The sequence below is a fragment of the Homalodisca vitripennis genome, chromosome 7, assembly GCF_021130785.1.
Source record: "Homalodisca vitripennis isolate AUS2020 chromosome 7, UT_GWSS_2.1, whole genome shotgun sequence".
NCBI classification, from domain to species: domain Eukaryota; kingdom Metazoa; phylum Arthropoda; class Insecta; order Hemiptera; family Cicadellidae; genus Homalodisca; species Homalodisca vitripennis.
Genome location: NC_060213.1, coordinates 114,649,854 through 114,721,942, shown reverse-complemented (window position 1 = coordinate 114,721,942; position 72,089 = coordinate 114,649,854). Strand labels below are relative to the sequence as shown.

The 72,089-nt window shown below is 31.4% G+C and overlaps 1 protein-coding gene across 1 annotated transcript; it reads left to right on the top strand.

Moving 5' to 3' along the window:
* The first annotated feature begins 45,266 nt into the window (after positions 1–45,266).
* LOC124366850 lies at positions 45,267–45,791 on the top strand. The gene has a single exon (XM_046823450.1). It carries the CDS (start codon positions 45,267–45,269, stop codon positions 45,789–45,791), a length of 525 nt encoding a protein of 174 aa, XP_046679406.1.
* Positions 45,792–72,089: the final 26,298 nt, after the last annotated feature.

The window sequence follows — 72,089 nt, the reverse complement described above, 5'->3', positions numbered from 1 at the left end:
AATAATTGCAGTACTTGCATTTAAAATTAACCAATATGGTTGATAAAGTTCATCCAAGACATTGATATGATTAAGCTATGATGTAGCAATAGCAGTACGAATTGACTAGGTCATAAACAATACTGTGAAATCGCAGGTTGATAAGTAAACGAAATATTTTCATAATTAATTACTAACCTATTACTCATTTAGTTTATAATTAGTTTCATAATTAGTTTCATAATTAGTTTACTAAGGCATCTGAAATGTCTACTAAAAAGGAAGGAGTATGACAGACTAGATGTGGCTAAGCACTGAATCGTTATCTCAATGTTATCCACGTGGGATGTGGTATGTTTCGTTTTCAAAAAAATTGTCTTCAACTATATATCAGCAAAAAGTACTAAAAGTGACCAAAGGATACCAGTAATCTTATGTAAGGTCTACTGTTTCCCGCTATTTGAGGCCAATGGGCGTATCTTTCAAGGTGTCCTTGCGATACAAGGGAAAACAATTAAAAGGACATATACCTACCATTATCGAACTTATCGATTATTCTATACAAAATTAGGCTAAGTCCAAATTTAAAGCCTTTATCTTAGTTATATATCAAGATAACCCCTCTCCACTTCATTGAAAACCCGTACGAAACGTTTTAATTTGCTTTTAATGACCGTACTAGAACTTCAGGAAAACCTCACTTTATACGCTGAGCTGAAATATGGGCGAAATCTTCGCTAGCCGTAACTTGCTCTCGAAGCATTTCCAAACCTATATTTATATAAACTATTTCAAGTGAGTTGGCAACGTCTCCTGATAGATTGAATACAACTAAACCGTTTAAGACCAAAATCTGCACAATTTAGAAATAAAGATATTCAAAAAATTTATAAATTATATATACAAAATTTAGATATAAAATTTGCATTAAATGACTTAAGAATTTTAGGTATTTCCTAGTATGAAAGAATTTTAAATGTAACCCTTCTTTTGGAAAATTTTAATATTAGGTATAAAACATGTGGTTGGTGGTTTTTGTGCATGAAATATCCGTATTTGAAACAAAGCGGATTGAAACAATACAAATTTTTTATTGTATCCTGAAGCTTATTCACATTTTCTAAACATAGCTGTTACATGTGTGTTTAAAGTCTCATTAATCTTTGACTCTATAGAAATGATTTTAACTGTATTTATACAATAGTATTTTAAGGTTATTTAATTATTTAAAATGCATACGACCTCATACGTTATACCATATCACTAATAAAAGGCGTAAGGTAGCAAATAACGATCCATCTATATACCCAGACACTTTATTAAAGTTCTGTTTAGCTGTTTAATTATTTAAGAATATCATCACTCGCTGACAGAAATCTTGGGAGAAAATTTTTAGAGGAATCACAATGTACAAATATCCAGCTTTAACGTTGGTAACTTCTATTTTATAAATAGTACATTTCTATAGATACAAGTACACCGTATTATATATTTGCTAAATTATTATTAAAGATAGCGATATATATTAATATTTTTATTATGTACAAACACTATCGTGTATCAGTTCTCCTTGTACAAGAGTTGGTTTACGATCATCAAAGTTTAGATTTTTAGATTGGGGAGGAGCTCTTATGTTGAATATGTCATTATAGTTTACATCTAATTATTTGGATCCAAAGGAAGAACATAGTGACATTCCATATTGGTAGTCTCGGTAGAATCTGCTCCCCTTGGTTTCAAGTAAATATATTATATTCATACGAGGGAACAACAGAAGGTAACACACTGGAAGGAAGGCACTGGTAATATCGGAGGGGTATGCTCCCTTTCCTTCCAGGTGGATAAATGATTTTCATCCGAGGGAAGGAGAGAGAGTCGGTGAATTGACAGTATCGGTAATATATGCTCCCTTTGATTTCAAATCGATAAATCCTTTTATCCGAGGGAATAATATAATGTTATTCTATTGCCAGTATTCGTAATATCTGCTCCCTTTGATTTCAGGTCGATAAATCCTTTTATCCGAGGGAATAATACAATGTTATTCTATTGGAAGTATTGGTAATTTCTGCTCCCTTTGATTTCAGGTCGAATAATCCTTTTATCCGAGGGAATAATATAATGTTATTCTATTGGCAGTATTGGTAATATCTACTCCCTTTGATTTCAGGTCGATAAATCCTTTTATCCGAGGGAATAATATAATGTTATTCTATTGGCAGTATTGGTAATAACTGCTCCCTTTGATTTCAGGTCGATAAATCCTTTTATCCGAGGGAATAATATAATGTTATTCTATTGGCAATATCGGTAGGCTCTGCTCCTTTTGATTCTAGATAAATAAATTATTGTGATCCGAGGGAAAAACAGAGGATCATTGCACGGGCAGTATCGTTAGGAACAACGACCCTGATTTCAGGTCTATGAATGATTTTCTTCCGAGGGAATGGCTTTTTTGAGAATTTAGACAGTATGATCCTGCCGTTTACAAATACCTTACAACATAATTATCTTCTCGAGGACAGTAACGTTTTCGCGAGTTAAATACAACTTGTTATTAAATTGAAGTTACTTTAAGATTAATGGAATTCGTAAATAGAAAATTGGTTTTTAATGTTTTATCACGGACCAAAATTCTGCAAGCTTATTGTTTATAACATTCTTTGTTACTATGTCCAAAAACCGCTTTATAAAAAGTTGGTATTTTGATAAATATTTTAAAAATATAGTGCCGAAAAGAAAATTTTAAATTTATTGACATTTTTTTCATAATTTAGTGCATGCTTCTCTGTGAAATATTAGTCTAAGGTAGTAACTGCAGTGAGTATTACATTATTATTGTCATTTATGCAATATTCTGTATTATTTATTACGTTTGTGTAAAGAAAAATTATAGGATGACTAAGCGCGAGTTAATAGCTCGACCAGACACCAACAGATGTTATTAAACACGGTTCACTGGCTACCATTCAAGTCTGTTTGAACAAGGCTACACACATAACTTAGCTTCACGGGGAACACTTTATCATGCGTCTTTTGTGCCGACATATGGTCGTAATAGATTCTATTATTGAAAACATTCAACTCAAATGACATAAAAGCATCTGCAATGTTTCGCCCTTCATTAATTAATTATGTTTTACATTTAATACAATAAGATATTCCTAAAACTGAATATATTCTGAGAAATAGATAAACGCTGCTTCTTCATAAACAAGCTGTCCAGATGTTTTCTCGACAACTACAAGTTACCAATATTGGGGATATGGAACAGAATTTTAAAGGTACATGAATAAAAAGTGAATAAATTGTAATATAAATAATGGTGGTGTATACTTTTATAATACTAACTTCTTGAATTTACAAAACTTCCATGGTTGAGATGGAAATCTTAAGACGAACTTCCGAACTTATACGTACCATTAAGATTGATACTGTTTTTATGCTAAGAACTAAGAACTATACAGTTCGCATAGCTAATTTATGCAATCATAGAACCAAGATTTTCGAATGATATTCATCCAAATACTTGATGCAACTCGATAAAAGAATAGATGAAACTTAAAAACTATCACCATACGCACTCAGCATATCTGTTTTGAAATATAAGTTGAAGTAAATTTACCTCATATATTGTAGTTAGGTAATATATCTATATCAAACGTAGATATGAATTTATTTTATATATTAATCTAAAGAAAAATATTTAAATCTTTATAAGAAAAATAATTTGATCTAAGTCTAAATCGTATATAAAAGTTTAGTAATAATGATACAAAATACTAACCGTTTAGAAATAAATAAACTAAATATAAGCCACTGAAGTTTTGTAATATGGACATAGTAAAGTATCAAGGATACGTTATGAAATTATTTAGATTAAGTAATACAATATATGTTTTTGTCCAGAATGAGAAACACAATAGAATGAAACGTATTGTTTAAATTAAAAATCAAATAAACGAAATCACTTTATTTTGTAAGCTATTTTGAGCTTACCAATGTGCAAGTAACTATTCCTTGCTATGCAATGTTTTATATTTTTCATTTTCGCTCGGCAGTGCTTATTGTTAGTAGTGCCACAATTATTTATTATTGATGACACGATAATACTGATTTATTAAGACCTAATGATGCAAATGTATAATTTAGGAGATCTTAGGAAATGACCTGATTTATCATAAAAATGTCACTTTTAGAAATGAATGTAACAAAATTTCCCTTAAAGCATGTAAATTAATCTCTGTGTCTTTCAGAGACTCCATTACTCATTCCTGACGTTATATTTCATGAATTTTTTTAATTGTCTCTCTTGAGCCATATCCTGTAATGTCTATTGTAGATTAATATTACAGTACATGTCTCAAGAAAGGCGACGACGAAGAAACTTTAAACCAAACATTTTTACATCGTTTTGGCATCAGATACGTATAAAAATAGGTGGATTGGTAGTCTAATTTTCTCATCAGGCATACAATTAAGTGCACTACGAAGTGATAGACACGACCTCTAAGCAATATGGAGCAACAAAATTTTCTACACATAACGTAGCTATCTTAGGAAGAGTTGATTGAATTGAATTTTGAGTTTAGCTTCAGTTTAAATTTCTTTTATTGACGCTGTCATAAACTTCACTCCTGGGGTCTGGAGTTATGTTTATCTGAAGAGATCCACAGAAAGTTGATGATTAATATTAAAGAAAAATAACCACTATACATTTAAGTAACATAACACATTCTTTCATTCACTGAAACCTACAACTGTTACGATGTATTGCTGAGTACCCTGAGCCATTATTTATCCTAAACGCACTTCTCTGCGGTGGTAAGTGAATGCTTTTAGTACAGACTATAATTACAGGGGCCGTAATGCTGGCCATGCGTCAGGGCGTTACTTCACACGTATTTACTCAACGCTACTGCTAGTTTATTTACACATCATAACACATCTTCTGTTAACTAATGGTCACATAACTTGGGTAAAATATTAATACATAGCAAGTATTATGTAACACAAATGTGTTGTTGTTCAGAAAAGTTTCTTTGAGAACAAACATTCCTTTAACTTTAAATCTAAACTGACTTATTATAAACCTCGATTCATTCCTGAATCTATTCTTTGATAAACGTAGTATTAAATAACGGAAGACACAATGAAAGGCACAATTCTTTGTTTTATATTAATTTATACTGTATATGAAAAAATTACATAGAAAACATGAATGAAGAGTTTTTACCTTATCTATTTAAAAATCAATAAAAAGACATTTTCACTCACCGGCCACAAGAGATGGATTTCCTTTGCTATTCGTAAAACTCTTGGATTCTATATTAAGATCACTAATCCACCAATTGCCTGAATTTATTTAAACTGTTATTTAAACGAACTCTGAAACATTCTTAGCTTTGTGTCTCCGGCAGGAACAAGTTTCAATAATCATTTTATTTATGTGAGTTTCATGGTTCTGGGGTCTAGAAGACAGCGTTCCCCGGGAGCTCCAAGCGTCACTGCCAGTTGATGTTGTTGACTCCTGGGAATATTTGCTCTGAGAGCCCCTAGGAGCCTCAGGTTTCTAAGAATCCCAGCTTACAGAAACTTCCGGATTAGAAAACTCTTGGATTCTACATTTCCAAATTTATTAAAGTTCTCAGCCCTGAGATTTCTTATCTGCCTGTCTCTAGCTGATACTAAGTTCCGGTACTTCCTGGCTCCTAACGGCTTCCAATCCATATAAGATCCTGTTTTCTGTGGAGGGTCCCAGAACTTTCTGACCTTAGCGCTTATGGTCTCTGATCGTTCTAAAATTGTTGCAGGTCCCCAATATATGACAAATACCGATCTATTGCGACAGTTTCCGGTGTCTTGAAGCTCCAGATTTATGGCAGTTTCCTGCCACTGACAGCTCACAAACTATCTTGAGGTCTTCGGTAGCCAGCTGCTTCTGAGAGTTTCTGTCCTGTGGTAGCCCTCATTCTATAATTGCTCTGTTCCACTAACATTTTCTGGTCTCAGGTAGCTTCCGACCTTTCGCAGTTTTCAATATCTGCCAAGTCTTGATCTCTGACAGGTCCTACCAATCAGCAGCTCTAGTTGTTGACAACTTTTAGTCTTTAGCAGCTTCCAACCCTGATTACGAACTATGGCAGATTCTGACCTATTGAAACTTTTGGCCTCCGGCACCACTAGGTCTTTGGAAGCTCCCGACCTCAGGCAACTATTGACCTTTTGGAGCTCTCAGCACCTGGGCACTCCAATTTCTACCTTTTAATGCGTTCAGCTTCAACAAGTTGCTAGCCTCCAGTAAAATTCCGGCATTTGGAATTTTTTGCTCTTGGCTCAAAACTCTAAGAAAAAAATCTCTTATTCTCAATGATATGTTAAAAAACGGCTTTGAGTTAATTATAACAAATTCAATTCTAGAACTTTAGTATTTTTTCCAAGAGTACATTGAAAAGCCATGCTGGGTTAATATCTATAACACAGAAAATGCATTCCAATTATGAGTTAAAACTGTTCAACAACAAGATGTCCATAATAGTGTGTACAAAGCAGATTTTACCTGGAGCTTCACTACCTGTGCTAACTTTGTTTCAAATTTAACCAATGTAAGGTTTGATAAGTTTGGTTTAGTTTAAGATTAAGCTTGTGACATACTATGAGCAAGGGTTGCTGTGAGAGGATTTAATAATAGGTTATATTGGCAGTACAAATACCCTCAAATGAGCCAACACATATTTTATGTTGACAACATCTCATTAAATTGATTAAAAATTTTAATTAACAATTGATTGGGTCAACCGATATATTAAGCACAAATTTTCATGTCTTAATACTTTGAAGACATCTTTAATATTAAATTATTCATTACAATTTATTTTAAATTATTTCATTATAACATTTACTAGTAATTTTGTATTGTTGTAATAATTATGAGTTCATGGAATAACGTGAGAAACTTTCTTTTAAATAGCTAACCATTTACATTTTCGAAATTGTGAACAACTAAATGGATATGGAATTGAAAATGATTAATGAACCCTAAAATATACTAAGTTCTTAAAATTACTTACATTTTATTCCACTTCACGCTTATTACGCCTAGAGATATTTTTCCGCACACGAACACACACACTCCCGAACTTCACTTTTCGAATTCCCGGCCTCGACTTCCACCTCTCCTCCTTGTTCTTCAGTTTTGATGTTCTTCTCCCGCCAGCTCATTGACCACGCCTCTGCCAAATCTCTCCATCATAATTGGTGAGTAACAATTTTTCATATCAGCATGGCTGTCCCTTACATTGTCGCACGGTTTTTACAAATAAGCATTTCCGCTGCTTAAGCAAGCATTTCCTGTTTGTTCACCATCGGCGTCTGGGCGGATGTGCGTATCCACTTACATCCGGAGGATGTTAGTCTCGAATTGTAATACAAGACTTCCTTTCCAGCAACTATCTATACATCGATTCTATGAATTTTATTTTACTAATAATTACATATGTCTTACACCAACCTTAAGGCGTTTAATTAAAAAACAATATACAGGGGTGCTGAAAGTCTTAAAACCGCCTAATATCTATTCAAGTCTGTTTCATGAATTTTCAGCACTGCTTTATACCCTGTCAAATTACTACGGAAAAGACTTGTGACTAAATGTAAACCATATACAACTGTAATTCTAACAAAGAAAGTCTCCTGAATATTAATAAAAACTCTGGCTGACACGACAGAGATTTTCCACCATTTATCTAAAGTGGCTTCATAATACCAGCTACAGAGATTAATGCTTTGTTCAGCCAGTCGTTTTCTAAATGGATTCCTGAGAGTTAACCTGAACAATTTTGAAAATTAGTCTCTGTCATAAAATAAATTGAGGAGGATCAATTAGTTTATATTGAAGTGAGCCTAGGCCTATGATTATAATAAGCTTGATCGTTATCTTTTTCGAACACTTTTTTTCAAGTAAATAATTTGTATAAGAAAATTTAGACATCAGGTACGAGAAGAACAGTAAGTTATTATAATCCGTCAAAGCATGTTTAGACCAATGTATACACTAAGTGTGAATTTTATGGATCTGTTATTGTTAGGAAATTGGGACTTTTTGGCTGAGCTTTACTGAAGCCTATCGTTCGTCCTATAAAACGTTACTTTATGTCTGTTTGATCACACGTTATTTTGAAAACGAACTGATCTGTAGACATAACAATTTGAATTGAGATTCATTTATATATTAGCAACACTCAGTACAATAGTGGTGCGAAATTCATTTGATTTGGCTGAGCTTTAGCGAATATTTTTACATTGGTCTTATGGGTAACAATGATGGCAACGAGAAAAAGCAGAATAAATATATTTGTAAACAAACCGAATGCAATCGTCTGAGATTCACATCAGTTCAGTTTAGTGTTTGTATAGCTATTATATTAAAGTCAAATGTCATTAGATCCACATAAAAATAAGAATACAAATGATACTTCTTGTCAGATAAAGAACATATATTTATAATGGTATTTTTTATAAAATTAAAACTTAGAAAACGAAAACATTACTTAATATTTTGCAGATAGAATAAGATTATTGTTTGAAACGATCAGTGATTATTTTAATTTCAGGATAATTTGCAGTTTTTGTTGAATTTAAAAGGTACTGAACTGTTTGTTGATGATGAAAAATGTTTTTCTGGTATTACATGTTTACTGTTTCACTGTCATATCAATATGTAATTTATAGTCTCTCAGATATATAATTAATTTTGCTAAAATCGTATATCTCGGTTTCATGTATAATAGTTTAATATGTGTCAGAGTAAATGTCATAACTTAATTCAGTAGATATTGTTAAATTAAAGGATACGGATGAGTAACAAGTTGATATTACTTTTTATCCGTCAATAATATTTAACTTGCTTCTTTCTCGCCTCAAACTAACATAAACAGTGAGAGACCCAAGTTCAATATACAGTAGAAATAAATACTAAACGTGCCATCAGATTTGACTTAAAAATTGAATGACGAAACATTAATTGCAATTATTAATAAATTGCATAATGTTCAATATTTTGAGACTGCATCATCGGCTACCAGTGTGTAGAGGGATCATAACGAGTTAATGAACATTTAAATGTGTGGCCCTCGGCTTATGCACACAATAACGGGTAGCCTGTTAGTCTGATAGTAGGGCTTTACAGAGGAAAACAATTAAGCTAATACCGTTGCCACGTTCAGTTATAGAATTTTACTATCTTAAAATATAGTATTAAAACTGAATACAATAAAAGGTAGTATTATTAAAAGTGATTACTATTAAAGTAGTGTTAGTAAGAGATTTATTGGTTTCAAAAGTAAACTTAATAATCGTTTATTTTATTGTTAATTACTTTGTTTGTTATAAAATACTGAATGTAAATGCTCATAGAGACCGATTTGTGCAAGGATAAACGATACGGAACCTTAGTAGAAAATTGAGCCTAGAAGTACCCGATGAAAACACACACAGTTTCAGATAAGTCAATATTTGTTTTAGGTATCATCCGTTATAGGAGTTGTATAATTTATGTGTTCTATAAGGTGAGTAATAGCACTGGCAAGTTTTGAAATTAAATTATATACCACTGACGTCCCGTAATAAACTATACAACTATACATATTTATACATCAAGTGTGATATTCATTTATTACACTATGGTATCGTTACAGAAATCTAAATATTTTATTCCCAATATCCTAGCTATATTCCTCCTCTTTTAGAATCTAAGATCAGGATTATGATCGGTTTATCCTATTTCACTTCTACTGTAAAGGCCTGCTTACAAATAACTATAAGAGAAAGCATTATTTATATGTCCTGTGAACTTTCCCACTTATCGATAATCGTTGCACCTGTACAGTCGGAAACACAAATGTAAGAACTGTGCAAAATTCCTGATATTATTGCTTTTTGCAGAGCTCAAACGTGAGATAATTTAATCCGTGAGAACAAAATTTGAGGAAACGCTAAGTTGCGTTCCTAAGCTGTATAATATGACTGAAAGTATTTAATAAGAAAAAAACAAAACAAAACAAAACAATAAATATGACATTTAATAAATGGAGTTTCTGGAACATCTGCGCCCTAAGACACAAAAATATTATTTAACGGATAGGAAAAAGGAGGGGAAACATGCATAATTTAATAGAAGGTGAAAATCGACAGATAAAAATTAACTCACCAATAGAGGTAACTATTGGGATCCAGTGACAGCTCCAAGGCCAAGGGAGAACATCAGCAGGGTAGCAGGGAGTTCGTGAGAAGAGAAAGTGCAAGATACAGTGATCGGGAAAGGAGAACGAAAAGGGGTAGTGGAGTAATAATAACCCTCGCAGGAAGCCACAATCGTCTGAAATATGTAACTAAAAGAGATTATGGTTAAGTTTAGAACTTATCTTTGTCTTTGATAAGCCTTTATTATAAACTCAAAGAAAAGTGGTTTTTTTAACATTTCCAAGCTGAGAGCTACATATAAGAGAAGCGTAGTACTGTTATTGAAGCGGGGTATACATTTAACGGGGGGTTAGCAACAGTATTCTAAATTCCAGCACCAATATCACGAGCTTACCCTGAGTGTTATAGCTCGATACGTGGGAATAAATCTTGTTTCTGCTGTTAAAAGCGTTACCAATGAGTCACACACGGGATTCTAGCAATACTATGAACATATAATGTGTTGTTAAATTTTTTTAGAGTTAAGTTATTTTGCTCGAAAAGAACATAATGGGAAGTTTACTTGAAATCACTATATATATATATATATATATATATATATATATATATATATATATATATAGATGATTTTCAACCCAAAATTCTAATTTGTAACAATATTGATATATATTTGTGTAATAAACCGACCTATTAAATAATTTTTTAATTGCAATTATTACTCTAAATATTCCGGTCTTATGCACTCTGTGGAATACTGAAATTCTTTCTTGAATGTCAATCAAACTTTAGTAAAACTACAAAATAGTACAAAAATAACATCTACTGGAATGACCAAACAGATCATTCTGAGTCTAAAAGGTTATATTAAACTTCTCTATAAGTTCAGTAGTTACTGGATCTCTGAAGATATCATACACAACACTGTAATATAGTAAAACAATAACGTTTATTTGATGAATAAAAGGATGATCCAGAGTCTAAGAGGATATATTGAACATTTACATAAGTGCAGTAGAAACTATATCTCTGAATATATTATACACAACACTGTAATATAGTACAACAATAACGTTTATTGGATGAATAAACAGATGATCCAGAGTCTAAGAGGATATATTGAACATTTACATGAGTGCAGTAGTTACTGTATCTCTGAATATATTATATAAAACACTGTAATAAAGTACAACAATAACGTTTATTGGATGAATAAACAGATGATCCAGAGTCTAAGAGGATATATTGAACATTTACATAAGTGCAGTAGTTACTGTATCTCTGAATATATTATACACAACACTGCAATATAGTACAACAATAACGTTTATTGGATGAATAAACAGATGATCCAGAGTCCAAGAGATGATCCAAGACGATGTATTGAACATTTACATAAGTGCAGTAGAAACTGTATCTTTGAATACATTATACACAATACTACAAACATAGTAATCTCATCTTCTTTACATAAATAGGAATGTTAAGCTGTTTATTTTAATATACGATCCATGATTCATTTAAACAATTTATATAAGATTACTTATGTTTTTCTATCAAACTATTTCTAACAAAAACTTGAAAAGTTGAAGAATGTAAGGGGTGTTTTTTATGTAACAGTCAAAAACAAAATTAAATTTTATATTAATATACATCCCAACCTAACTAAGAATTTTAAAAAAATGTTCAATATTATCGATCTCAAGTAACCATGATTAGATCATTTGCAGAAAGCTATTTAATATACAGAAAACTTTAATTACTCCTGGACTTTCATTGTTTAGTTTCAGTCCTAATAGGCAGTACTCTTTTAAAATGGATTTATTAATCTTCGATTTAATAAAGTTACCTTGGGTGACTCGTTTCATATTCTGATACATTATGTTATACGAACTTCCGTTTATATAATAGATCTAATACATCTTTCATTAAATGCTTAATTACTTTTCTGTACGGCAGCATCACTGCTATTAAATAAAGATTCGTTCAAATTTCATGCCACATTATCAAATTTGCTACACGTCGATATATTCAATCTTAATAAAGAACTAAGGACTTTGTACAGAAACTGTAATATCTTCTCAGAACGACAGTACAATATACACTTTAGACAACAGCCTTTAATGAAACTCCATAACAGGGTGAGCACAGAAGGTGAAACAGCAGAATAATATCCCTCTGGAGATTACTTTGTAGGGATCAAGTACAATTTGGAATTAATACTGCGAACTGCTTATGTACTCAAATAGACAATACACGACTTTGTTGTAGAGTTTGAGAGGCGTAAATTAGGAATAGAAATGCAATACAACTAAATTGGGTGTCCATTTTTAATGTGCAGCCAATCAGTATCTTAGAAACGACTAAAAATACTGGAAAGCTCAAATTTGAAATGTTTTATGACTATTACAGACATAAGTTTATAAATTCAAAATTTAGCAGGAAAATTTAAAATTTATTATGTAATACTCTATAATTAATTGGAGTTTTTGTTATGAAACAATATTTTAAACCGGTTTTATTCTTGGCAAATAAGAAAATTTTATAATAAAATAATAAATAATATAATATAATTTAAGACCTTAGTATACTAATTTATATTACTTTCACGTGTTGAGAAGTTTTTAACACAAATTTTTAAACAATTCAAAACGTAATACAGCAGCAAATGTGGTTATTGTTATTACAAGGTATGAATACGTCACACCGTTGCGTAATAAGCTAGATGAAGTTATGTGCAAAATTTCAAAACTTTTTTCATTTTCATGCTGAGGATGTCCTGCAGACAGATAGACAAGCAGAAAACCGTACACAATATTTTTTTGCATTCCCCGTCAGTCGAGAGAGAAATTGTGTCAGAATACTGAGTGATTATTCAATGATGCTCAGCTACATTCTAAATTCTAAATGATGCTCAGTGATTTTACATGCATTATTACGATATATGGACCACATTCTATAATAGTCAAAATTAACTAGAAATTTAAAGTCTACAGATGAAGTTTTTTAAAAATATTTTGATAAAGCACACGACAGCGCTAGCTTCAAATGGCAACAAGTATCAGCCATAAGTACATTGAAAATAGCTTTTATCCTATTCTTATAACTTGTTAAAATATTTAACAGTCTGCACTGGATATAAGAAGCAATATAAGACGCCATTTCGCACAAATTGCGGTAATTTATATAGTTTAGGAAATATTTAATCGGTTTTTCAAGGATTTATGGTCAGTAATTAAAAATAAAAGCATGCGTTTATATACCTATATGTAAAAAGGTTAAAGGTATTATGCAAATTTTCATCTAAAGTGGTCGATTTTTTTTTATTATAAAATCCACATATATAAAGTCCATTTCTGTCCACAAAATCACAAAGGTATTAACAGTAATTTATACAAATTCGCTGTTTAAAGTATTGGCAGATGAATCTGAATTCAGAAGTTACGAGGGAACACAGATAAGCAAGCCTCCTGAACTGGAGCTAAATCTGGGCTCAAGTTTTAATGTGATATTTAACACGGAAGTTTCCTCTCCAATCTAAACTTTAACGATCGTAACATAAACTTACTAAATGGTCCTAAAATTAAGAAACTCTAACGGTGAGCCAAATTCTAGCACGTTTGTTATAATTAGCTACATGTTCATAGAAATATTTCATTATAAACTGTTTTATATAGTAATTTTCTGTAAAAAAAAATAAAAAAATAAATAAAAAAATGTTGAGAATTATTTAAAATTGCCTTTATAGAAAACTATATCTCACAAAAGTTTTTCCTTAGAATTCTAGCATGTGAAGTTCTGCAAATAAATAGTTCAGTAAAACTATACAAAAGTAATTGAATACTGTATTTGAAGATTTAGATGAATCAATATTCAGTAAACAGCAGATTTCTTTATGTAAAAAGTAAAATATTTTCCATTATTTGCAATCAATTCATATTTAGGTGAATGAAATGTGTTCGTAAAAATAACTGGTGGGATGTGTTCACAATGTATCTAATTTTCACAGAGAAACTCTCATGTCATTCTTCCTAGCATTTTTATACTACTTCCGAGATACCTAGTGATATATAAGTATGAATGAAATTATTGAACTTGAAATATAGAATATGTTTTTACTAAGATAAAATATAGTCAGCCTTACCTCCCTGTGACTGTAATGCTTGAATATTTTCCAATTTGTGCTTTTGCTTCTAAATAGGATAGATAAAAATATCAGAGTAATTATAAATTACCGTAAAAAGACCTTGGCAAAACAACCAATTTTTTATAATATTATCTAATGCTTACTTACTGTTCACTCACCTATACTATGAGGTTTTTAAAGAATAGTTCTGAATGAACGGTTTATAACAAAAGGAATAAGTATAATTATAAATAAATACAGAATTGACTTTAAAACGGTATAACGTTGTTTTTTATTATTACTAATAATTTATGTAAATATAATATAGTTATGTTGCGTAGTTAATTTATGATTTATTCACAGATATAACATGTAGATATATTTAGATTCGGTCGCATGTGAAGCAGCCATTAATCTCTCCTACAGGCATTTTTCATTTTGATATCTCTTTTGACGAACGGCAGCCGGGGTAGTGTCATCCCACAATGCTCTCGTTCACTAACTATTTTGTAGTTGTTGCCTTGGAAATTTACTATAAACACATTAATTTAAAATATTTTAGCGCTTTATTTTAAAACAGAAGCCTCTTAGTGTATTATATTATTAATAATCAATAATTATTCATTATTATGAATAATAATTTATATTGAAAACTTTTTAATTGATTTTATACGAGTATAACGGGATATAACATTTCCGTCTCATTAAGTTATTGTTAAATCCATAAATCAGCATTAAATCTATGTCTATGTAAGGGCCGTAATGTGTCAGATATTTTAACCGGACAGAATTCGAGAGCTATCAGCTACCAAAAAGAGAAGGTTAGAAATTGCTGGAGGGCGGGACCCTCTAGAAAAGCAGGAAACTACCACGGACCGGAAGCTGTTAGGAACCAGTAGGTACTGGAATCTGGAAGCAGCTAGGTTGGGAGTTCCTAGATGATAAAATTTCTGAAACCTGGGAACTTTCAAAAGTTGGGAACTGTGGAATCCAGGCTGTAATTCAAAGGCCAGAAGTTTCCATAAGTCGAGAGTTATTAAAGACTGGAAGCTCCCATGGGTTTTAACAGCGCAACTATTCCCAGGAGTCAGCAGCTGCCAGAGGCCACGTTCACACATCAATATCGACAACTGGCAGTGACGCTGGGATCTCTTGGGGGTCGTGATCTTCTAACGGCTAGAAGTATGAAAATTGCATAGGCTGAATGCTTATAGAAGCCTATAGCTGCCGGAGACATGAAGCTTTATAAGGTTCTAGAGTTAGATTAACTAACGATTTAAAGAAATTGAGGCACCTGGAGGGTCAGTCCTTTTAAGTTTGCATGTACATGTTTTATGGAATATAACGTAGATCTCGGGGATAGTGATCCTTGCATAGGCCGACTTATAGAATCCTGTAGCTGCCGGATACTTGAAGCTTTATAAGGTTCTAGAGTTAGATTAATTAACGATTTAAAAACATTGAGGCACCTGGAGGATCAGTCCACTTAAATTTGAATGTAGATATTTTATGAAATACAACGGTTATCTACATGTTATTACCAATGAGCCATATGTCTTTTTTATAATTTTGTATATATAGTTAAGAGTTTAAAACTATTCATATATATATTTCACATATTTTTGCCATATTTTTCACATATAAGGTATAATTACATGTGCAAGAAGTAATTGTAATTTTAATCATGTTTTCTGATATTAATCAATTTAAAGAACAGATGCTTCAATGAATTGGGTTTTAAAAATAACTAGTTTCGCTTTAAAGTTAAGAAAGTTTGTTCTTATCTTCTGAAAATATTATGAAAATCTTTTTCTGAGCAACATCTTTTGTGTTACACAATGCTTGCTTGAAACTATTATTGTTCCCAAGTAATGTGGCCGTTAGTTACACCTGAATGTGTGTAATGCAGTGTAAGTGAACTGGGAGAGGCGTTGAGTAAATACGTGGAATGTTACGCCCTGATGCATGGCCAGCATTATGGTCCCTGTAATTCTAGTTCAGAGTAAAAGCATTTACTTACCACCGCAGAGAAGTGCGTTTAGGATGTGGGCGTCCTCAACAAGTAATGTCATAGTAAAAGTGGTAGGTTCAGTGAATGAAAGGAATATATTTAAAACTACTTTAATTTATGTTATTCTAGTTTTAAATTAAATTTACATCCACTGAATATTTTTCTTTGAAAATAATCTTAATTCATACGAGTAAATGTATATATGTATATATATATATATATATATATATATATATATATATATATATATATATAGACACATATAGGTATTTATAACGATCCAAATATGAATATTGTTTAACTCCCATTGAGTGTAACACAAAATAACCATATTATGATTTTGTTAGAAACAATTCACAAAAAGCAAAAGATTATACTTATTTTATGATTTCAATATGTGCTTTTTCTATTTAAGAGTAAATTTAATCATTTCCATTTAGTGGATGTAAAGGAGGAGAAAATATTTTAAAATATTCTAATATAAAATTATAATTTGAATAAACAGAATTAATATAAAACGTTTATATTGAAAAACCAAGAATTATTTTACTAAGTTAGTAATAACACGATTAAGATTGTTTAAGAATTGTATTTCCAGCCACGATTGAAATCATTTTATATTTTTGTGATTTTTTTAGTTTATTTTTGTATGCTCTAAAATAATAGCCAATTATGTAAACAAACTATACAATGTCCCACTCCATCATTATTTATACAACATAACATTTCTACTACATACATTCATATTCACGAATTTGTGTTTTAATTATTAAATATTTATTACGTTTAGATCCAAATCAAGACGAATAATGTCACAAATACACCAATTATTCTCACATCTAAGGAAGAACTAACGAAATAGAGTAAAGGAGACACAACATCAAAAGTTTCAAACCGGCTAACAAATTGAAGGACTGTTTGAGACCAGTTCTGAATGAATCGTGATTTGTTAAAAGGGCCCTAGTCCATTTGGTAAAACTTTCAGGAATTAACAAAAAAACCATCTTGTTAGGAAAATATTTACTTTATCTTTTATATTTTTTTAGTTATATTTCGTTTATTACTTTTTTTAATTACTGAAACAATAGATATGGTGTATTTTGTTCATTTATATTACTTTTTAAATTATTTAAAACTATGGACTTGTGCCCTTTTAACAAAATGCACTAAAAAAGGATAAAAATAAACAATTTCTGATCGAACTTATGCTTTTATTGCTTACATTAGTAGTTTAGTATATCATTTGGATTATAAATTAGTCAAATTAACAAAATAAACATTTAATTTTGGTTTGAGAAAATATTTTTGAACCATAGTATTAGTTGGTTAATGTGTTATAAGGTCTCTGGTACTCAATTCTTCTTCTTCAGCTGTTCCAATGGGTCCATTTACAATTTCATTATAAAATTCCAGATGTTCTACTTGTACATACTGAAGAGCTTTCTTTATGTCATTGGCCTTGGCTTCCTTCAAGAGAATTTTCCCTCCCGGGTATGCAAGTCTGGTTGGAGCTGAAGGCATACCTGATTGAGCAGACATGAAAAATGTTTGCTTGTCTAGGCCATTAATTGTGGAATAGGCCCTGATGTACCCTTTTAAGTCTGACCTATACACAAAGTGGTATAGTTTACTAATACCAAAGCAAACCCTACTCTCTCTTTTCAAGTTTTTCGTCTCATCAGAAACTGTGCGGAGTTTGTAATGCTTGCCCCACCATTTTTTGAAATCCAATATTTCATCACAGTTCACTTTCTTAACCAAAAACTTTCCTGGTATGCTGCTTTTAACAATTTTCTATTCATAGGTGGTGAAGAGTCTGTCATATTTCTTAAGTTTTCTATAAGTTATTATTGTAAAAAACTTACCCGCAAGATAACTTTGGACGTTTTTCATTCACAAAGTTTCCTTTGTGGTTTGTGTATGCCTTTCCTTTCAAAATGGAACATTTTATGATGTTCCTCTTGTAGGGCTCAGGATCATATTTCCTCTTCTTTGAAATATTATTTTCAATTGCAAATTCGTCATTTAAAACAGGAAAACCGTCGTTTGACATGTTAAACACAACGCATTTGACAACAAAAGCAAGTTGTAACCTTAAAATGCAGAAGGCTAGTCTGAAACAACAATCTGGGAATGGGAAACGGCTGAGACACAAACTAAACAACACAGACAGTGCTGCCAACTAATGTTTTGTTAAAGGGGCACAAGTCCCGGACTAGTGCCCTTTTAACAAAACTTTCAATACCAAACAAGCTCTGTAGCTATGTGGTGGATTTGTGCCTTTCTAACACAATTAGATGAATCTATGTCTGAAGAATGCAAAACAGTGAAAAAGTGAATTTCTCAAAAAAATGGACTAATGCCATTTTAACAAATCGCGATTCGAATGTATGTTGAAGTAAATATGTTGTTTCCTTTTTATATCGTATTCTAACATATACAACATATACTTGTCGCACTAAAATATTGCACAGCATTTAATTTATAGCATTTCAGACAAACAAATCAATGTTATAGACACTTAATATTAATAGATCATTATCAATATTATCAATACTAAATCATTTTCAGATGCTTTCACATTTATTCTTTTATCACCGAATCAAAGTTTGTTTTATATTTATTTAGAAATACTTTCATTTGTAAATAAATAAAATTTATTAAAGCTGAATTCCAATTTCTTATTTATAACCAAGTTTTTATTTTTTTATCAATACAATCGTCAGAAAATCTCTTTTAATAAAACAAATATTGAACCATTTGTGTTTGTAATATGGTGGTTCTGACAGACACAAGTATATTAAACATAAACACATAATTCAGGACATGACTGAAGGGAGACAAGTTAAACGATTCGTCAAGTAAAGCGTCAGGATGAGTAATAGAGTCTCTGAAAGGACATAGATTAATTTACTTACTTTATAAGGTAAATGGAGATTTTTGTTACTTTACCTTCTAAAGGCGCTATTTATTTTCTACAATTCACGTCAGTCATTAAAGATCTTTTGTATCATATTTACGTCATTAGTTCTTCTTACTTAGAGTAATAAATTGTATCAATCCAATATATACTTGGAGGTAAAAGAAAATATAAGCCTTGTGTATAAATTTAGAATGAAGTAGCTCAATAAGGGGTATAAATTAAAACATAATATAGTTTATTTTTAGTCTAAACAATATTAGGACCAAAGTGCATTTTTTATTATACTGTGCAAACATTTGTTTTATTGCATAACATGGTAATTTTCTATGAGCATAATTACAAAATTACTCATGACGTTTTTATTTATTTCTAAATATTTATTATTTTTATCATAACTTTTCCAGCATAACTAAACTTTTGAATTTATTTAGATTTAGATTGACTTAATGTTTTAATTTCAACAAAGATTTAAATATTTGTCTTTAGGTCCTGGTTTAAGGTAGTCTATTTGATAAAAATTAGTATATTTCTTATTTTAATATATACTGATTAACATATTACTATTAAAATTTTAATATACTTTAACTTATGTTTTATTTCAAATGGAAGTTCTGCAGACGTACCGTGGTAGTGTTTATAGTTTATTCATGGGTTATTGACTTTTATTAAGTTGTAATACGTATTGGAATTGATATAATTAAAATAAGCTTACTATAAAATTAATCCACTATCAGCTCTGCAAAGCTGATTTTATTTCAGACCTAATTAATATTACAGCTACTTATGAGTTTGGTAGTTTGTCTTATAATAGAGAATTAAAAATTTTGTATTTTAAATTAAGGAGCATTATAAACTAAAGGAATCGGTATTGTATGCAATACCACCCGTTATAACCATTTCTGTTCATTTTTATTCATGTAGCCTACCACTTATACTCCATCTTGTCAATATTGGTAAATTATAGTGTAGAGAAAGGTTAAACAAAAAAGTTAAAAAGGTTGTCCATGTTCAAAACATTGTTGAACTATTTTCCAGAATACGTTCAGTTTTATAAATTTTTTTATTAAATGTAAAACGTAACAGGTTAATGAAGAGTGATCAATTGCAATTACGTTTTGGTCAGTTGATCTAAATTTCTTTGACTCTAGCATAAATCACAGCCAGATGTTGACACAAAAGACGCCTGATAGAGAATTCCCATGGACGGAGCTAAGTTATGTGTGGAGCCTTGTTCAGACAGACTTGAATGGTAGCCAGTGAACCATGTTTATAACATCTGTTGGTGTCTGGTCGAGCTATTAACTCGCGCTAGTCTTCCTATATATTTTGTTCAAACAAGCGTAATAAATAATACAGAATATTGCACAAATAATACAACTCAATACAGTTTACTACCATATAAGAATATTCATATTTCACATAGAATGCAGGTACTTAATTATAGAAAGAATTCAACGTCGAAAAGTTGAAAAAAAATGAAAAAGTACGTTACATTTAAGCACTATATTTTTAAAATATTTTAACAATACCGACTCTTTATGAAGCGAGGGTTGGACAGGATAATAAAACACAGTTCTAAAGAATACTCTTGCAGATTTTTGGCCCGTGATAAAATAGCCTCATTAAAAGCCAATTTATATTTATAAATTCCATTAATCTTAAAGTACCTTCTGTTCAGTAAAGGGCATATTTCAGTCGCGTATACGTTGCTATAGTAGACAAGGTAATCATGAAATAAGGAAATTTATAATCAGTAGGTTTACATTATTTACATGATTGATAAATAAAACGTTCCTGCCATTGGCAAATCCGGTACGATAAATAATACAAATTTACCATCGTCATACACAATAAAAACTGCTGATATATATATATCAAGGTTTATTTAAATTATGTATCACTTACTGTATCAATAGTTTTATATTTACAGTACATAGAGATATATTAACACTTTCTTTGTTTTACACTCGAATAACAATAATATTATAATTTTACGACGGTATATTTTACCACAAGTTAGAAAATGCATGTACATTACACTCAATTATTCTTTTTAGGATAATCGCCGTTAAGTTTTACTGCTTCCAAAGTTCTTATAATAAGTAAACAAATCACTAATGATTGTGAAATTAATTGTAAAATCCCTATTTATCCCTAAAATAGTATTTTGCTTGGTCTTATTCTTGTGTAGCAAAAGAAAAACGTATTATGTACACCAGTAGCACAATATATATATATATATATATATATATATATATATATATATATATATATATATATATATATTGTGCTACTTATGTGTGTGTGTGTGTGTGTGTGTGTGTGTGTGTGTGTGTGTGTGTGTGTGTGTGTGTGTGTGTGTGTGTGTGTGTGTGTGTGTGTGTGTGTGTGTGTGTGTGTGTGTGTGTGTGTGTGTGTGTGTGTGTGTGTGTGTGTGTGTGTGTGTGTGTGTGTGTGTGTGTGTTAACTGTTAAGTTCGCCTTTAATATTGTCATCATTCAATAGTAAAAGGTTTGAAATGATTTACAAATGTAATATTATTAAACCTCAATCCAAACAAGTTTAACAATGATTGAACTTTTACAAACGTGGGTTCATTACATCTCTTACGTCCAACATCAATGATGAAATTACTTCTTGTTTTATTCGTAAGTATTTGTAAGCTTAGATGATTGTTGTTTTTAAGGAATCATACATGTAATAAAAAAATCTAAGACGTATTATTTTAAGGATATGACAGAACGAATCGATGTAACAAAGAGGCTCTTAACATGTGTCACTATTTTTTCTTTGCCCTCATAGTTACTCAAAGGCCTAAATAATAATGCTTGAATTGTATTTTTATCTTTCAATACCCGAAAACAAAAAAGTTCTTCCTTGGATGAAGAGGCATTCATGTACCGAATTTCCAGTCTCTAAGAACTTTGTAATAAAAGCTAGACCAACGGACAGACAACGTAACAGTTTTGAGAAACCTCTGTGGCTTAATGACTATATCGTGATATTTATAACACATTAGGTTATAATGTGTGAAATATGTACTGAGAACAAAATCAAGCCGCAGATTCCTTGTAATTATTTTATTAAATTGTTACTGAAATTTGTAAGTATAAAAATTAATAAGTTATATATTTCACTGAACACTCTACTATATGATTGTTTTATTTTAAAAAGAAATAATTGTTCAATTATTATTTTTTCACATGATAAAACACTTCTTAAATAATTACATATGCTAGAATCACGTCGTCTGCAATGTTACTTTTCCTTAACTTCCATTTAAAATTTGTTCTGAAATTTTAGTACCTTCTTAAAAGTGTCTCAATATACTTGCACATTGTTTACACAGCACGCTTCTATGAAGAGGTGAGAACAGATGGTGGGTCAGATGTGAATGCCTCCGACGATATCGGAGTGTTCCATTACTTTACAAGGATCAAGTGCAGGCTTCCAACTCCGACATTAATATTACAATGTGCTATGAAGCTTAATAAACTATTCACGACTTTGTTGTGTGATTGGTGAGGCATTAATACAACTCTGTAATAAATTTAAATGTAATATTAGTATCATCAGCATTGACAAAGGTGATTAAAAGTTGTATTAAAATGTTGATTTTATGTTAGCTGTAATCTTCTTATAATAGTACTAAATACAATATGCATATTCCATAATTTAAAAGATTGACAATTTTTTATAGTCCAGCTACGTTGTAACATCTTGAAGCAATATTTTTGTTTACTAATAAAGCAAGTATAAAACATAAAATTGTATGTATTGCTTACGTGAACATATACAGCACAATAGAAAATCAACAGATAAATCAGCTGAATAACTGTATCGCACTAAATTATTGCCATGATGAGATTTAAACATGATGTTATTCTCTTGTATCGACAGAATTTATCAACCTGGACTCAATGGGAGAATATCCTACCGATACTGTCAGTACAATTACCCTCGGCTGTTTCCTTCGGAGAAAATAATTTATAGACCTGGAACAAGGTGAGCAGATTCTACCCACACTATCAGTGGTATGACTCTCTATTGTTCCCTTAGATTAAAATAATTTATGGACCTGAAACAAGGTGAGCAGAATCTACCCACACTATCAGTGGTATGACTCTCTATTGTTCCCTTAGATTAAAATAATTTATGGACCTGAAACAAGGTGAGCAGAATCTACCCATACTGTCAGTGGTATGACTCTCTGTTGTTCCCTTAGATTAAAATAATTTATGGACCTGAAACAAGATGAGCAGAATCCACCCATACTGTCAGTGGTATGACTCTCTGTTGTTCCCTTAGATTAAAATAATTTATGGACCTGAAACAAGATGAGCAGAATCTACCCATACTGTCAGTGGTATGACTCTCTGTTGTTCCCTTAGATTAAAATAATTTATGGACCTGAAACAAGGTGAGCAGAATCTACCCATACTGTCAGTGGTATGACTCTCTGTTGTTCCCTTAGATTAAAATAATTTATGGACCTGAAACAAGATGAGCCGAATCTACCCATACTGTCAGTGGTATGACTCTATGTTGTTCCCTCGGTTTAAAATCATTTATGGACCTGAAACAAGGTAAGCAGAATCTACCCATACTGTCAGTGGTATGACTCTCTGTTGTTCCCTCAGATTAAAATAATTTATGGACAAGAAACAAGGTGATTAGAATCTACCCATACTGTCAGTGGTATGACTCTCTGTTATTCCCTCTGATTAAAATAATTTGTGGACCTGAAACAAGGTGAGCAGAATCTACCCATATTGTCAGTGGTATGACTCTCTGTTGTTCCCTCGGTTTAAAATAATTTATGGGCCTGAAACAAGGTAAGCAGAATCTACCCACACTGTCAGTGGTATGACTCTCTATTGTTCCCTTAGATTAAAATAATTTATGGACCTGAAACAAGGTGAGCAGAATCTACCCATACTGTCAGTGGTATGACTCTCTGTTGTTCCCTTAGATTAAAATAATTTATGGACCTGAAACAAGATGAGCAGAATCTACCCATACTGTCAGTGGTATGACTCTCTGTTGTTCCCTTAGATTAAAATAATTTATGGACCTGAAACAAGATGAGCAGAATCTACCCATACTGTCAGTGGTATGACTCTCTGTTGTTCCCTTAGATTAAAATAATTTATGGACCTGAAACAAGGTGAGCAGAATCTACCCATACTGTCAGTGGTATGACTCTCTGTTGTTCCCTTAGATTAAAATAATTTATGGACCTGAAACAAGATGAGCCGAATCTACCCATACTGTCAGTGGTATGACTCTCTGTTGTTCCCTTAGATTAAAATAATTTATGGACCTGAAACAAGATGAGCAGAATCTACCCATACTGTCAGTGGTATGACTCTCTGTTGTTCCCTCAGATTAAAATAATTTATGGACAAGAAACAAGGTGATTAGAATCTACCCATACTGTCAGTGGTATGACTCTCTGTTATTCCCTCTGATTAAAATAATTTGTGGACCTGAAACAAGGTGAGCAGAATCTACCCATACTGTCAGTGGTATGACTCTCTGTTGTTCCCTCGGTTTAAAATAATTTATGGGCCTGAAACAAGGTAAGCAGAATCTACCCATACTTTCAGTGGTATGACTCTCTGTTGTTCCCTCGGATTAAAATAATTTATGGACCTGAAACAAGGTAAGCAGGATTCTACCCATACTGTCAGTGGTATGACTCTCTGTTGTTCCCTCAAATTAAAATAATTTATGGACCTGAAACAAGGTGATCAGAATTCTACCCATACTGGCAGTGGTATGACTCTCTGTTATTTCCCTCAGATTAAAATAATTTGTGGACCTGAAACAAGGTGAGCATATTCTGCCACTCATACTGTCAGTGGTATGACTCTCTGTTTTTCACTCGGATTAAAATAATTTATGGACCTGAAAACAAGGTGAGCAGAATCTACCCATATTGTCAGTGGTATGACTCTCTGTTGTTCCCTCAGATTAAAATAATTTATGGACCTGAAACAAGGTGAGCGGAATCTACCCATACTGTCAGTGGTATGACTCTCTGTTGTCCCCTCGCATTAAAATTATTTATGGGCCTGAAACAAGGTGAACAGGTTCTACCCATACTGCCAGTAGTATGACTCTCTGTTGTTCCCTCGGATTAAAATTATTTATGGGCCTGAAACAAGGTGAACAGATTCTACCCATACTGCCAGTAGTATGACTCTCTGTTGTTCCCCCGGATTAAAATTATTTATGGGCCTGAAACAAGGTTAACAGATTCTACCCATACTGCCAGTGGTATGACTCTCTGTTGTTCCCTCAGATTAAAATAATTTATGGGCCTGAAACAAGGTGAACAGATTCTACCCATACTGTCAGTGGTATGACTCTCTGTTGTTCCCTCAGATTAAAATAATGTATGGGCCTGAAACAAGGTGAGCAGATTCTACCCATACTGTCAGTGGTATGACTCTCTGTTGTTACCTCAGATTAAAATAATTTATGGGCCTGAAACAAGGTGAGCAGATTCTACCCATACTCTCAGTGGTATGACTCTCGGCTGTACCCTTCGGTTAAAATAATTTATGGACCTGAAAGCAAGGGGGCGTTGTATACTAATACTGCCTGTGGAATGGCACTATGTTAAAACCTTGGATCAAAGAATTGTGTAAACCTGTAAAACCAACATGTTTGTCCCAAGTGTGCACTTTTTACTGTGTTATTTAGTTACCTGCAAAGCCAAATAATTAGCTTTGTTATCATTCATAAGAATTTAAAAAATATCTAAAAATTTACTATCATAATAGAAAATAAGCTGTCGATATGCTTTTCACTTTGAATGTAACTTAACGCTTGTAAGTAAAAATAACTAGGTTGTAACCACACATAATAATCATTTTACATAAATTTGTTATTTATTTAATTTAGTTAAAAAAAAAACTTTAGCCAGTTGATTGTTTCATTGTTATAATTTATCATAAATTTGGTTAGGATATGTATCACATGACCTTTCTGTTTCTCATTTATTCATTATTTATTCATTATATAAAATAACTTGTCTTGTAGAGCAAAACCTAATAAACGCAATTGGTATACAATACAAGTACTAATTTATGACAATAAATTCTAAAATAAAAAACTTCTGGCTGCAGGGTCGCACACATTTTGTTAGTAAGTTTCCGTGAACTCTTCATTATAACTACTGGAAGTGGCTCCAGGCGCAAGCGGTACCACTGAATTGAAATAAGCCCCACTGAGAAACGAAAACTGGATCCAAGTTTTAATGGCATATTCAACACAAGAGTTCCTTCCCAATCTAAACTTTGATGGTCGTAAAAATAAACTTTTGAAAAAGAGAACTCTATACAAGATCATGTCTGAACGTAATTACAATATGAGTATATCTCGTTACCTTTACTGATAGTTTTCTACATAAAAGTTACGGTTTAGTTATATCTATGGAAATGTGCTATTTATAAAATAAGGTTTTTTTATTTGTACATTATAACATCTCTCGAATTTTAATACCCAGATTTCCGTCAACGTGTGATGATGTTCTTAGTTAATTACACAACTAAACAAAACTGTGGCAATCTATCTTGAGATCTGTTCATTTTTTGTTTATTCGCACCATTTGTTAGTACAATAAAGTTTAAATCGTATGCCTGTAACCTTACGATTTCCGATTGCTTAAAAAAACATTAACGAAACATTTAATTAATGAACACAGGTATTTTGAAAATTGGCAATAGCACAATTGTTTCATTACATTATATAAGATTCATAATTTCCATTGAGGCTGCACATAAATTCATAACAATGAAGTTGAAAAGATGTTTTAAGTACAACGTAAAATACTATTTGTGAAAGTTGGGTGATTTGTGAAGTTTCCCTTGTTTAGGAACAGTCCACTGGCAAACATAGATATGAATATATTACACCCCATCTTTAAGAGTCATCAGCAGTTGAAGTCCGCATCATACGGAATCTTATAACGGATTATATTTCATAGTTTTGTGTATTATTTGAAGAATATTTGCTTCGCCCTAAATTTACTGAAAATAAATACTCATAAATGCAAAAATATGAAAAAAATCATCATATATTCCTTAAAAATAACTATTGGGCTTTCTTAATTTTTACAGTTGTGAGCAAGCTTTTTCTTACAAGAATGCTTCACATTTTGGACAAATACAATCTCTCAAGTGAAAAATTTGGATTCAGAAAGGGGACCTCGACAATAGACGCAGCCGTAAGTCTGACTATATGATTGGAGAGGGGATTGCATGTCTTAACCACACAATGAGTATATCTATAGACGTCTAAAGCATCGACTGCGTTGACCACGGTACACTGCTCGAAAAACTTGAGTCCCACAGCATTCGAAGCGGGCCTCTTAAATGGCTTAGCTCGTTCCTAAGTTACAGATCCCAAGTTGTTCTGATATCAAATAAATCGTTAAAACAGATAGAACTTACCTATGGAGTCCATCAGGGGTTCATAGTCTTCAATGACTTTTGGCAAATTCAATTGTTTGAGATGCACCATAATAGAACGCAATCTTGCCTATGTAAAAATAAAGTTTCATACTGTATATTGAAGTCAACCAATGAAGTCTTACTCGAGATATCTTGCCACACAATGCATTCCAGATCATTTTAGTTCATATTAGTGTTCAAATAATAAAACTTCCACTAAGCTAAAAAGGGAACTAGAACGTAGTGTGCTCTGGAATTAAAATCTTGTCTCCAAATTTTTAACATGGACCTCCCACTTTTTTCTTTTACCTTATGAAAACATGACATTATTGAAAACTCAAATAAGTGAATACGGCTTTTTATAATTATATGTATCCTGCTTTTTCTCATTACCATTATGGTTACACATAATACTAATGTAAAACTATTTGCTTGAACTTAGCCAAATAAAATTTATGTCACACCATCATCGAACGAAGTGTGTACATAAGTGGAAATATACATTATTTTAATGCAAAATTTCAAGTCCATAGATTAGTTTGTGTTCAAGATAACGTGTGCTCAGACAGACAGACATACGGACAGAAGTTTTTTAGTCTCACGAATGATAGACTTCGCTAAAGCTCAGCCACAAATTTCCAATTTCCTATCAACAGCAGTACCATTATAATTCGTAGTCACTGTCTAGATTAGTCGAAAGATGCTTTGATGGGTTATAATAACTGACTGTACTTATCGTAATTTATGACCAAGTTTTCTTATATAACTCTTTACTTGAGAAACAATTTTATATTCAATTAAAACCAAACTGCTGTATACATACGATAGAATGACTACTAAAACTAAAAATTATTAATAAATATGATTATGAATTGAATTATGTAATGGCATTACGAGCACTGATACATAACCTAAAAAGCGTATATATAAAGACTCGATAAGAATATGCATACACGTTGATTTTCGTAACAGGAATACCAAACCAACTCAAAACATCCTCTGCTGTCTGTAAACGTTACTACATTTCGAAACCCTTCCAAAGATAACGTGGAAAATGGCTAAAACGGTCAAAAACCCCGTCCGTTTTATAAATTTCAAAAATTATTCAGGTCAACTCTCAGGAATCCAAACGAGTGGCCGAGCAAAGCATTAATCTCTGTAGCTGTTTTTTGACGTCACTTTAGATAAATGGCGGGAATGCTTTGTTGTGTCAGCCAGAGTTTTTATTCATAATCACAGAGACTTTATTTTTTAGAATTACAGTTATATGTGGTTTACTTTTAGTCATCCTAAGTGTGTTCTGTAATAAATAAACTTCTTATATTTATAAATAAATGTTATAAAAATTTCTGGAAGGTCAATGAGTAAAAGTAAGCTTTAATAGATCTAATATATAATACATAAAGGTATCATAATATCCTAGCTATCACTAGGAAAGATTTCATAAACTCTACGTATTTCAAACATATTTTTTTGGCTGAGCGTTAGGAAAGCCTATCACTTGATGAAAGGCTGAACAAGGTTCATTCTCACCTGTTTATTTATCTTTCTGCCTTTCCTTATATCTCGAATACGATCTGACGTGTAGTCTTGAGATTTTGTATAAGCTTAATTATTATAAGAAATACTGAATTTGATGATAATGTTTGTCACTCAATTAGATTTGGCTAAGCGGTAACTAATACTTTTACATTGATACCTACGGTAACCATAATCACAACGAGAAAACTGCGTAGTAAATATATTTTTAAACAAACTCAGTACAATTTGTGTGACATTTTAACATTTTGCATAGTAACATGTGAAGCTTAAATTTAGAATTAAATGAGCTAAAAAGTGAATATTTCACATGCAATCTCATCAAAGATACTCATACGTCGTTAGCTTACAACCTTATATTATATTATAAATCGCAAATCACAATTACACCATAAATTCTTTTTTATTTAAATTAAAATTTAATAAAACAATTACACTTTTTGAAATTTAAAAACACGTTTAAATATGGCAAAATAATTAGAATCAGAAAAGTTTTAAGAATTTCTCCAGTCAAATACAGTAAATTTCAGCTTTTTTAAGGTATATTTACTTTTATAAAAATGTAAGCCTATTTGGATTGCATTATAAGGTAACACATTCCAGGCATATAAGATTTATTGCTGTAGTATATTACGTTTTTGATATTTCACTAAGTTACGTGGAGTACAGAACCCAATCGTGAAGGTGTTGTAATATTACATCAAGGTAGATAATAATCCCTCGGGCGAAGCAATGAGCTGTAGGTTATTTGTCAGGAGTGGCGTAAAAGTGAAATATTGCAGCAGGATTCTCTTTGATATAACAGATTGAGTGAACAATCTTTTTTGTATCCCTGAAATTGAATATTATATTTTACAATGTCTGATACATTGATAGTCAGTTTTTCTGTATATATTTATGAATATGGATTTACGAATATGACGAGGTTCTGAATAGTTTCTTTGAGTCTCATTCTATTGTAACTTTAAAATATTATATCTAAATATCCTAAATATACTTTATATCACAATCTATCTATTTTTTACAATTTAATGAGTATTACTATACATATTTCAAAGGAATTATCACCTAATGTAAGCATTTCTGACTGTATCAGACGATTAGTCAGAAGTTAACAGTCAGTTTTAGTTGTATAGGCACACAACCTGCTTACCTGAAATCAAGATAAATATCCTGTAAGAAAGAAGCAGACGATAGATTTATTTGAGGTCGAAGTATGAGGGTATCAAAAGGTTTAAAAATATGAAATCATAATTTTTATTATACGCATTTTATTTATCTTGATGCTCTTAATATCAAACAGTAGATAAGTAAATACATGTCAAATTAGCGCCAGCTAACCGTATACAGATCCTTAAAATGGTGACTCTAGATCTCTTCATCTAGTTCTATAAATAAAAGATCATATGGGAATAAATTGAAAATTGGCTATCTACACCTAAACTAAAATCTATCAATTTTGTGTGAGCTGCAACAGCTGGGCCAGATTGTATTTTATTATCTGAAACTAAAAGGCCACGCACAATCTGCTCACTAGCAGATGTATTTGGAATAAGGTTCGAAAAAAAGAGCAGAGAGCCAATTTTCAATGAGAGCAGGCAACCTGTTTTATCTTGAAATCAGCAGGGGAATTATTTGTAAGAAATATGTCAGTTGTAAGCTACACTACTATTGTAAAAGTATCGCAGACATTTTTTCTCAGATCATATTTTTCAAAGATTTATGCACTTATAACCGGCCGTCAAACAAATAAATAATAGTAATATAAATGTCAGACAACTACAGTCAAAGAGACTAAACATTATTACTTTAACGATTTTTTGTATTTAGCTAGCGATAATATTAAGCATAATAGGTTAAATTAGTAGACGCCATTTATTATGATTGAGGAATTGCAGGCAAAGCTGCATTTATTTGATTGTTAATTTATAAACATTTTTCAAATATTATTTCATCCAGTTGCTACATTTATGTGTTTATATCCAGTGAAAGGTTTTCAAAGGACAGAACTATTATAGAAAATACATATTCAAATAGTTTTTATTAATATTTTTATCAAATGAAGATTCGTTTTAAGATTTCTGAAATAATTTCAATTTATTTATTTTTGCATGTATTAATGCATAATGATATTATGTTAACCTAAGGCTTTGAAAATAGTTTCGTTCAGATTAACGATTTAAAGTTATTATTTAATGATCGGTTATGAATTTAGCTTCACATTTCAACTCTAGCAATCACTTAAAATGTCCTTAGACATCTAAAGTGATGATTTTAGACAGCATGTTCTAATTTGTGATTATTAACTTCTTGATGGCTTTTGTGTGCTATATTAGTTGGTACAGAACCTAAAAGGTTGTATGTTTATATTTTACGGGGTTTTAAATTTATCGCAAAAAGAAACCTATCGTCAGCTGCGATAATTTTTGGTGGACTTCAAAATGGGAGTGTAATAAAATGTTTAACAATATAAAACTATAACTTTTCTAACTTTACTAATTTTCTAGCTTGCTAGACATTCGATCACCAGATTCATAGATATTAGTTATTTTACACAAATATATAAAATACGCCACTTTAGAGGTCGGTATATCGTTAGCTGACCCCAACACAACTATTTTGATTTTATGTTTTAATTTTAAGTTACTTTATAAAGAAATGTATTATATTACTTTATACTTTCATTGATTTATTCCAGGAAAAAGGTTTTTATTTAGTATCCTTCAGAGTGAGAGGTATTTTATTAGTTATTCTACATTATTTATTTTAAAAACTTTGGTGAAATATTCAATATATATAAACTCTAATAGTTGGCAAAACTATTGTGATATACACTTTATATTTTTTTATTTTATTTTATACTTAACGACCTTTTAAGTTAAGAATATAAATAAAGTTAGTACTTTTCATCAAAACTAAATAATTTACTAGCGTTAAATTTAGAACAAGACGACTAAATGAAATATAAATTCGATAAAATCATAATCACAAATATCTAGTAATTAATATTTAGCATTATAGATTTATCCATAGCCCAAATTTCGCAAAAATCTCAATTTACAATGTCTTAGTAGTAAGTAAGTGTACTTTTCATTGTTTAATGAATGTTTAGTTTATTTTAGACAAAGATAAGAAGGAATGGAGTCTGGCTTGGATCTAAAAAATAAGGGCGATTTGTCAGAAGGCAATGCCAAAATGATAAATGGTTGTCTCTGTAGAGGCAGAGATTAATGTACTTTATTTTGACAAGTTATCGGTCTAGCTTGTAAGTAAGTTTTGTAATTAACCTATAGAATTCCTATGAAGATAGTCATTATTATTAACCACTTTAGGTGCTTAAATGAATTAAAATGTATTATTATAAGCAATAGAATCAAATTAATAATCTGCTAGTTATGAAAAAGCTTTTAATTTACCAATTACCTGAGTAGCTGTATGGAAATTGGTTAATTATTTAATATTGTCATTGATACCCAATATCTTGATAACGTCTATAACTTGCGTAAACTTTTATTTTTTATAAAATTTTAAACTCGTAATATAGAATAAACTTTTTCGAATGCAAATATATACAGAAACTGTACTCTTACCAACAAAAACATACGTATAACAAAACCAATTACAAATTCTTCTTCAGAATAAAATAATTGTGTTTTACTAAAATTAAAAAATGAACTCCCAGCAGTAAATTTACTACGTAATGGATTTTAATTATTTTTTTTCTGAAATTTAAATTATTTTGAATGATTTGTTCGTTAATTTTGTTTTTTTTTAGTCGGTATATTACTTTTATCAAACAAATTACGTTAATGTTTTTCGCGTTATAAAAAGGCAACAACGAATTATCCTTTGAATGTGTGTATATATGGAGCATACTAAGAAGATATTTTAAGTGAGAGTACCATTACAGGAAATAAATAACTAGTTAATTGTACATTGTTGAGTATCGTATCCCCAGTTCCTGGCGGAATTGCGGGAAACGTGACAGAATAATCTCGTTTGTTGCATATTCTATCTTATCAACTTAAGAGGGTCAGACGGCGTAGTGCAGTCAAGTCTATCAAACGTTCAGATAAAACTTTACTGTAACGTGGCCTCCACTTGTTTCCTTATGTGACCACTTTATAACTACTTTCACTTACATTTTATGATTTTAATTTTAGTACTTAGATATCTCTGTCTAGGCTCAATAAAATAACTGAAATATACAAATCCATTTCGCACGCCATATCTGGGGGAAAGCAATAAATAAACATTTCTAAAAACCAATGCGCAGTATTCTATTACAAAATATTTAAATACTAAGTATTTCCATAAACAAATTTCAAAAGGAGTTTTGTAAGAGATTCATTATTATTATTTTGTATTGTTACAGGAAAATGTTAATATCATTGTTATAAAATTGGTTTACCATTAAACACAATAATTTATTTATTTTTAGTCTATAAAAAATTATCATATAACAGAGGCTACATCGTTGCTGTATTGTAAATGACCGAAATACACAGTGCAATAGAGCTATAATTTAAATACAATTAATATTAGCAATTTTGAGTAGATTTCAGATATTTGTACACAAAAAAGGTTTAGGAAGAGTATATGGGTATAGTAAATAAATATACACTAAATTGTTTAAGTAAATGAATATATAAACTGGAAATAATATTTTATTCATAAAGAATAATAAGTATTTGTGTCATAAAGAATGTATACCTCTGGAAATTTAGCTTGATAACTGCTAACAACTAATTAATTTTAACGTTTTATATGCGTTTAATTAATTTTAACGTAAATTTTACGAAAGTTGTTTGACAGCAAAATACGAATATTAGTCAGCAGAGGTGGAGGTTCTAGCAAAAATCATGAACGTGTTTATTGATCGTATTTTTAGTAATGAAAAATTATATTTTACAATATTTTGGATTTTACAGAAACTCCCGTGATACGTGGAATCATTGAATTATATATACCACTAGCAAGCACTACTAATGATAAGGGGCTTTGAGATGTGTAAATAATGGTGAATCAGCAACATTAGACTCGCACTTGACGTCCTCTAGAGGGCAGTGTGGGTGACTGTGACGTCAGAAATAGAACTCGGAAATTAGGTGCTGCTTTTTATATCATTCTCTCTTATCTAACTTCCAAATTTTACTTATTGCACCCCGCACGTTCTAAATTTGCATTTATTAGTTATAATTTGTATGTTGTTCCTTCTAACTAATCATTATTTAGAAAATATTTTATTAATTAAATGAGAATGAATCAAAGGTGTTTTAAAAATACTTATGACATAGTATGCAAGAGATCTCGTTTAAATAATAAAACTCATATGAAATAAAAATACAAATGAGTATTAAAATTCTTGTTTCTTTGTATTAAATTAAATCTTTCCAATATAATATCTAACATTTCTTTTTAATTAAACTGGTATCTATGCATTGAACATTGTAGTTAAAAATTATGTCTTCTCAATTTACTTAGTTAAGTCTCAAAGTATGAAAATAGTTGGTGAAATTGTACAACAGGTACTCATGTGCCAAGGTACTGGACTAATTGGTTTGGCTGGGAATTTTTAATCAGGGTGTGGGTTTTAAGAAGCTTAAAAAAATAAAAGAAACAAAAAACCTTGTTGAATGAGTGATTCCAATATTGGTTGGGAAACGCAAGCTGGGCCTTTGGTTGTTTTATCCTAAAAGACTTTTCATGTCACAAAAATCACAATAAAACGTGCAGACAATTCTCTTCTGTTTTAATTTACTAAAGAAGGATACCATTTTTATCACACAGTTTCACGTACCAGGTGTTTGGCATTTGGTTTATAGCATAGATATTACTGTTTCAGTAATATTTACGGGTAATTTTATAAAAAGGTTTTGTAAATTGTTTTGGAAAATTAAACACTTAGGTTTTTAGAAACTATTTAAATTAATGAATAATTTAAATGTGTTGATAATACGAATATGCAGCTTTTGAAGGAGAAATAAAATTATGATTTGTCTTAATATGCCTATATTCAATATAATTATAATTGGCAAGTATGGTTTTAGATAACGGTACTTTAGTAGATGATGTTTATACAATATACATAATATATACTATCTATTTATGGAATAAACATTCGAATCTTAAGACTTGCAGGCAGCTTTGAAGGCTTTAGGTTTCAGTTCACTAAAATATTCTCTTTTTGTAATATTTTACTTTGTCTTAAGTGTATGCCACAGTAATTTATGTTACAAGTATTTAATGACCATTCATCGGACACTATGCAGCAGCTCTTAGGACCAAGGGACTAGAGACTTAAAACTTGGTACATAGGTTCCTTGTGGTCCAAAGAAATTTCTATCGATTTTTTGCTCACTGGATGAAAGAACGTTTCGCCCGTATTCATCCAAATGCCCGACGGCCTGTCCATTTGTCTGCATATTTCCTATTGATAGAAAAGTCTTAGGTATTTAAAGACTTGTTGATTTGGTTTTTCTTAGTCTAAGGAAAAACCATATTGGTTTTAACGACAAACTACAAAGGGAATATCATTTGAATGTGTTTGCTCTATCTCTTTCGTTATTGTATCGGTTAATTTCTTTAATATCTCATTATTTAAATAAAATTATACTACGCTACAACAACAACATATCAAGCAAATATTATATTTTTGTAAAATAACATGTTTCCGTCATTTTTAAAATATCACTAATCACCCATTTCCAAAAACAAACTTAAATAAAAATAATTTTGAGTTCACTGTAATTTAGAAACTTAAATCAAGTAAACCATTTTTTAACGTAATAATACATTATTACTATGTATTTTGTTCTGTCAAAATTATAATGGTACAGAAAGCGATTTTGTTATATGTTAATTATGTTCATTGTTTATACTATTAACTTCAAAATGTATTTAGTACTCACATGAAGTGTGAAATCAAATATGTAAGAAAGCAAATTTTCGTTGCTCAATGATTATTAAAATAATATAAATCAACAAATAAATGTAGTAATAGAGGTAAGCCGTAACTAATCACCTTTTAATGTATAAAACTGTTTTTATGAAAGCCTGATCTGCACAATACATAAATATTGTACCCAATAAGTCTTTACATACCTGAGATGTTTAATGCAGTGTAAGTAGAAGGGGGATGTGTCACAGTAAATACATGGGAACTTACGCCCTGATGCATGGCCACCATTATGGCCCCTAGAAATGTAGCCCTTAGTGAAAGCATTCACTTTCCACCGTAGAGAAGTGTTTAGGATCAATCTTGTCACAGGGTCCTCAATCAAGAGTGGGTTATAATAGGTAACAATAAATTGAGAGGGATTCATTTTCCGTCGCATACATTTACAGTAACCAAGTATTAAACAACATACACATTAAATGAGTTGTTTATTTTGATTGTTTATATCGAGTGGTAGAAGTAAACATATAATAAAGTTTTAACAGTACTTTATCTGTATTTGTATCTAAATTTTTTTATTATTGAGTTTAAAGAAATGATTCCTTTTCTCAATAATATAAGTATGAGTTTCTACGTTTGTGTTGTTTTTGGATATATAACTATGTTGTTAGTACATAGTTAATGTACAAAGTTATAATGTTATCAAGGAATATGTAATAAAGTATGATAACATACAGGCGGTGATGAAAAATAAATGTACGTTAAATGTATTCTATTATATGAAGTGTGATATGTTTCATGTTATTATTAGAGCACATTTTCTAAAAGAACTTTTTCAGGGTAAATCCCGTGTTAGTTTTAAACAGATGAAGATAGAAAATTTATGATAAGCATTGATGAGTATCATAGTTAAAGAATATAGTGAAATAAAAAAATTTCATTCATAGTTAAATTATAAAACACCATGTGAAAATATTAGAAAAAAATATATATATATATATATATATAGAAAGAGAGAGAGAGAGAGAGAGAGAGAGAGAGAGAGAGAGAGAGTTACTAGCAAATAAATATATTCGGCTAAATATTATTGAAGAATCTAGAGATTTGTAAAGAAAGGGGAACAGAAACCAAGTCTGCGACAGCTGGTGGTTTTCTTCTACAGCTAATAAAAAACTTTTTATTGCATATTACATTCAATATCAGTGACTGTCGGTTTTAAAGCTCTTATTTCCTCTGAAATATTTGTATTCTGCTTTCTATTATATTTCAAAGCTGACACTACATCTACTCAATCAGTTACATTTTTGTGTAAATTCGTGTATTTAGTATCTAGAAGAAAACGATAAACTTTAAATCCTTCGTTTCAAGTTTTGTTCTAGGAAGTTTCGATTTACTATGGAGTGTGGTGTAGATTTCATTTAGTATCTTATAAAACTTAATCCACCTTATAGCTACACATATAACATATTGATATAATTTTTCTTGAACTTAGATGGCAAATGTGAGTTACCATCCCAAACGCAGAATTGCGTGTAATACGTCTGGATATCACTGACAGAGCAGGGCCACACAAAAATGCGTTAAGGCCAAATAAAAAAAAAGTAATTCATGGGGAAATTTTCAGGTTTATTTCTTAAAATTCGTAGAAAGATGGAAAGAAAGTCAATGGGATGAGTGAGTGTTTGCGGTTTACATCATATTGACCAGTGAACCATCTGCATTGCAAATACACCGGTCTGGTCCACAAGGTTCAAAGAAGATACGTACATCTGAATTACAAATGTTTGCATTGGTACGAGCTTTGATTAAGCTACTTACTCGTATAACTGGAACTGTATAATTATTAATATATTACCAAATACGTATATACTTTTTACTGAATAAGGTATACCTGCCTATCCTATCTAAATTCAGGTGTATAACGTGAGTGAGGAATACTAATCTTAATTGGCTCTTGGCTGAGCGTTAGCAAAGCCTATCCGCACGAAATCCTGAGAACTAACTAACCTGTAGTTTTTAAATTTTGCATGAAGATTCAATATAAATATGGACATCGGATTCACGTCACTATGGGATTTGGCTGAGCATTAGTACTGGTAGAGAAAATTGCAGGATAAAGAAATTTGTAAACAAACTGGTTACAACCCTATGGCATGTTTACATGATATATGCCAACACATGTAATAGTCAAATCTGAAATACAATTATAATGTTACATTCCTGTTGACTCGATACCGGGAATGGCGTGTTATGGAATTTTATAATACTCAAACAAATTCACAAATAATTGTTTGTTTTGTTCTCATTCTTGGATTCAATTGAATAATTAATGAAATAAAAAATATCAATCCGCAGTCACTCCCAAAGTTCATTTATTGTTTTAGTTCATCATTCCCAACTCAAGATAAGATCGGTTAACTCGATGGAATCGAAAGTTATATTCATACAAGAAAAGCTAATGTATGATTATGTCGAGAAAATGAAAATTTATCATCGTCAAAGCATTTATCACTTCAATAAAAGCATTAGTTATTACAATAGGAGTAACAGTATAATTTATAGAAGCTATGACATCTCCCTGAAAGAAACGCTTATATTAATTGAAATCTTGTATAGGGATCGATTGTGATAGGCTATACAATTTTATTATGAAATGAATTATTATGCTGATGGTCATTAACTTATGTTAAAGCATTTAAAGGAGTTAATATTACGAAAAAGCTGTAATACATAATTAAATTTTATTTTGTTATGAGTTGTTGTATAGTGTGGTGAATTTCGTTACAACAAATGACAACGTCTCATCCATGGAGGCAGAATTCCGCTATCTTTGCCCGTAAGTATTTGATTTTGTGTTAAATTTGTTACTACGCCGTGACTTTATTGTAAATAGTAACCTTAATAAATTTTAAAACAGATATAAATTTTGGAAAATACCAATTTATTATATTTTCTGATTTAAACGTATACAGTAAAATAAAACATAATTTAACGAATGAAACCGACAGATTCATTATGGGCCCTTGTATTCTAATTGTGAAAGGAAAGTCTGAGCGATGTTTTTATTATTGATGGATAGTACAGACGGTTGATTAATTTATTATTTTCTCAATTATAGAACTTTTTCTTAGCATAATAAATATAGGTTTCCTAGCTTAAAATTTAAAAAGTACTATTTAAATAAAATAACTCTCTTTATTGATATGCGTATCGTTGAATTTTGTTTCATCCATTTATATAGCATGAATTTATTCTACCGTTTTTACTGGTCACCAAAATACTTTTCATGTAATTTAGCCGTAGATTTTATTTTTATTCAAATACGAAAAAACTGTTTTCGACGGTTAGAGAAATAAAATCACTGGATCAACTGTTCAGAGCTCAATATAAATGCCAATTAATAAGGCGTACATATTTATAAAGTACAATGGTGATGTTGTTAGTATCAAGTTAATAAAAATCTACATTTTTTTAGCAAACAAACTAAGTTTAGAATATATATTCTTTTAATGCAATCTGACAAAGTTGGTATGGTTCACTGTACAGTAAAAGCTTTTAAAATGCAGCATAAATGTTTTTATTGCGTTTTCAGTTTTATATTCAGGAACAATAATTGCCAGGTTCTCCTTTGGCATAGTCTATTTATGCACTACCTAAACTATCTCATATATATATATATATATATATATATATATATATATATATATATATATATATATATTACCTTCTGTATTAATATGTAATATTACGTTAAATCGACAAATCTTGGACTGGCAGTCGTAAACTCTCAAGTAGTGACTCTGGGTTGAAAATCAGTCCAGACTATAAACACATAAAAGTTGGAAGCAAAGGAGCTGCTAAAAATTTTAGAAACTGCAAACAAAATTAAGAACACTGCTACTTCACATAAACTTCTTTTGTTATTATACTGCCTTTTTTTTTTTTTTTTTTTTCTTTGGGATATTGGGGTGGATTCATAGATCCTCACACGTCCAACCTGAGCTTATTTTGTGTGCCCCTTTGATGTTAGAGGGGTAAGCCTATCTTTGTGCCCTTAATTAGGCTAAGAAGCTTTTCCCCGATACTAGCATCTGGTTCGTTCGCCTGGTTGTTTATCACCGAAAAAGAGCCCTTCTCCTTGCTCCCAGTCTCTCACAGTCCAGTATTATGTGTTTTGCAGTCTCTTCAGACTTATTGCAGAGTCTACACTCCGAGTCCTCATTTCGTAAAACCTAGAGTGTTTAGGTGTTTCCTGAAGTGGCCATGTCCAGTGATCAAGGCAATCACTTGCTTAACCGATCCCTGCCCAGCCCCATCAGCCATCTGGTGAAGCCGGAGCTAGAATCGGCAAGCAGTCTTTTGCCGAGTGCTTTTTCCTTGGTGACTCTGCCACCGCAAGCGGTGTGTCTTCCTGGACTATTTGTTTACACTTTGGTAAGCGGCTGACTTGCTTATACCACAACTCGGTTCTGGACCGGTGTATGGCATGCTTGCTCCGCTTTTTGGCAAGCCTGTCGGCGCATTCGTTGCCACCTATGCCTGTGTGGCCCGGTACCCCCAACCAAGACGCACACAGTTGCGTGATCCAAGCTTGCAGAGAGTGTTAAAGCACTCCCACACAAGCCTGGATCCAATGCTGTTGGAGTCAAGAGCTTTAAGAGCTGCCTGACTAACTGACATTATACAGATGTTCATTCCCTGGTACCCTCTGGTGAGGCCTAGGTTGGCACAGGCTAGGATACCATAGATTTCGGCTTGAAATATGGAGCGGTTCCGACCCAAACTGCCGCAAAGGGCAGTTCTAGGGGATTGACTAAACACTCCATATCCAGTTCTACCCTTAATAAGCGAGCCATCCATGTACCAGACAAAGCTCTTTCTTATTGTTGGGATGTTATCTTGCGATTTCCACTCATCTCTGGAGTAGAAGTCAACAGAGAATGGCTTATTGAATACGAACTCCGTTCTCATTATGTCGGAGACCATTTCGAGAATAGCGCTTGGGTTTACAGCTTCAGTGATGGCGCCATGGCTCGTGTTAGACGCGCCATTCCTCCACAAGCCAGCAACCATCAGCCGATAAGCTGACTTACGCGCTTCAGCTTTTATATGGACATCAAGAGGTAGAAGTCCTAAAGCTACCTCGAGGGTCGCTGAGGGACTGCTCCTGAATGCTTCGGTTACAAAGATTGTGCCAAGCCTTTGTAAGCTTTCAAGCTTGGCTTTGGCAGTTACCTGATTCACCTTTGTCCACCAGACTAATGAACCATAAGTGATTTGAGGCCTTACAACTGCTTTGTAGAGCCATAGTGCTATATGGGGTTTTACGCCCCATGAGATTCCTGCAAGTCTCCTGGACGTCATGAGCGCCCACTTTGCTTTGTGCAGGATATTATTAAAGATGATCATTCCACGTAAGCTTATGGTCTAGAGTCAGTCCTAAATATTTGACTGTCCTTTGACCACTCAAGCTGAGTGGATGCGAGTTTCAGCCTAGAAAGAGACTCATAGGTTCTTTTTCTAGTGAATGGTACAACTACTGTCTTAGAGGGATTTACTTTCAGTCCCTCTCCCTGACACCAGTTGTGTACATGTTTGAAGGTTGGTATTCATGATATCAACAACAACATTTGTATATTTTTCCCTGTACCATAAGGACTATGTCGTCTGCATATCCTTGGACATAGATTCCATTGTTAGTAAGGTCCTCAAGTAGACCATCTACTGCCTTACTTTTCTTTCCATACCTGTAGCGAACAACAAGTCTTAGGCGCTAGATGACAAATTGATTTATGTCCAATGCTTATGAAATCAAAAGAAAAGAGCATTTCACACCTTAATATACAATTAGAAATAAGATCACGTGATAACTTGAAAGCCTGCTTGTGAGCTATTATCAATCCCTTACAAATCAATTAAAAGAGAGGGTCTGATAACGTCATTATTAGTCCGTTGAATATATTAATTCAGAACCGGGATTGACAAACCTTATTACATGTAAGGAATAAATGTTTCACGTATTTTGTAATATAGTTGCTACTGTTTCAAAATCACTGTTAAATAACCAATGTTAATTTACACCCTTCAAAAATTGAGAAATTTCAATAAAATTACAACAAAATAATACAGGTAAGTTAAATGTTTCATAATTATGGCATTTAAGTTTGATTAGACAACACTAAAACAAAAACTATAAAACTTACTAAAGGTATATACTTATACTTATATAAATGTTTCCTGTAGAATGGTTTAAAATGAAATAATGAGTTCCTATGTTGTTGATTTCATAGAGATTAAATGACAGCGGAGGAGGTTTTTTTAATATAATGTGATACACTATTCAATTAATTATACTATCACAGATTACAGCAAAATGTTGGCTTGGATAAGTCAAAAATGCCTACAATCTACGAATAAATGCGCGATTGCTGTTTCATATTGTATTTGTACTCTTATTGCTAGAGAAATATATTAGTTTTTTGTAGTGTTTATGGAAGGAATTTCAAGAAAATATATTATAACAATTTATTAACTCAAATGTAGTACACTGAAAAACTAATTAAGAGAAACTATTTATAATAACAGATCTACAAGGAATGTCTAGAGAATTTAATTACAATTTTTAATTAGGAACTTACTATGTAGTGCATTAATGTAATGCTTTTGGGGGAGGGGATAACTGCTCTTGATTGCGTCGATGCTGTATTCACTAGACGGTCGCTTGCTATTTAATGAGAAATATTCTTAAGTTAAATATTTCTCGTACAGAGAACTGTATTGTGTTTTTAAGAGCCTAAGTTCCACAAGTGGCAGAAGCATCGGGTGTAGAAATGGTTCAGAATTTATGTTCAACTGCAGGTGTCTTTTTTCGTGTATTGTTAATAAGTATTCGATTCTAAAAACTTAAAAATACTAGCTTATACAATAATTGGCTGAGTTTTAGGGAAATAAATCTGCATAGATTTCATTTCTGTCTGTGTTTATATCTGCCTGTCTGTCCTTACGTTGCCTCAAAAACAGTTGACTTATAGACTTGAAACTGTGGTAGACAAGGTAATCATGTAATAAGAAATTTATAATCAGTAGGTTTACATTATTTACATTATTAAAAAAAACGTTCCTGCCATTGGCAAATCTGGTAAGATAAATAATACAAATTTACCATCGTCATACAAAATAAAAACTACCAATATACGAGGTATATCGAGGTTTATTTAAATTATGTATCACTTACTGTATCAATAGTTTTATATTTACAGTACATAGAGATATATTAACACTTTCCTTGTTTTACGCTTGACTAACAACAATATTATATTTTAACGACGGTATATTTAACCACAAGTTAGAAAATGTATGTACATTACACTGAATTATTCTTTTTAGGATAATCGCTGTTAAGTTTTACTGCTTCCAAAGTTCTTATAATAAGTAAACAAATCCCTAATGATTGTGAAATTAATTGTAAAATCCCTATTTATCCCTAAAATAGTATTTTGCTTGGTCTTATTCTTGTGTAGCAAAAGAAACGTATTATGTACACCAGTAGCAAAATATATATATATATGTGTGTGTGTGTGTGTGTGTGTGTGTGTGTGTGTGTGTGTGTGTGTGTGTGTGTGTGTGTGTGTGTGTGTGTGTGTGTGTGTGTGTGTGTGTGTGTGTGTGTGTGTGTGTGTTAACTGTCCTAAGTTCTCCTTTAATTGTCAACATTCAATAGTACAAGGTTTGAAATGATTTACAAATTACCTATTATTAAACCTCAATCCAAACAAGTTTAACAATGATTGGACTTTTACAAACGTGGGTTCATTACATCTCTTACGTCCAACATCAATGATGAAATAACTTCTAGTTTTATTCGTAAGTATTTGTAAGCTTAGATGATTATTGTTTTTAAGGAATCATACATGTAATAAAAAAATCTAAGACGTATTATTTTAAGGATATGACAGAACGAATCGATGTAACAAAGAGGCTCTTAACATGTGTCACTATTTTTTCTTTGCCCTCATGGTTACTCAAAGGCCTAAATAATAATGCTTGAATTGTATTTTTATCTTTTAATACCCGAAAACAACAAAGTTCTTCCTTGGATGAAAAGGCATTCATGTACCGAATTTCCAGTCTCTAAGAACTTTGTAATAAAAGCTAGACCAACGGACAGACAACGTAACAGTTTTGAGAAGCATCTGTGGCTTAATAACTCTTTCGTGATATTTATATACCATTAGGTTATAATGTGCGAAATATGTACCGAGATCTAAATCAAGCCGCAGATTCCTTGTAATTATTTTAGTAAAATGATATTGAAATTTTTAAGTATAGTAATAAATAAGTTATATATTTCACTGAACACTCGACTATATGATTGTGTTAGTTTAAAAAGAACTAATTGTTCAATTATTTTTTCACATAATAAAACACTTCTTAAATATGTACATATGCTAGGATCACGTCATCTGCATTGTTGCTTCTCCCTCCATTTAAAATTTGTTCTAAATTTTAGTATCTTCTTAAAAGTGTCTCAATATCTCAATATACTTGCACATTGATTAGATCACGCTTCTATGAAGAGGTGAGAACAGATGGTGGGTCAGATGTGAATACCTCCGACGATATCGGAGTGTTCGATTACCTTACAAGGATCAAGTACAGGCTTCCAACTCCGGAATTAATATTACAATGTGCTATGAAGCTCAATATACTATGCACGACTTTGTTGTATGATTGGTGAGGCATTACTAAAACTCTGTAATAAATTTAAATGTAATATTAGGATCATCAGCATTGACAAAGGTGATTTAAAGTTGTATTAAAATGTTCATTTTAAGTTAGCTATAATCTTATTATAATAGTACTAAATACAATATGCACATTCCATAATTTGAAAATTTAATAATTTTTCATAGTCCAGCTACGTTGGAACATCTTGAGGCAATATTTTTGTTTACTAATAACGCATGTACGTATATAACATAAAACTGTATGTATTGCTTACGTGAACATACAGGGTTCGGCAAAAAAAACCTCCCTGGTTTGAGCAAGCCACCACGAGAGTTGTAGTGGGGGTAGAGATGTGGAGGGGGTATTGTTCCGTAGCGGCGTACGTGCCATTTTCAGTGTTCGCCATGGCTTGGCTCTGTGAGCATCGGGCGTTTGCTGTGGAGGAGTTTATTAAAAATGGCGGTTCTGTGATTTCTACTCAACGAGCGTTTCAGATTCGATTCGAACTTGGCCGACAAGATAGTGTTCCTGATGCGAAAACGATTAGACTGTGGGTGTCAAACTTTAGACAAACTGGGTCAGCACTAAAAAGAAAACCAACTGGCCAACCTCGTACTGCAATAACACCTGAGAATGTGGCGCGAGAGAGAACATCCATCCAACAGTCTCCAAAGCGTTCAGCGGTTAAACATGCAGCTGCCCTGGGATTGTCAGAAAGAAGTGTAAGGATAATTCTGCATAAGGAATTTCATCTGCATCCATACAAAATAATGGTTGCCCAAAAGTTGTCTGAAGAAGATTATGAAACTCGCAGGGCTGCATGTGACGACATTTTGCAAAACATTCCCCCAGATACTGTCTTCATTTCTTCTGATGAAGCCCACTTCCACTTGCGTGGAGCTGTTAACAAACAGAATTTCCGCTACTGAGCTGCAGAAAATCCTAGGGAACTCCACCAACAACCACTACACAGCCCAAAGTCACAGTTTGGTGCCCCGTTGCGGAATTTGGTGTGTGGGTACATTTTTGAAGAAGATGGACAAACAGTAACGGTCAATGCCGATCGCTATTGTCACATGATTTCTCCGACCCAAGATCAACCAGTTTGTTTTAGACCATGAGGAAGAAGAAGTTTGGTTCCAACAGGACGGAGCCACAGCTCACACTGCTCGGCGGTCCATGGAAATGTTAAGAGAGTTGTTCCCTGGACGTCTTGTTTCTTTAAGAGGAGACATTTCTTGACCCCCAAGGTCACCCGACTTATCAGCTTGTGATTTCTTTCTGTGGGGCTACCTAAAGGCTGAAGTGTACAAACATCGTCCCAGAGCTCTGCAAGAACTAAAAGATGCCATTAGGCAGCAAGTGGCAGCCATTCCAAGGGAAGTTACAAGAAGAATTATGGACAACTTCAGAGAAAGACTTCGTGAATGTCTTAACAATGGGGGACATAATTTTTTGGACATAATTTTAAAACCAAGTACAGTGTACTAAGTAATGTAAAATGGCATCATATAGGCTATTCACAAATATAAGTAATTGTTCTGTATGTTTCTTATTCTTTTTGCAAATGCCTTTTGAAATCAGGGAGGTTTTTTTGCCGGACCCTGTATAAGGCACACTAGAACATCAACAGATACATCAGCTAAATAACTGTATCGCACTAGATTAATACCATCAGATTTGTACATGATGTTATTCTCTTGTATCTACAGAATTTATCAACCTGGACTCAATGGGAGCATATCCTTCCAATACTGCCAGTGGTATGACTTTCTGTTGTTCCCTCAGATTAAAATAATTTATGGGCCTGAAACAAGGTGAACAGATTCTACCCATACTGTCAGTGGTATGACTCTCTGTTGTTACCTCAGATTAAAATAATTTATGGGCCTGAAACAAGGTGAGCAGATTCTACCCATACTCTCAGTGGTATGACTCTCTGTTGTTCCCTTGGATTAAAATAATTTATCGACCTGAAACAAGGTGAGCAGATTCTACACACACTGTCAGTGGTATGACTCTCGGCTGTACCCTTCGGTTAAAATAATTTATGGACCTGAAAGCAAGGGGGGCGTTGTATACTAATACTGCCAGTGGAATGGCATTATGTTAAAAACCTTGGATCAAAGAATTGTGTAAACCTGTAAAACCAACATGTTTGTCCCAAGTGTGCATTTTTTACTATTTTATTTAGTTACCTGCAAATCCAAATAATTAGCTTTGTTATCATTCATAAGAATTTAAAAAATATCTAAAAATTTACTATCATAATAGAAAATAAGCTGTCGATATGCTTTTTACTTTGAATGTAACTTAACGCTTGTAAGTAAAAATAACTAGGTTGTAACCACACATAATAATCATTTTACATAAATTTGTTATTTATTTAATTAATAAAACTTTATCCAGTTGATTGTTTCATTGTTATAATTTATCCTAAATTTGGTTAGGATATGTATCACATGACCTTTCTGTTTTTCATTTATTCATTATTTATTCATTATATAAAATAACTTGTCTTGACGAGCGAAACTTAATAAACGCAACTGGTATACAATACAAATACTAATTCATGACAATAAATTCTAAAATAAAAAACTTCTGGCTGCAGGGTCGCACACATTTTGTTAGTAAGTTTCCGTGAACTCTTCATTATAACTACTGGAAGTGGCTCCAGGCGCAAGCGGTACCACTGAATTGAAATAAGCCCCACTGAAACGAAAACTGGATCCAAGTTTTAATGGCATATTCAACACAAGAGTTCCTTCCCAATCTAAACTTCTATGATCGTTAACATAAACTTTTGAAAAAGAGAACTCTGTACAAGATCATGTCTGAACGTAATTACAATATGAGTATATCTCGTTACCTTTACTGATAGTTTTCTACATAAAGGTTACGGTTTACTTATATCTATGGAAATATGCTATTTATAAAATAGAAATTACCAACGTAAACGTTTTTTATTTGTACATTATGACATCTTTCGAACTTTAATACCCAGATTTCCGTCAACGTGTGATGATGTTCTTAGTTAATTACACAACTAAACAGAACTGTGGCAATCTATCTTGAGATCTGTTCATTTTTTGTTTATTTACACCTTTTCTTAGTAAAATAAAGTTTAAATCGTATGCCTGTAACCTTACGATTTCCGATTGCATCGGAAAAACATTATCAATTCATTTAATTAATGAAAATAATTATTTTAAAATTGGCAATAGTACAATTGTTTCATTACATTATATAAGATTCATAATTCCATTGAGACTGCACATAAATTCATAACAATGAAGTTGAAAAGATGTTTTAAGTACAACATAAAATACTATGAGTGAAAGTTGGGTGATTTGTGCTGTTTCCCTTGTTTAGGAACAGTCCACTGGCAAACATAGATATGAATATATTACACCCCATCTTTAAGAGTCATCAGCAGTTGAAGTCCGCATCATACGGAATCTTATAACGGATTATATTTCATAGTTTTGTGTATTATTTGAAGAATATTTGCTTCGCCCTAAATTTACTGAAAATAAATACTCATAAATACAAAAATATGAAAAAAATCATCATATATTCCTCAAAAATAACTATTGGGCTGTCTTAATGTTTACAGTTGTGAGCAAGCTTTTTCTTCCAAGAATGCTTCACAGTTTGGACAAATACTAATAAATCTCTCAAGTGAAAAATTTGGATTCGGAAAGGGGACCCCGACAACAGACCCAGCCGTGAGTCTGCCGATATGAATGGAGAGGGGATTGATTGTCTTAACCACACAATGAGTGTGTCCATAGACGTCTAAAGCATCGACTGCGTTGACCACGGTACACTGCTCGAAAAACTTGAGTCCCACAGCATTCGAAGCGGGCCTCTTAAATGGCTTAGCTCGTTTCTAAGTTACAGATCCCAAGTTGTCCTGATATCAAATAAATCGTTCAAACCGATAGAACTGACCTATTGAACCCATCAGGGGTTCATAGACTTCAATGACTCTTGGAAAAATTCAATTGTTTGAGATGCACCATAATAGAACACAATCTTGCCTATGTAAAAATAAGTTTCATACTGTATATTGAAGTCAACCAATGAAATCTTACTCGAGATATCTTGCCACACAATGCATTCCAATTATTTTTAGTTCATTAAATGCAGTTCATTTTATTATGTTTCATATTAGTGTTCAAATAATAAAACTTCCACTAAGCTAAAAAGGGAACTAGAACGTAGTGTGCTCTGGAAAAAAAATCTTGTCTCCAAATTTTTAACATGGACCTCCCACTTTTTTCTTTTACCTTATGAAAACATGACATTATTGAAAACTCAAATAAGTGAATACGGCTTTTTATAATTATATGTATTCTGCTTTTTCTCATTACCATCATGGTTACACATAATACTAATGTAAAACTATTTGCTTAAATTCAGCCAAATAAAATCTATGTCACACCATCATCGAACAAAGTGTTGCTTATATATACATTATTTTTAATGCAAAATTTCAAGTCCATAGATTAGTTTGTGTTCAATATAACGTGTGCTCAGACAGACAGATATACAGACAGAAGTTTTTTATTCTCACGAATGATAGACTTCGCTAAAGCTCAGCCACAAATTTCCAATTTCATATCAACAGCAGAACCATAAAATTCATACTCACTGTCTAGATTAGTCGAAAGATGCTTTGACGGGTTATAATAACTGACTGTACTTCTCGTACTTGATGTCCAAGTTTGCTTATATAACTCTTTACTTGAGAAACAATTTTATATTCTATTAAAACCAAACTGCTGTATATATTAGATAGAATGACTTTACTAAAACTAAAAATTATTAATAAAAAAGATTATGAATTAAATTATGTCATGGCATTACGATCACTGATACATAACCTCAAAAGCATATATATAGACTCGATAAGAATATGCATAAACGTCGATTTTCGTAACAGGAATACGAAACCAACTCAAAACATCCTCTGCTGTCTGTAACCGTTACTAAATTTTGAAACCCTTCGAAAGATAACGTAGAAAATGGCTACAACGGTCGCAAAACCCGAACGTTCTATAAATTTTAAAAATTATTTAGGTCAACTCTCAGGAATCCAATTAAAAAACGAGTGGCCGAGCAAAGCATTAATCTCTGTAGCTGTTTTTTGACGTCACTTTAGATAAATGGCGGGAATGCTTTGTTGTGTCAGCCAGAGTTTTTATTCATAATCACAGAGACTTTCTTTTTTAGAATTACAGTTATATTTGGTTTACTTTTAGTCATCCTAAGTGTGTTCTGTAATAAATAAACTTCTTATATTTATAAATAAATGTTATAAAAATTTCTCGAAGGTCAAGGAGTAAAAGTAAGCTTTAATAGATCTAATATATAATACATAAAGGTATCATAATATCCTAGCTATCACTAGGAAAGATTTCATAAACTCTACGTATTTCAAACATATTTTTTTGGCTGAGCGTTAGGAAAGCCTATCACTTGATGAAAGGCTGAACAAGGTTCATTCTCACCTGTTTATTTATCTTTCTGCCTTTCCTTATATCTCGAATACGATCTGACGTGTAGTCTTGAGATTTTGTATAAGCTTAATTATTATAAGAAATACTGAATTTGATGATAATGTTTGTCACTCAATTAGATTTGGCTAAGCGGTAACTAATACTTTTACATTGATACCTACGGTAACCATAATCACAACGAGAAAACTGCGTAGTAAATATATTTTTAAACAAACTCAGTACAATTTGTGTGACATTTTAACATTTTGCATAGTAACATGTGAAGCTTAAATTTAGAATTAAATGAGCTAAAAAGTGAATATTTCACATGCAATCTCATCAAAGATACTCATACGTCGTTAGCTTACAACCTTATATTATATTATAAATCGCAAATCACAATTACACCATAAATTCTTTTTTATTTAAATTAAAATTTAATAAAACAATTACACTTTTTGAAATTTAAAAACACGTTTAAATATGGCAAAATAATTAGAATCAGAAAAGTTTTAAGAATTTCTGAATTTCTCCAGTCAAATACAGTAAATTTCAGCTTTTTTAAGGTATATTTACTTTTATAAAAATGTAAGCCTATTTGGATTGCATTATAAGGTAACACATTCCAGGCATATAAGATTTATTGCTGTAGTATATTACGTTTTTGATATTTCACTAAGTTACGTGGAGTACAGAACCCAATCGTGAAGGTGTTGTAATATTACATCAAGGTAGATAATAATCCCTCGGGCGAAGCAATGAGCTGTAGGTTATTTGTCAGGAGTGGCGTAAAAGTGAAATATTGCAGCAGGATTCTCTTTGATATAACAGATTGAGTGAACAATCTTTTTTGTATCCCTGAAATTGAATATTATATTTTACAATGTCTGATACATTGATAGTCAGTTTTTCTGTATATATTTATGAATATGGATTTACGAATATGACGAGGTTCTGAATAGTTTCTTTGAGTCTCATTCTATTGTAACTTTAAAATATTATATCTAAATATCCTAAATATACTTTATATCACAATCTATCTATTTTTTACAATTTAATGAGTATTACTATACATATTTCAAAGGAATTATCACCTAATGTAAGCATTTCTGACTGTATCAGACGATTAGTCAGAAGTTAACAGTCAGTTTTAGTTGTATAGGCACACAACCTGCTTACCTGAAATCAAGATAAATATCCTGTAAGAAAGAAGCAGACGATAGATTTATTTGAGGTCGAAGTATGAGGGTATCAAAAGGTTTAAAAATATGAAATCATAATTTTTGTTATACGCATTTTATTTATCTTGATGCTCTTAATATCAAACAGTAGATAAGTAAATACATGTCAAATTAGCGCCAGCTAACCGTATACAGATCCTTAAAATGGTGACTCTAGATCTCTTCATCTAGTTCTATAAATAAAAGATCATATGGGAATAAATTGAAAATTGGCTATCTACACCTAAACTAAAATCTATCAATTTTGTGTGAGCTGCAACAGCTGGGCCAGATTGTATTTTATTATCTGAAACTAAAAGGCCACGCACAATCTGCTCACTAGCAGATGTATTTGGAATAAGGTTCGAAAAAAAGAGCAGAGAGCCAATTTTCAATGAGAGCAGGCAACCTGTTTTATCTTGAAATCAGCAGGGGAATTATTTGTAAGAAATATGTCAGTTGTAAGCTACGCTACTATTGTAAAAGTATCGCAGACATTTTTTCTCAGATCATATTTTTCAAAGATTTATGCACTTATAACCGGCCGTCAAACAAATAAATAATAGTAATATCAATGTCAGACAACTACAGTCAAAGAGACTAAACATTATTACTTTAACGATTTTTTGTATTTAGCTAGCGATAATATTAAGCATAATAGGTTAAATTAGTAGACGCCATTTATTATGATTGAGGAATTGCAGGCAAAGCTGCATTTATTTGATTGTTAATTTATAAACATTTTTCAAATATTATTTCATCCAGTTGCTACATTTATGTGTTTATATCCAGTGAAAGGTTTTCAAAGGACAGAACTATTATAGAAAATACATATTCAAATAGTTTTTATTAATATTTTTATCAAATGAAGATTCGTTTTAAGATTTCTGAAATAATTTCAATTTATTTATTTATGCATGTATTAATGCATAATGATATTATGTTAACCTAAGGCTTTGAAAATAGTTTCGTTCAGATTAACGATTTAAAGTTATTATTTAATGATCGGTTATGAATTTAGCTTCACATTTCAACTCTAGCAATCACTTAAAATGTCCTTAGACATCTAAAGTGATGATTTTAGACAGCATGTTCTAATTTGTGATTATTAACTTCTTGATGGCTTTTGTGTGCTATATTAGTTGGTACAGAACCTAAAAGGTTGTATGTTTATATTTTACGGGGTTTTAAATTTATCGCAAAAAGAAACCTATCGTCAGCTGCGATAATTTTGGTGGACTTCAAAATGGGAGTGTAATAAAATGTTTAACAATATAAAACTATAATTTTTCTAACTTTACTAATTTTCTAGCTTGCTAGACATTCGATCACCAGATTCATAGATATTAGTTATTTTACACAAATATATAAAATACGCCACTTTAGAGGTCGGTATATCGTTAGCTGACCCCAACACAACTATTTTGATTTTATGTTTTAATTTTAAGTTACTTTATAAAGAAATGTATTATATTACTTTATACTTTCATTGATTTATTCCAGGAAAAAGGTTTTTATTTAGTATCCTTCAGAGTGAGAGGTATTTTATTAGTTATTCTACATTATTTATTTTAAAAACTTTGGTGAAATATTCAATATATATATAAACTCTAATAGTTGGCAAAACTATTGTGATATACACTTTATATTTTTTTATTTTATTTTATACTTAACGACCTTTTAAGTTAAGAATATAAATAAAGTTAGTACTTTTCATAAAAACTAAATAATTTACTAGCGTTAAATTTAGAACAAGACGACTAAATGAAATATAAATTCGATAAAATCATAATCACAAATATCTAGTAATTAATATTTAGCATTATAGATTTATCCATAGCCCAAATTTCGCAAAAATCTCAATTTACAATGTCTTAGTAGTAAGTAAGTTTACTTTTCATTGTTTAATGAATGTTTAGTTTATTTTAGACAAAGATAAGAAGGAATGGAGTCTGGCTTGGATCTAAAAAATAAGGGCGATTTGTCAGAAGGCAATGCCAAAATGATAAATGGTTGTCTCTGTAGAGGCAGAGATTAATGTACTTTATTTTGACAAGTTATCGGTCTAGCTTGTAAGTAAGTTTTGTAATTAACCTATAGAATTCCTATGAAGATAGTCATTATTATTAACCACTTTAGGTGCTTAAATGAATTAAAATGTATTATTATAAGCAATAGAATCAAATTAATAATCTGCTAGTTATGAAAAAGCTTTTAATTTACCAATTACCTGAGTAGCTGTATGGAAATTGGTTAATTATTTAATATTGTCATTGATACCCAATATCTTGATAACGTCTATAACTTGCGTAAACTTTTATTTTTTATAAAATTTTAAACTCGTAATATAGAATAAACTTTTTCGAATGCAAATATATACAGAAACTGTACTCTTACCAACAAAAACATACGTATAACAAAACCAATTACAAATTCTTCTTCAGAATAAAATAATTGTGTTTTACTAAAATTAAAAAATGAACTCCCAGCAGTAAATTTACTACGTAATGGATTTTAATTATTTTTTTTCTGAAATTTAAATTATTTTGAATGATTTGTTCGTTAATTTTGTTTTTTTTTAGTCGGTATATTACTTTTATCAAACAAATTACGTTAATGTTTTTCGCTTTATAAAAAGACAACAACGAATTATCCTTTGAATGTGTGTATACATGGAGCATACTAAGAAGATATTTTAAGTGAGAGTACCATTACAGGAAATAAATAACTAGTTAATTGTACATTGTTGAGTATCGTATCCCCAGTTCCTGGCGGAATTGCGGGAAACGTGACAGAATAATCTCGTCTGTTGCATATTCTATCTTATCAACTTAAGAGGGTCAGACGGCGTAGTGCAGTCAAGTCTATCAAACGTTCAGATAAAACTTTACTGTAACGTGGCCTCCACTTGTTTCCTTATGTGACCACTTTATAACTACTTTCACTTACATTTTATGATTTTAATTTTAGTACTTAGATATCTCTGTCTAGGCTCAATAAAATAACTGAAATATACAAATCCATTTCGCACGCCATATCTGGGGGAAAGCAATAAATAAACATTTCTAAAAACCAATGCGCAGTATTCTATTACAAAATATTTAAATACTAAGTATTTCCATAAACAAATTTCAAAAGGAGTTTTGTAAGAGATTCATTATTATTATTTTGTATTGTTACAGGAAAATGTTAATATCATTGTTATAAAATTGGTTTACCATTAAACACAATAATTTATTTATTTTTAGTCTATAAAAAATTATCATATAACAGAGGCTACATCGTTGCTGTATTGTAAATGACCGAAATACACAGTGCAATAGAGCTATAATTTAAATACAATTAATATTAGCAATTTTGAGTAGATTTCAGATATTTGTACACAAAAAAGGTTTAGGAAGAGTATATGGGTATAGTAAATAAATATACACTAAATTGTTTAAGTAAATGAATATATAAACTGGAAATAATATTTTATTCATAAAGAATAATAAGTATTTGTGTCATAAAGAATGTATACCTCTGGAAATTTAGCTTGATAACTGCTAACAACTAATTAATTTTAACGTTTTATATGCGTTTAATTAATTTTAACGTAAATTTTACGAAAGTTGTTTGACAGCAAAATACGAATATTAGTCAGCAGAGGTGGAGGTTCTAGCAAAAATCATGAACGTGTTTATTGATCGTATTTTTAGTAATGAAAAATTATATTTTACAATATTTTGGATTTTACAGAAACTCCCGTGATACGTGGAATCATTGAATTATATATACCACTAGCAAGCACTACTAATGATAAGGGGCTTTGAGATGTGTAAATAATGGTGAATCAGCAACATTAGACTCGCACTTGACGTCCTCTAGAGGGCAGTGTGGGTGACTGTGACGTCAGAAATAGAACTCGGAAATTAGGTGCTGCTTTTTATATCATTCTCTCTTATCTAACTTCCAAATTTTACTTATTGCACCCCGCACGTTCTAAATTTGCATTTATTAGTTATAATTTGTATGTTGTTCCTTCTAACTAATCATTATTTAGAAAATATTTTATTAATTAAATGAGAATGAATCAAAGGTGTTTTAAAAATACTTATGACATAGTATGCAAGAGATCTCGTTTAAATAATAAAACTCATATGAAATAAAAATACAAATGAGTATTAAAATTCTTGTTTCTTTGTATTAAATTAAATCTTTCCAATATAATATCTAACATTTCTTTTTAATTAAACTGGTATCTATGCATTGAACATTGTAGTTAAAAATTATGTCTTCTCAATTTACTTAGTTAAGTCTCAAAGTATGAAAATAGTTGGTGAAATTGTACAACAGGTACTCATGTGCCAAGGTACTGGACTAATTGGTTTGGCTGGGAATTTTTAATCAGGGTGTGGGTTTTAAGAAGCTTAAAAAAATAAAAGAAACAAAAAACCTTGTTGAATGAGTGATTCCAATATTGGTTGGGAAACGCAAGCTGGGCCTTTGGTTGTTTTATCCTAAAAGACTTTTCATGTCACAAAAATCACAATAAAACGTGCAGACAATTCTCTTCTGTTTTAATTTACTAAAGAAGGATACCATTTTTATCACACAGTTTCACGTACCAGGTGTTTGGCATTTGGTTTATAGCATAGATATTACTGTTTCAGTAATATTTACGGGTAATTTTATAAAAAGGTTTTGTAAATTGTTTTGGAAAATTAATTAAACACTTAGGTTTTTAGAAACTATTTAAATTAATGAATAATTTAAATGTGTTGATAATACGAATATGCAGCTTTTGAAGGAGAAATAAAATTATGATTTGTCTTAATATGCCTATATTCAATATAATTATAATTGGCAAGTATGGTTTTAGATAACGGTACTTTAGTAGATGATGTTTATACAATATACATAATATATACTATCTATTTATGGAATAAACATTCGAATCTTAAGACTTGCAGGCAGCTTTGAAGGCTTTAGGTTTCAGTTCACTAAAATATTCTCTTTTTGTAATATTTTACTTTGTCTTAAGTGTATGCCACAGTAATTTATGTTACAAGTATTTAATGACCATTCATCGGACACTATGCAGCAGCTCTTAGGACCAAGGGACTAGAGACTTAAAACTTGGTACATAGGTTCCTTGTGGTCCAAAGAAATTTCTATCGATTTTTTGCTCACTGGATGAAAGAACGTTTCGCCCGTATTCATCCAAATGCCCGACGGCCTGTCCATTTGTCTGCATATTTCCTATTGATAGAAAAGTCTTAGGTATTTAAAGACTTGTTGATTTGGTTTTTCTTAGTCTAAGGAAAAACCATATTGGTTTTAACGACAAACTACAAAGGGAATATCATTTGAATGTGTTTGCTCTATCTCTTTCGTTATTGTATCGGTTAATTTCTTTAATATCTCATTATTTAAATAAAATTATACTACGCTACAACAACAACATATCAAGCAAATATTATATTTTTGTAAAATAACATGTTTCCGTCATTTTTAAAATATCACTAATCACCCATTTCCAAAAACAAACTTAAATAAAAATAATTTTGAGTTCACTGTAATTTAGAAACTTAAATCAAGTAAACCATTTTTTAACGTAATAATACATTATTACTATGTATTTTGTTCTGTCAAAATTATAATGGTACAGAAAGCGATTTTGTTATATGTTAATTATGTTCATTGTTTATACTATTAACTTCAAAATGTATTTAGTACTCACATGAAGTGTGAAATCAAATATGTAAGAAAGCAAATTTTCGTTGCTCAATGATTATTAAAATAATATAAATCAACAAATAAATGTAGTAATAGAGGTAAGCCGTAACTAATCACCTTTTAATGTATAAAACTGTTTTTATGAAAGCCTGATCTGCACAATACATAAATATTGTACCCAATAAGTCTTTACATACCTGAGATGTTTAATGCAGTGTAAGTAGAAGGGGGATGTGTCACAGTAAATACATGGGAACTTACGCCCTGATGCATGGCCACCATTATGGCCCCTAGAAATGTAGCCCTTAGTGAAAGCATTCACTTTCCACCGTAGAGAAGTGTTTAGGATCAATCTTGTCACAGGGTCCTCAATCAAGAGTGGGTTATAATAGGTAACAATAAATTGAGAGGGATTCATTTTCCGTCGCATACATTTACAGTAACCAAGTATTAAACGACATACACATTAAATGAGTTGTTTATTTTGATTGTTTATATCGACTGGTAGAAGTAAACATATAATAAAGTTTTAACAGTACTTTATTTGTATTTGTATCAAAATTTTTTTATTATTGAGTTTAAAGAAATAATTCCTTTTCTCATTAATATAAGTATGAGTTTCTACGTTTGTGTTGTTTTTGGATATATAACTATGTTGTTAGTACATAGTTAATGTACAAAGTTATAATGTTATCAAGGAATATGTAATAAAGTATGATAACATACAGGCGGTGATGAAAAATAAATGTACGTTAAATGTATTCTATTATATGAAGTGTGATATGTTTCATGTTATTATTAGAGCACATTTTCTAAAAGAACTTTTTCAGGGTAAATCCCGTGTTAGTTTTAAACAGATGAAGATAGAAAATTTATGATAAGCATTGATGAGTATCATAGTTAAAGAATATAGTGAAATAAAAAAATTTCATTTATAGTTAAATTATAAAACACCATGTGAAAATATTAGAAAAAAATAATATATATATATAGAAAGAGAGAGAGGAGAGAGAGAGAGAGAGAGAGAGAGAGAGAGAGAGAGTTACTAGCAAATAAATATATTCGGCTAAATATTATTGAAGAATCTAGAGATTTGTAAAGAAAGGGGAACAGAAACCAAGTCTGCGACAGCTGGTGGTTTTCTTCTACAGCTAATAAAAAACTTTTTATTGCATATTACATTCAATATCAGTGACTGTCGGTTTTAAAGCTCTTATTTCCTCTGAAATATTTGTATTCTGCTTTCTATTATATTTCAAAGCTGACACTACATCTACTCAATCAGTTACATTTTTGTGTAAATTCGTGTATTTAGTATCTAGAAGAAAACGATAAACTTTAAATCCTTCGTTTCAAGTTTTGTTCTAGGAAGTTTCGATTTACTATGGAGTGTGGTGTAGATTTCATTTAGTATCTTATAAAACTTAATCCACCTTATAGCTACACATATAACATATTGATATAATTTTTCTTGAACTTAGATGGCAAATGTGAGTTACCATCCCAAACGCAGAATTGCGTGTAATACGTCTGGATATCACTGACAGAGCAGGGCCACACAAAAATGCGTTAAGGCCAAATAAAAAAAAAGTAATTCATGGGGAAATTTTCAGGTTTATTTCTTAAAATTCGTAGAAAGATGGAAAGAAAGTCAATGGGATGAGTGAGTGTTTGCGGTTTACATCATATTGACCAGTGAACCATCTGCATTGCAAATACACCGGTCCGGTCCACAAGGTTCAAAGAAGATACGTACATCTGAATTACAAATGTTTGCAATGGTACGAGCTTTGATTAAGCTACTTACTCGTATAACTGGAACTGTATAATTATTAATATATTACCAAATACGTATATACTTTTTACTGAATAAGGTATACCTGCCTATCCTATCTAAATTCAGGTGTATAACGTGAGTGAGGAATACTAATCTTAATTGGCTCTTGGCTGAGCGTTAGCAAAGCCTATCCGAACGAAATCCTGAGAACTAAACTAACCTGTAGTTTTTAAATTTTGCATGAAGATTCAATATAAATATATACATCGGATTCATGTCACTATGGGATTTGGCTGAGCATTAGTACTGGTCGAGAAAATTGCAGGATAAAGAAATTTGTAAAGAAACTGGTTACAACCCTATGGCATGTTTACATGACATATGCCAACACATGTAATAGTCAAATCTGAAATACAATTATAATGTTACATTCCTGTTGACTCGATACCGGGAATGGCGTGTTATTGATTGTTATAATACTCAAACCAATTCACAAATAATTGTTTGTTTTGTTCTCATTCTTGGATTCAATTGAATAATTACTGAAATAAAAAATATCAATCTCCAGTCACTCCCAAAGTTCGTTTATTGTTTTAGTTCGTCATTCCCAACTCAAGATAAGATCCGTTAACTCGATGGAATCGAAAGTTATATTCATACAAGAAAAGCTAATGTATGGTTATGTCGAGAAAATGAAAATTTATCATCGTCAAAGCATTTCTCCCTTCAATAAAAGCATTAGTCATTACAATAGGAGTAACAGTATAATTTATAGAAGCAATGACATCTCCCTGAAAGAAACGCTTATCTTAATTGAAGTCTTGTATAGGGATCGATTGTGATAGGTTATATAATTTTATTATGAAAAGAATTATTATGCTGATGGTCATTAACTTATTTTAAAGCATTTAAAGGGGTTAATATTACGAAAAAGCTGTAATACATAATTAAATTTTATGTTATTATGATCTTTTGTATAGTGTGGTGAATTTCGTTACAACAAATGACAACGTCTCATCCATGGAGGCAGAATTTCACTAGCTTGCCAGTAAGTATTTAATTATGCGTTAAATTAGTTACTACGCCGTGAGTTTATTGTAAATAGTAACCTTAATAAATTTTAGAAGAAATATAAATTTTTAAAAATGCCAATTTATACTTTTAGAAATAAGATCACGTGATAACTTGAAAGCCTGCTTGTGAGCTATTATCAATGACTTACAAATCAATTGAAAGAGAGGGTCTGATAACGTCATTATTAGTCCGTTGGATATATTAACTCAGAACCGGGATTGACAAACCTTATTACATGTAAGGAATAAATGTTTCACGTATTTTGTAATATAGTTGCTACTGTTTCAAAATTACTGTTAAATAACCAATGTTAATTTACACCCTTCAAAAAGTGAGAAATTTAAATAAAATTACAACAAAATAATAGAGGTAAGTTAAATGTTTCATAATTATGGCATTTAAGTTTGATTAGACAACACTAAAACAAAAACTACAAAACTTACTAAAGGTATATAAATGTTTCCTGTAGGTATATAATGGTTTAAAATGAAATAATGAGTTCCTATGTTGTTGATTTCATAGAGATTAAATGACAGCGGAGGAGATTTTTTAATATAATGTGATACACAATAGAAAAATCAATTAAATGTACTATCAAAGATTACAACAAAATGTTGGCTTGGATAAGTCAACAATGCCTACAATCTACGAATAAAATACGCGATTGCTGTTTCATATTGTATTTGTACTCTTTTTGCTAGAGAAACAAATTAGTTTTTTGTAGTGTTTGGGGAAGGAATTTCTAGAAAATATATTATAACAATTTATTAACTCAAATGTAGTACACTGAAAAACTAATTAATTAATAGAAACTATTTATAATAACAGATCTACAAGGAATGTCTAGAGAATTTAATTACAATTTTTAATTAGGAACTTACTATGTAGTGCATTAATGTAATGCTTTTGGGGGAGGGGATAACTGCTCTTGATTGCGTCGATGCTGTATTTACTAGACGGTCGCTTGCTATTTAATGAGAAATTTTCTTAAGTTAAATATTTCTGGTACAGAGAACTGTATTGTGTTTTTAAGAGCCTAAGTTCCACAAGTGGCAGAAGCAACGGGTGTAGAAAATCGCAAATACAACTAATTAAACCGAGACCTATTTGGTTCAGAATTTATGTTCAACTGCAGGTGTCTTTTTTCGTGTATTGTTAATAAGTATTCGATTCTAAAAACTTAAAAATACTAGCTTATACAGTAATTGGCTGAGTTTTAAGGAAATAAATCTGCATAGATTTCATTTCTGTCTGTGTTTATATCTGCCTGTCTGTCCTTACGTTGCCTCAAAAAACAGTTGACCTACAGACTTGAAACTTTGCATGAATCTTCATTTATATATGAGGAAGCCTGAGTTGGTGCATGTCACTCGAAGGAATTTGGCTGGTCGTTAGAGAAGATTGTTTCATTATTGCTATGGGTAAGATTGAAACGATAAACTAGGTGAGGAAATAAACTGTAATTAAACTTATATGAGATTATAATAAGCACACCTTTATTCATAGAGGAAAAGTAAAATATAATAGACTGGAGTGAATGTTAACATTCGGTGACAGTATTTGACTTCACCTCACGCTTACGTTTTATTACCTTCGCTAGCTTACTGGAACATTTGTTTGCACACTTCTATAAAACCTCACTTACGGAACATATATGTGGATGTATCATGTGACAAGATATCACGAGAAAGAGTGTGTACCCTTTGAATTTCGCATAGAACTTCATTTCTATATAGACAAGAATGTGTTCTATAATGGTGTATGTCTGACTATACAATTTTACTAAGCGTCATTGTTACCATTCACTCAGTAGGGTAACACAGTTTTTTGTTGTTTTTTTTGGGGGGGGAGGGAAGACATAAACATTTCTGTGCTGTGTTATTGTACGTCTGTTTTTCTGTCTGCAGAACATCTGAAGAAAGAAATGAGCTTTATAGATTTAAAATTCCACATACAACCTTAACAAAGCCTGTAGCACAACACGTGGTGTGACATGCTGTTTACTTGGTCTATGTAGCTCATTAACATATATTCTATATAAATTTAAGTTAATTTATTTTTGATATAGTAAAAATAAACAATCAAATCCGCTTTCCAAATTTCGAAACGAAATATTTTACTTGCTGCCTTTATTTGCGAGGAATGCCCGCAATTAACTCATTTTAAACGTAAACAAAATATTTAAAACAATATATTTCCATATATTTTGGATTGAGTATTGAAGGATCTTTGTGAGGATAACTCCAATAGTAATGTAGAATTTTAACATCATTATGATGCAATACGGAAGGAGGGGGTTATCGTGCTAGCACAACGTCTCTTGTTTTTTTTTCGAATAACCGCAGGAAGGTAGACCAAATGAAAGAGTAGGTTACCCTCACTCAGCTTTGTTATAGATTAAACCAATTAAGAAATTAATACCAGTACTGAAAATTCTCTCCTTTGTATGGGAATTTCCATTTTTGCGGGAGCCCAAACAAAAACATTACAGCTGAACTCACTTAACGACTAGGTTAGTTCAGAGAGAAAATGATGCAGCTCCTTTCTTGTAACGGTCGGTGTAAAAGCACTAGCTTTGTATTGAGGAATGAAAATCTACATGCCTTTTAAAATCTAGACTTAAAATTTGTTTTTTCCATACGATTATTTTAGTATATCAGTTAGAAAGATTTCCAGACGTCTAATGCAGTTTTCATTGACATAATTGCATTGCCGAAACTTGAATAAAATTAATTTTATCCATTTAAGTTGCTATTTTATTCTACAAACAATATAGCCTCTAATTTTGCCAGTTAACAAAGTAATTCTTGTATCCTGGAATCAATATAAATAAACTATATTTGGATCCAACCGATAATTTAATCTATTTTTATTGATAAAATGTTGTACATTCATGTAATATCATATTAACACTGACAAGACATCGAAAAGAAAAGAAATCTCTATGACGCAAACTCTTGTTGCATTTATTTTCACATAATCTTAGTTTAAAACTTTTAAAAGTTAATAATTGGAATCGGAAATTACATACCTATGTCTTTTCCAACCACTCCCTCTGCCACAGTCACTTTAACAATAGATGTCGTGAAGGAGTTGTTATCAGAGTGCTAAATGGCAGTGATGTGTTGGTCTAGGCGGGTAGTATCTTAGTAAAGTGCTGAGAAACAATCACAAGCCAACCCGGTACACAGGGTCTAAACCTAATTACGTAACTTATGAATATCAAGGTAATTAGTTCAGAATTTGTTATTGTTGACTTCCCCCATTTCAAGATGTTACAGAAATACTATCTTATATAAAATGTTACCTTTTTTCATTTCTATGGGTACTATGTGGTATTATAATTTACATTTTATACCCATTTCCATTCAAGAAACTGTTATTCTGCAAACTTAAAATTCGTGATGCTAACCACACACTTTGTCTTATTTCAGTTTTATTAGAATTTAGTATTTTCATTTTGCGTTATTATTTATTCAAAACCATATAAAACGTGCAATTGTTAAGTTTCTTTTCCCGCATTATAAAAATAGCCGTATGCTATACAAAACAAAAGTGTATTTGGGCGCTTAATCACTTAATCGACTTTGCCTCACTCTTAAAACACGATTGCGCATAGAAAACTATACTGCTAATATTAATGCAATAGTAATTTTAACTACTAGCAGAAAATTAATTAATAATTAACTATCGTGTTTTATGAGAGAGGACAAGCCAAAGTCGAAAATGATTAAACGCCTAAAACAATTTTGCTACGTGTGGAATAGTACTGTTTTTTATCATGTGAAAATCAAAATTAAAACTTATTTGTACTACATTATAACTCAAAATAGTTATAAAATATTTGTGTTCTTAGCATTTGTTTCTACTGAAACAATTAAAAAGATAAGGGTTTTTTTGTCCAACTTTCTTTTGTCCAACTTAAGTATCGTACTGTTATTTTTGCAGAACAATGAGAACTTTCATCACGCCAATTTAATATAGATGTTTTGGAACATTTTAAATAGCAATACGTTGCTATCAAAGTGTGTATTTAAGACTGTTTTATTCGAAGAAGGTAAAAAGTCGTTTTAACTAAGTTCTGTTTTGGAATAAAGTGCTTAATATGTAGTTGTTCGATCCTTTCTTGGGAATAATTTTAGTAAACATTATTAATAATTTAATTTAATTACAATAGACAATAGACACGTAAATAAAAAACTTTTGAGTGTTTAATACTTCAAGCTGGACTTTGGGAACAAACATTTAAATATTTTAGTTACATCAAATAGCCTTATTCAAAAAAAATGCTTTACACAACATCAACATTTAAGGCCACAATAATCAAGACACATTTATTAAAATGCCTCATTTTCATGCGTGTTCATGAAAAAGGATTTCTACATGTACATTTTTCAATTTTCATACTACTGTTTAAACTACTGAAATAGTGAATTATTATAAATTAAATTCAGTATCAATATCTCTGAATTATTTATATTTAATAGGCACTATAAAATAAAATAATAAATTATGAAAAATATAAAATACTTTATATAAATAAATATTACAATACTGTATCATATTTATCATTAAAAATATACGATGGATATACATCCATCCCTTATTTCATCCTGACATACAAAGCACTGTTTTGTAATAAACAAACATATGTAGTAAGGTTTACCGTCAAAACCCACAGAGGATAAAATTATATAATTGTTTAAACTTTGGTATAAAGGCGACAGGTCAAAGTATGCAGAGTTCGTTATGTAGTTACTATCAAAGCCCACAGAGGACAAATAATATTGAAGTTAATTAGTTGTCTATCCTTGTTTTGCTAAATTTCCAATGCATTTTAACAGTGGACACATATAAGTAGATAATACATATGTCGATCTTGTCTCAATTTTGGACAGTCCTAAAATATTCATAAATTGCTGTCGTAAATACGGCTTTAAATAAATCTACGAAAAACTAAGAAAAACCTCAAACTTTTATATTGTCAAAATAATACCTACAACATATTGGGGACCATCTGTATCTAAAAACGAAAAGTGTTCCATTTTCTCTAATATATTTTTCTAATTTTAATTAGAAACTGTTTTATCCAGCCATACCGTTTTATGTAAGTTATATTTATGTTGGCAAATTTCGTATTCCTATCGTCAAAGGTTTTACGTGTATTACTTTCACCACAGGTAACTACTGATATGTGTATAAAATATAGAATAACCTTATAAATTAAGGAGTACGCCATGACGTGTTGCGTAATTGACTTTTTATAGCCTAATAACTAAATGCCAATTTGCACACACAACTTTTTTCTTAGACCTTTTTCTTAGAAGAGAATTTTTGTGTGACATACATTGATCACCAGCTGCGCTAGTTTTGGTGAAGTTCAAAATAAGAGTGTATCATAAAGGTAAAAAAATGGAAATGGTACTTTATTTTCGCTGATGTAATTTGATATTACCTATATAGAAATGAAAGTATACTAAATTGGAAGTCTATAGGTACGTACTCAAGGTATCATATTCACAGACAGAGAGAAATATAGTATTCTTCAGGCCCTAGATTGATACTCAGACAATAAGTATTTCTATAGATAATAATGTCATAGTCAGTAAATGTGTTATTGCACAGGGATTATTTAGTAGTACTTTCTAGAAAAAAATTATCCTTGAAAAATCTTTTAACTTTTAAAATTAAAGTCTGTTCTTTTATTAGTGATTAAATAAAGAAATTATTGCTTCCTATGTGTAATTACTTAGTTTTTTTTCCAATAAGTTACTTATTTGAATTTTGACAAGTAAAAGACAAAGTCCAAGAGTCTATTACTAATAAAATACGCACGAAAGCGTACGTGTAGGACAATGGATCTTTATTTGAGAGATCTACCCTCAAGGGGAGCTAATACAAGTTTTCAAATAAGTTAGAACTATTTTGCTATTAAAATTTTTAAATTGGCATAAAAAGAACACATGTATGCTATATTCATTACTTTACAAATCACTTCTACACACTTTAAAGAAGAGCAATAAAAATAATTAATCTGGACGATTACATTATCCTATATTTTGATCTCGTAGCAGTGTAAGACGAGTAAGAGTTATAATATTTGTAAACAGTTTTCTCAGACAGAATAATTGAAGAAACAGTACGTGAACGATGGAACACTTTCAAGGAATTACAGCTGTTGACTCTCCCGTGTCTGTAGATTTTGGAAACTGCTTGTAAGTATAAGTACGCCTTAACTAGAGGCCGTGACATACATGAGGCACGAGGTAGAGAACTACTACAAACTGTGAGACATAGAACGGTGGTTTTTGAACACCTGCTCTCGCAGGCAGGTTTTAATTTTATCAAGAGACTGTTGTTATGCAAAATTCAATAAGAAATTCCCTAACGGCCAAGGCATTCAAAGTGCGCCCTAAAAGCCTTTTGGCGCCACAAGTATTTTATAATGCAGGGAAGTTTTTGGTATTTAACTGCGAGACCGCCCAATTAGACGCCTGGTTCTGCTGTTTAAAGTGGGTTATATTGGTGAAGAATGAAAGGGACGTAATTGTAAAATTGTGTGTATAAATGAGAATTTTGTGATATGAAAGTAAAAATTTAGATTAAAATCCATGAAGTTTGGCTATACTATGTACTATTGTCACAAAAGTGTATTTGAATTTCAGTGACGAGTGGTACTCTACTCAGCATCTAGAGATTTGAGATTAGCACCCTGCTGTCAACCAGGTCCTGATAAGCACAATACATGTCAGCGCATGTCTCACTCGAGCTCTTACATAATTCAATTTACAGTATAATAATTTCTGTCCCTTTGCTTAAAGTTTTTATTGACGATGGCTGATGATAAATGTAATAGGGTCTCGGACAATTGGAGCTGCTATATGTTAAAAAACATTGCTGTTGCAGTAACAAATTTCTAAATTTTACAATCCGTTTAGGTTTTTCCTATTCGAGTAATAAAACACGCAATATTGAATTTTGAGTACTTGAATTCTGCGAAGTCTATTACAAAACAGTGAGTTTCTTGCAGAAGGCACAACAGTGTTTTTAATAAATTTCAGCAAAATTTGTAACAGCTTTCTTTTTACAAAGTTAAAACTTTTAATTATATCTCCTAATTAAATGAAGAAATTTTAATTTAAAAATGTTGTTTTAAAGATAAATAGGTTCTTACCAGGCTTGTGGAATTTAAAAATAATACACTAAATTTTCTAAACTAATCTACAATGTTGCTTATACAGTAACGTCCAGGGAATAGAACTCATGATATTTCCATTGGAGATCCACAGCCCTATGCTTCTGTGAAGGCCAAAAATCTGAGGAAAACCATTAGTTAGAAGAAATATACACTATCAAGCTATGGTATAAGAAGATAAGCATGTTTAAACCTCTGCTTTCCCTCCTTTCCTTAATATAATGTACTATATAGCTTGTTTAAAAAATAACTTGTTTGAATAAAATTTATACATTTATCAATACAATATCTGATTAGAGAACCTTTATCCTAAAGCTGTTGTAGCTTTGATATATTCTGATATAACTAATATCTTCAATTTATGTTTTACCTAAGTACGCTCCTCCAATAGTAGCTTTCCTTTATGTTCGGTAACCATGGGAGAACTTTAAGAGTAAGTTTTATAATTTAATTTCTTCTTTTTACTTTACTTAAAAATTAAAGACCAAATAAGTCTTGCATTATCTATAGAAATTACTATTATAGTTTGTGAGGCACAGAAATGGTTAACATAAATCTTTAAAAGTCGACCATTAACCGCTGCGCTAGAGAAATGCTTGCAAATCAAAAGAAAACAAGATCATTCTTCTTGGAAATATTGAATATCAGATCATCTCTGAGATTAGGTTAGTATTTATTCTCCCATTTAAATCAGTAATTCACTATGACGATTTATTATCTCTATTAAAAAACCATTAAAAGTTTTATTTTTAATTTCATGAAAGAGTAAATAAGAATTTGAGCAAAACTGTACTTTAACTAAAAAATCAGATTCCCTAAAAAGTATAGTTTTTCAATTTATTTGTACACTTTTATCATTACAACATTAATAACAATCTAAACTTCATCACGTTTCCTTCTAAAGCAGTTACACCAAATTATTGATATAAGTTCGTCAGTTCCATAGTTAGTTGTTAACTTCAATAATCACTGTTAATGACAAGGAGCGAGATTTACCTGTGACTAACTTTAGTAATATTGAAGTTAAGTTAAAATAAACAATACAAATATGTGACCTCGTACATCTCTCTTAACAATCAGCATATTGTATTTCATTTCAGTACCATTAGAGATTTCTGTAACTTCAAACCTAAATATACATTTCCGTTGGTGCAGAGGCAAGGTAAGTATAAATGTAATATAAAGTTTTATATATTTTTAACGGTATTTCTTATGAAAGTTTGCAATTATCCTTTATTATAACACTGTGTTTGATGGAAATATAATAAAACCTTCATTTAGATGAATAAAAATCATGATAATTAAGTATAAAAAGGTCACTATGTTTATACATCAAGCAAAGTCGGGTTGGTGCAACTAAAGAATGGCTTTTCTGATAATAATTTTAAAAATCAGGAAAATAGAAAAATAACACACACTCTCTCTCTCCCCCCTCTCTCTTACTCTCTCTGAACTCGATTAAGTAAGATTGAGTTCTATGGTGGCAACAAGAAAATCCTGGAACAAAATATTTTTAAACTTGATTATAGTTATATAATGTTTTAACATAGGATATTTGTTTGATTTGTTGATAAGACTTTTGTTACATTCTATTGGTTCCCTCAATACTCAGTTGTGACAGTTTGTATATGTATAGGCAAGTTACATTCCGCAAAATGGCGCATAACCACCTTCCTATCTACCTATGTGCCTTTATGTCACATGATCATGCTATGGATTTGTGTTTGATAATGGGAATGCCCCTCTATGCAATTTGGATCAGCCTTGAGCTATCCCACTGAACTATCTACAGGATAACCCGAGAACAATTTACTCTGTACAATTATAAGGTTCTATTATTTATATACCTTAATGTCTATATAGTGAATAATGAGTTTGAATAAGGTGATGTATATCCATCGGATCTGACTGAGCGTAATTAACATCTCTGTGGAGGCTGTCTGACTAGGAGGTGAGAACATGTGTCTTTTGTATGATTGTCAGTCAGCCTGCAGGTCATCTTGAGAATTAAATGAGCTATAGTCTTTTTGTATTCAACTTAAGCGAAGCCTTTAATGCTACACTTGGTGAGGCATACTCCAACCTGCATAAATAGGGGTTTGAACTGAAATTTTTGTAAAGCCAAAGACAAAGTTACACTTATTATGTATTTCAACTCCGGTAGTTTCATACTTCAAAAACCAGAAAATACTAAAAAATTTAATTACTCATAGTACAAATTTAACCTTGTCTCTCTTGAGCATATCATGCTAACACGATCCTTTTATGATACCAAACAATTACTCCTGGGTAAAACTTCAACCCATGGTTCGGAGAGATTTATCCATACACAATGTGTCCAACTTGTGCCTTCAGTTCCACAGTGACTGTTTCTTGTAGCACATAAAATCTAGCCATTCCCTAGCGGAAAGGCGGGAAATGGAACAGTAGAGTCACGTCTGTTGCCATATCTTATCAACTCAAGTGGGTCAGACTCAGTCTGTAAGATGTTTAGGTAAAACTTTACTGTAACTTGTACGCCACTTGTTACTTTATGAGAAAACTTTACAGCTGTGATTGCCACAACGAAATAACAAATTATTGATAAATAACTGCTATATTAAACGTTCATAATTTTCTTTCAGTGTTGTATAAAGTATTTTAAAATGTTAACTCTTAAGCCTTAGTTTTTAAAGTTAGATCTGTATTATTTGTCTGAAAAAAATGTATCTACAAGCACTTAATTGACAATCATTTAGCCTTTTTTTCTCTGAGTTTTAAAAATATTTAATTTCTTTGTTTGCAATCAATAATATAATTAGAACCGTTATATAATTTAGTAACTTCAAAATTTTGAGTGTCAGAACTGTAAATATTAAAAGTTAATAAATACGAAAAATGTTATATAATTGAATGTTGTTCCGCAACTTAATTAGAAAACGAACTTTTAAAAATGTTTCCACCAGTATTTACTACCATTACATGGGCGTAAATTTTTCTTTAAAAACTTGGCCAAATTGAAAATTTAGTAATGAGGCTATATGGGGTCCTCATTTGGGTAAGATAATTTAACAACTGTCTACAGTAATACCTATTGTGTTGGGCACTTTTTTTATTAACTCTCTTGGTAAGACTGACTCCTAACCGTTTATGGGTTGTGTTAGAATGCTCTAAACGTTGTATACTTGTCAAGACTCTACGAAAAGCAGAAGTATACAAATTAACTTTACGACAAATTTCACCAGCAATTTACCTGTATTATATCGAATTGGCTGTAATGGGCCAAATAGAAAAAATAACAACCAATAATGAAAAACTACAAACTAGGTAACGATAAAAAATTTTAAACCAAATAATAAATTAAAATTTAACAAATATTGAGTTAGTAAATTAGATAAAATTTACTGCAGGGGACTTTTTGAAGGAATACAGAGAAATTGCCTCACACTGAACATAGAATATCAAACTACACGCACATTACATTAAGTACATTATATCGCCATAACGCAATGGATTTTAGGGCAAGCAATTACATAGATAAAAAGTTTGAAACGAAACCTGTTTCCTAAAAAACCATGTTTATTCTTGTGCAGAAATGACGTCTTTATTTCTTTGATACTAAATGGATTGCTACCTTAGAACAGGGCTCTAAGCTGTTCAATCAAAAGCATTTCAAGTGAAATTATATAAAAAAAAAAAAAACAGTAAAATACGTGACTGAAGCACTGAAGGATAAAGATACACCAGCTGCCATTTGTTGAAAGAAACGTAAAAATAAAAATGGCTGCAGAGGACATTAAGGTTTACACGAGACCGAATCTAAATATTCCTTCATTTGGTATCTGGGATAGAGGATAAACTGACAGAGGAACATAAACATCATAACCTCTCATTTAATAATGAGAATAATAACACCAATGATAGAAAAGTCTATTTTTACTCATTAGGAGGTAGGAGTACGCCACATCAAAAACAGTTTTCGTTGAGGTTGCATGAAGAATTTCAGGTCATTTTACTAGTTTACATGTATTATTATGCACATGTAAAAATGTCATATTGTTTTATTCTGTTTATTTACAAATTTATCCATCGTGCAGTTTCCTAGTTGTCATCATGGTACCTATAGGAGCAATGAAAAATGTAAGACATACGTAATTATTAGTATAACAAAATTCATAGAATCAATGTACAGATAGTTGCTGGAAAGGAAGTCTTGTATTACAATTCGAAACAAACATCCTCCGGATGTAAGTGGATACGTACATTCGCCCAGACACCGATGATGAACAAACGGGAAATGCTTGTTTAAGCAGCGGAAATGCTTATTTCTAAAAATCATGCGACGATGTAAGGGACAGCCATGCTGATATGGAAAATTGGTACTCACCAATTATGATGGAGAGATATGCGTGGTCAGGAGAGCTGGCGGGGGCAACAACATCAAAAATTAGGAACAACGAGGGAGAGGCAAGAAGTCAAGGACTGGATTCGAAAAAAACGACGTTCAGGAGTGCCAGTGCTTGTGTTTGTATGCGGGGAAAAATCTTTTAGGCGTAATAAGTGTCAAGTGTAAAAAAAATGTAAGTTAAGAAAATCTTGTATTTAATTTTAGGAACGTGGTGTTATATATCAGGGTTCATTAATCATTTTAATACGTCTCATTTACAATTCCAAGGTACCTGTACCTAAAGTAATGAAAATGATGTGTAGAAAAGATGTGTGTATGAAAGGAATTATAATGTGTAGAAATCAAATGAATA

Excerpts from the sequence above, each read along its gene's own strand:
- LOC124366850 (XM_046823450.1), top strand. The coding sequence starts at position 45,267 with ATGGCTTGGCTCTGTGAGCATCGGGCGTTTGCTGTGGAGGAGTTTATT.